Source organism: Micromys minutus, assembly GCF_963924665.1.
Source record: "Micromys minutus genome assembly, chromosome: 9".
NCBI classification, from domain to species: Eukaryota; Metazoa; Chordata; class Mammalia; order Rodentia; family Muridae; genus Micromys; species Micromys minutus.
The window spans coordinates 44563650-44629101 of NC_137978.1; the positions used below are offsets into that span (position 1 = coordinate 44563650).

At 52.5% G+C, this 65452-nt stretch overlaps 1 protein-coding gene across 4 annotated transcripts; it reads left to right on the top strand.

Annotated features, from left to right (window-relative positions):
• Positions 1-5860: 5860 nt before the first annotated feature.
• COL16A1 (collagen type XVI alpha 1 chain) lies at positions 5861-56644 on the top strand. 4 transcript variants are annotated; one of them, XM_080920681.1, is made up of 71 exons: positions 5861-5996; positions 7554-7660; positions 9513-9587; positions 9673-9790; positions 10889-11012; positions 11281-11547; positions 12159-12239; positions 12363-12488; positions 13168-13221; positions 13468-13494; positions 13946-13981; positions 14854-14880; positions 15842-15904; positions 16129-16170; positions 16254-16298; positions 16379-16414; positions 16752-16814; positions 17099-17143; positions 17225-17320; positions 17497-17535; positions 17951-17995; positions 18158-18193; positions 18665-18775; positions 19110-19145; positions 19379-19414; positions 19490-19600; positions 19846-19890; positions 22487-22522; positions 22662-22706; positions 22993-23124; positions 23832-23867; positions 24241-24348; positions 24585-24707; positions 24812-24865; positions 25067-25108; positions 25596-25631; positions 25717-25770; positions 25916-25984; positions 29303-29329; positions 29907-29966; positions 30161-30208; positions 30344-30397; positions 34154-34207; positions 34387-34419; positions 36546-36662; positions 36849-36890; positions 36984-37070; positions 38002-38046; positions 38853-38897; positions 40573-40626; positions 41118-41171; positions 41702-41755; positions 43249-43293; positions 43375-43428; positions 43594-43629; positions 43886-43948; positions 46021-46092; positions 46264-46317; positions 46915-46959; positions 47123-47167; positions 47453-47506; positions 47911-47964; positions 49996-50046; positions 50346-50435; positions 52097-52132; positions 53191-53235; positions 53993-54181; positions 54528-54594; positions 55198-55374; positions 55606-55683; positions 56334-56644. In XM_080920681.1, the coding sequence occupies exons 2-71, from the start codon at positions 7588-7590 to the stop codon at positions 56534-56536; spliced, it is 4824 nt and encodes a 1607-aa protein (XP_080776807.1). In that variant the 5' UTR covers positions 5861-5996; positions 7554-7587; the 3' UTR covers positions 56537-56644. The 4 variants fall into 4 exon arrangements, 3 of the variants coding, with proteins under 3 accessions (XP_080776807.1, XP_080776808.1, XP_080776809.1); XM_080920682.1 differs by lacking the exon at positions 38853-38897; XM_080920683.1 differs by lacking the exon at positions 30161-30208.
• The last annotated feature ends 8808 nt before the right edge of the window (positions 56645-65452 follow it).

Sequence of the window (65452 nt, forward strand, 5' to 3'; positions counted from 1 at the left end):
AGTGACCTTAGTTTGCTGTGGTGCTGTAGGGCAGGTAGACATCAGCAGCATGAAGCGCTGGCCATCCCGCCAGGATCATAATAAGGCTGACAGCCAGTGGTGAAAGATCGGTCTCCCTGCCACAGGAATGAAGGCAGCTGTGGGGACGCGGTGCTGTTGCTGATTTAGGACAGGGAGGAGCATGGAGGCAGAAACAGTCAAAGGCAGAAAGCCACACCTAGAAACAGTAATGGTTGCACGAGGTAGTGCAGTAGTAGGCTGACTGAGGCAGGAGGTTATTAAAGGCAGGGGAAGGGTCAATCCTTGATCGTGAGTTCAAGGACTGGCTTGGCTATAGAGGAAGGTGGAGGTGGGGTCGGGGAGAACACTGCAGACCGGTATATCAGAGCTTGAGAGAAATGAAAAGTGAGAGAGACATGGTGGAGTGGGGGAGACAGACAGACAGACAGACAGCTCGAGAGACAAAGAAACACTAGCATGGATGTCAGCAGAGATATAAGAGAGAAATGAGAGAGAGAGAGAGAGAGAGAGAGAGAGAGAGAGAGAGAGAGATGCAGATTTAGAGACCCAGATCTCAAGGCAGAGGCACATGGGAGACTTCAAAGAAGAGGTGATAGTAAAGGGAGACAGGGACCAAGTCACTGTGAAGGAGGAAAGAGAGGAAAGGCACTGAGACAGGACAGAGATACCAGAGACTTACGAGGATGAGGAAAAAGAGGCCTGTCTAGTTCACCGTTTATTCTCCCTGATTCAGAAGCTGTGTGTGTATGTGTATGCATATAGGCACCCCCCACTGTGTGCGTGTATCAGCACATGGTATCTCCCATATGTGTATGTGCGCATGTATATGCGTGTGGGCACCTCCCACTGTATATGTGTATATATGTGTGTGTGCATGTGTATGCATGTGTGTCAGTGCATGGCATCCTTCCCCCTCATGTGTATGTGTGTGTGTGTGGGTGCTTCATGAAAGTGTAGTCTTCTGGGTGTAGGGTGGACAGGATATAAGTATAACCCTCTTAATCACTCGTGTGTGCCTATAAGGCACCAGGGTCAGACATAGTGTTCTAGAAATGGCAGACATGCTCAGTCAGAAAGATAATATGTAGACACATACTACTTTGCAGAGCTTTCTACAGGGGCCTTGTGACAAGGACCCATTGGGACTCTTCCACACTGGGAAGTCAAGGAGGGCACTGGGCAGAGAACTAGGTATCAAAGGGCCAATCTGCAAAGACTAGGGCAGACCCTTCTAAGAAGAAAGAGGACTAGTAAAAAAAAATCCCTGAGCCAAACCAATGTAGGGTTCATAGTTGGGAAGGAAAGTGGGAGACAGCTTGTGGGGTAAGGCAGAGGGTCAGAAGTGGAAGCTAGATCGTGAAGCACTTGGAAAGGCGAGAGGGGAAAACTGGGCCTTTAATTTTCTAAAAAATTATTTATTATTATTTTATGTGTGTGATGTTCTGCCTGCATATATGTCTGTTTGCCTGGTTCCCATGGAGGCCAGAGGAGAACATTTGATCCCCTAGAACCATAGTTACTGATGGTTGTGAGCCACCATGTAGGTGCCAGGAATTAAACCTAGGTCCTCTAGGAAGGCAACCAGTGAGCTTAACTGCTGAGCCATCCTCTTTCCCATCCCAGGACTGGGGTTTTATCCTAGGTATAATGAGGGCCAGACAGCAGTAATAAAGGCTGGGAAGGAGCTTCCCGTTTGCTGGGCTAGGCACCTGGGTGGGGTCAGTGGGCTGAGAGTAGCAGGCTAGAGCCCTCGGATCAATTCTGGTAAAAAGTGCTGGTGGTTTGGGCAAGGGTGGTTAACAGTGGAAGTGTTGGATGTGACCTGTACTGTGGGGGGTAGAGGTGACAGGTGGGGTGGGGGAGGGAGGATGGAAGGCAGAAGCCACGTAGACCGCAGCCTGAGCATCAAAATGAATTATGGTGGCATTTACTGGGAGGAAGACAGAGAAGCAGATCTCTGACGAGCAATCCATCAGGTGTGATGTGTCTCAGGGTGTGTGTGCATCTGTGTTCATCTATGCCAAAAATCTAGGTGTGCATGTGCAGTTCAGTATCCCTGAGAAAGCCTAAGACATCTGGGTCTCTTCTGCTTAGATGTCGGAGGATGGGGGGGGGGGGGTTCTGGGTCGGTCCTGAGCCTAAGCTCTATCTTGGCTCTTCACCCTCCCCTAGCTCCAAGGGTTGCCCCTGCCAGGTGGGGAGCCCCTGCCAGGTGGGGAGCCCCTGCCAGGTGGGGAGCCCCAGTGGCAAGCTGGGGTAATGGAAAGGCCCTTGAGCTTTGCCAACATCTGTGCACGTTACCCTAGGCCCAGGAGGCTGTGGTGGCCCCACCCGGCATCGGCAAGCAGGCTCCAGGGCAGCTGGTGGCGATTAGCAGCGTTGATTACCTTGTGGCGACGCCATCTGGGGTGAGGGCACTGAGCCCAGTCCCATGGGATACCCTACTTGCTCATGTGTGGGGCTTTCTGGGGCTGACTGCATATAAATGTGTCGGCATATCCGCATAGGCATCTGAGAGTATGGGCATATCTGTGTGTGCCACAATTCTGCAGGTATCTTTGCTGTCACAGTGGACATGTCTGTGTTATGTGTATGTCTGTGTATGTTTGTGTGCACATATGTTTATGTACATACAAGTATCTGTGTGTGCACACTCGTCTATACAAACTTTCTTTTTAAGTCCCAGGGAATGAGTCTAGTGTTGTGTCTGAAACTGCTCTGCTGTCGTACTAGAAATCTCAGCCCTTTAAAAAACTTTGAGATGAGTTTCCGGCCTTGAACTCGCAACCTTTCTGCATCACACTCCTGTGTTGCTGGGAACTGCAGGTATATCCCTACTCCACCTGACACCATATATATTCTGAGAAGATGATATTCAGAGAAGATGCGCCTCTTTGTGTTTGGATATTATCTAGGAATCTAATTCTGGAGGTGAGGTGGGAGTCACATCTGTGTGTGTGCTCAGGTCTGTATGAACATGAGTGTCTATAGACGAATGTGGACTGAGCACACACAGGGGCTGTACACACGTGTCAGAGTGAAGCGGTCTTGGAGCACACCTCCACAGTGTGATGGCAGACCCAGTCAGAGAATGTTCCCTACATGTGGTTGTTCTTTTTGTAGGGTTTTTTAAAAAAAATGTTTTTTGTTTTGTTTTGTTTGACACGAGGTTTCTCTGTGTAACCCTGGCTGTCCTGGACCTAGCTCTGTAGAGCAGGCTGGCCTTGAACTCACAGAGATCCCCTGCCTCCAAGTGCTGGGGTTAAAGGCATGTGCCACCACAGCCTGGCTGGTTTGGTCGTACTTATGAGCACCTCCGGGGTGCTATAGGAAGGCCTCTGGACATCACTCTCTCAGGGTCCTGCATCTTCAACTCTGAGAGCCCCAGCGCAGGGCACAAGTGGGTGAAGGTTGGGCATGGCCAGGATAGCACAGGCTGTGATCACTTTTGCTGCTGTCCAGGTTTGCTGGCTATGGTCTCCCCTCTCCCACCCGTTTGTTATGCAATGCTACTCTGGGTTTCCCTTCAGCAGGTGAGGAGGTGTGAACACTGCCTCCCTGTAGTGTTCTGTGAACCTGACTAGTGTATGTTGTTTCCTATTTCCTGCCCACAGCTGGGCAGTACTCCATTAGCAACCCGACTGTGCCCGCCCAACCCTCCAGACAGAGCTTCTGAAAGCCCCACCTCCTGCACTTCCTGCCTGCTGAGCTCAGCGCCTCCCAGGCCCCACCACCGCCACCACACATCTGGGCCCAGGCTCGGTGAGGGGACCACAGCGGGGCGCCTCCATGGCGTCGCAGCGTGGTTATGGTTTCCACTGACTCAGCACCTCCAGGGGTGGAAGTGGGAAATCCCAGGCCTGTCACGACTCTGCCTGGGTTAGATGGGGCCGCGGGTCTACAGCTACACCACCTACTCCAAAGGGAAGCCCATCCTCACAGATGCAGGATCTTTAGTTGCTTCCTTTCTAACCACAACATATACCCTACAGCCACTTCACTTCCTCCTCTGAAATTCATCCAAACTCAGTTTTTTTTTTTTTTTTTTTTTTTTTTTACCTCTTTAGACCCTTGGTAAAAAGCAAACCGCCCCACCATTTAATGCCCACCCCCACCCCCTACAGACCTTGTCCTCTGCTAAGAATCCCAATAATGAAAATAGCAAATGTCTCCCCTCTTATGTGCCAGACCATGGCTAAACATTCTCACAGATGTTAATGAGTTTCCTTTAACAAAGCTACTTGGGCAGCTGCCTGCTGCATCTCATCTCACAGATGTGCAAACGGAATTAGAGATAAAAAGTAGGTTTGAACCAGGCCTGCGGTGCCCCACCTGACTACTCTGGAGGTCCAGGCTGGAGGGTTGAAAGACCAAGACACAGCTGGGGGTGCTGGTGAGCTTCTTCAGTCCCAGTGCTCTGTAAGCAGGGGCAAGAGGGAATCTCTGTAAGTTCAAGGCCAGCCTGGTCTACAAAGGGAGTTCGAAGATAGCCAGGATCACATAGTGAGAATCTATCTTAAAAAGAAAAGTTCTAGGTCTGGGGCTGTTATAGACCAGCTCAAGGTCAGCTTGAGCAACTTAGTGACACATGGTCTGTTTCTTTGGTTTTTGTTTGTTTTGCTTGGTTTTTGTTTTTTTGAGACAGAGTGTCCCCTGGAACTCTGTAGAGCAGGCTAGCCTCGGCTCACAGAGATCCAGTTGCCTCTGCCTCCTGAGTACTGAGATTAAAGGCCACAGGCTGCCACCATCAAGCATGTGTGTGTACACTTGCACAAATTTACACATCACACACACATGCACTCGCGCCACTATATTCCCAAGGTGGGGGGGGGGAGCATTAACCTCGAATATGCAAACTCTAGGCTCAATTATCTAGCTAAAAAAAAGTTCGAGAGACTTGGAGATGGCTCAGGGGTAAAGGTGCTTGCCACCAAGACTAACAGTCCTAGTTTGGTTCCCCCAGAACTTACATTGTGGAAGGAGATAACCCCACCACGAACTGTTCTCTGACTTCCACACATACAACACAGCATCTACAACTACGCCTGTGTACACGTTCCCGCATACAAAATAAATTAACTTTTTTAAAAGTCTACATAAAGCTGGTGCAGGGAGCACGGAGCAGGGAGAGCAGGGAGCACGGAGCAAAGATCTGAGACTTGCTAACCTGGAGTCCAAGAGGACTCATTGATTCTACTTGAGGAAACGCGAGGACAGGGCAGAAGGAGTTAATTTAACACAGGGTTGGGGAGTGGTGCTCTATCCCCTCCTCCCAGTGCAGACAGAGGTTCTACAGCCTAGGAATGCTAGGCCCAGGCACTGGAAAAAGCTGACCACTGAGGCTTGGTCAACAGCCACGTCGCGGGTTCCATAAAGGAGGGTCCCTAGCCTTCTCCAGCTTTCTGGGGTCTCAGCCAAGGAAGTGAGGGTGGGGGAAGGGCACGAAGGAGGTCCCTTAAATCCCAGGCCTAGCCTGGCCTCCCTCCCTGCCAGCCGGCCGCAGGCGCCCCTTCCAGGGCAGCTCTGGGCACGTAAGGTCCCGCCTTACCCCGCTCGCCCGAGGGCTCACCTGGCTGGGGAAGCGGGACGGGCGGGCCCGGGCGCCCGGCCAGGCCTGGATCGCGGCGGTGCAGCCCAGTGGCCAGCGCCTCCGCAGCCGCCGAGCCCTCGCAGTCTCCCTCCTCCTCCAGCCTGGCAGGCCGGCCCAGCTGTGTTCCATTAGCCACTTGGCAGGTCCCCAGCCCCTTGGAACCGCCCTCTTCCCTCTCCAGGAGCGGCAGGCAGTCCCCGCAGGCGTGCGCGCTGAGCTGTGCTCAGTCTAGAGAACTCCGGACTCAGAGAAGCCGGGGACAGCGCAGACTGGCAGGAAGAGATCGAGGATCCCCCTATGGGTCGTGGACCCCCGGCCCTGCTTTCCATAGCTGGCGGCCTTGGGGCTGCCAGGATTGTTCAGTGAAGGGCTCCCTGGGCCATTGGTAAGTGGGCCAGCACTGGGCTGCTTCTCCCTCTGAGCTGAAAGGGCATTTTTCTGCTATTGACTCGCTCTGTGACGTGGGAGCAAGCGGCAAGCCCTCTCTGAGGGCCTCAATGCTCTTCTCTGCGGTGGGGTGATCTGAAACTCCCCGCTAGTCCTGCTGTCTCTGCCTCCATCTGCGGCTGTGTTGAGGGGGGCGGGGTCTCCTTGGAAGCATCTCTAGCTTATCCCTACCCCTCTCCACTCAGTCTGCGGCCTGGAAGTGGGAGCCAAAAGCGAACATGTTGAACACATCTGTATTCGTGCCTCCACATGCACCCGCATGCTGCTCATAACTGGCTACCTTTCCGTTGACTGCCAGGAAGGGAAGGTCAGGCTAGGGCTGGAGAGTGGGAGATGCACACCCCTAAGTGACTAGGGTGGGGTCACAGTCCATCTCAAGAAGAGAGGAAGAGTCCAGCCCTCCCATATACATACACATACATATATGTATGTGTGTATACATACACATATGCATGTATACACACATATATGTATGCACTTCACACACACACACATTTCGTGAAGGGATCCTTTATTCTGTATCCAGCAATAAGAAAGATAAGTTAGCATGGCACTGTACAAAATCGGACTTGCCTAAGAAAGTACCAACAGAAGAGCCTGCTGGAAGGGGTGCTCATAGGCTGGCTCTGCACAGGAGTGTGCATGTAAACTCTGGGCTTATCAGTTCTCACGTCTCTTAGCACACCTGCCTGCAGCTAGGTTTGATTGCAGAGTCCTGGCAGCCATGTGTATGGTACCGACACACATGGCTTTGTGTGCTCATGATCTGCCTCCCCTGGAAGGGGCCAGATGATATATGGCTTTGCCGGCCACTTGCTGAGCCCGCATTGATTTATCTGGGCCCATCCATCAGGGTTTAATAAAACAAAAAGATGAACATCCATCAGCGGGAGAGGTTGGCAACAAGGTCCTGAGCCCGGGTGACCTGCTCTCCCGCCCCTGTACGCACAAGGGGAAGCTTTCTTGGCCCATACACAGCCCTGTGATCCCTGCCAAAAGACTCAGTCCAGTCTTCAGCCCCTGCCCTTGTGGGTGCCTGACAGCTACCGGTGCTCAGCTGAGCACAGCTCTCCAGGTACTGGGTCACTCTGCGCCAGTTCTGAACGCAGCTCTTAAAGCTCTGGGATTCGTCCAAGCATTTTGATAAATTGCCTGTGCTCAAGGCCCCTCACTCTCCCTGCCTCTGTGGTCTTTTAGACCTCTTCTCCGCCCAGTGGCAAGCTCCTGACACAGCCAGAAGCTGTCCGGGCCCTGCTTCCCTGCTTTGACTAGTCTTGCTATCAGGCTGGTGGGTATCTGGGGCATACCGGTGGTTAAATATCTTCTTTCTCACCACTGCCCAGATTCTCACCCCAGGCCTGTGTGGGGTCCCTGAGAAGAACCTTTGCCAAGCCCTTACCACTCCAGTCCCTGATGTGTGGGCTCCACAGAAGGCTGTCACTTACCCACACTATTGGGCACTCTGAAACCCACCTCCCATGTCTCTGGTTGTCAGGTGCCTAGGCTGCAGCTGAGCTCTCTGAACCAGCATGTTGGCATCCTGGGCTCCCGGCCTGTGGCTGCTCGGACTCTGGGCCACCTTCGGCCATGGGACAAATACAGGTGAGCTGACACAGGCCTACATCTGGCTCCCCGAAGTGCTGGGGTCTTTGCACATATGTGACCATGTATGTATACCTCAGTCAGGTGGCATTTATGGGCAAGTATAGGTGTGGGGCTCAGGTGGTGTTTAAATACTTGAGCCTGTAAGAGTGAGCTGGTGTGTGTGTGTCTCTGTCTGTGTGTGTGTGTGTGTGCGTATGTGTGCATGTATCTCTTGTTTCTGCACATCCTCTGGTTTTGCAACTTGAGAAGCTCAGTTGGTGCATTTGTATGTACTCCTGGGTCTCTGGCAGAGGGTCTGTCACTCCCCAGCACATCCGTGCATTTCTTGCTATCTAGCAAGAAGGGAAAGAGCGGGAATTACACTCTCCCTACAAAAAGCAACACTTCCGGGAGGCTGCCCAGCCCCTCTGTTCTTTCTCATGGTAAGGACTCCATCCTTCAGCAGCCTGGATCGCTGATGACTGCCCACCCCATACATAGCTCAACCTTTGGACAGGGAGAGGGTGCAGCTATCCAAGGCCCAAGGCCAAGGGAAATTGACTAGGCAATCTGCCTGGCCTTGCTGGGTGCCCTCTGGGCACGGTAGCTCCATCACCTAGCCAGGAAGGAGCTGAACTCCTAGGGCCCAAGTCCAGGCATCCAGGGTGTGTAGGACTGCTAGTGTATGTATGTGTATGTTTGTACATCCATGTGCGTGCGTGTGTGCGTGTACGTGTGTGTGTGTGTGTGTGTGTGTGTTGAGAGTTCTCCCCTCTTTTCCCTCACCCAATCCCCTAGAGGGCCTGGGGCAGAGGATTTCAACATCTGTAAGGAATCTGGGCTCATTGCCAAGGGTGAGTCACCCATTGCCTCTGAGATGCTCAAGACAGTGATGGTCTTTCCGGCCAGACTTGGGGGTGGAGGTTCTAGTGGGTCACTGTGCCCAGGGACACAGAGCTCTGTCTTTCATCTAGGCTGGGCAGGGAGTTGGCTGTCTTCTGGAAGGTGACTTGACTGTCTTGGTCTCTCTCTCTCTCCCATCAGCTTCTTTGCTGGGAGAGCTGTTTGATCTCAGCTGTAGCACCCCCATCAACATTTGTGGTCCCAGGGAGGGAGACACAGCCAGCTGCAGGGAGAAGCCACCAACCTGTCCCTTTGGGACTTTAGACTTGTGTCTGCTTTCAAAAACTGATGCCGCTTTAAGATGCTGTGTCTGGAGCCTAAGGCTCGATGATGCCCCTCGAGCTTGCGGCCCCCTCAGCCTCTCCGTTTCTTTGTGTTCTGTCGCTAGCTGGGCATGCAGGGGAAATTCATCGGATTTCCTACTTTGATTACGGGGCGTAGAACACCACCCATTGCCTAGGACGCGTGTGCCAGTGCATGTGACAGCCCCGGGGACACCGGCATGCACAGCTTATGCGTGTGTAGTCATGTCTACACCATCGCACGTAACGCCAAGGGTGCCGGAAGCTCATTTCCTCTGTCCCTACCCAGGCATAATACTTGGAGGAAAATGCACACATGCTCAGCTCCCCACTGTCCAGGCTCTGAACCACCTAGCATTTCTTGTTTCTTTCACCCCTTGCCATAGCCCCGGCCCCAGCAGAGGTTGTTGGGAGACTGGGGTCCCAGGGCTCTGGACATGTTCCACTGTTGATTCACTCAGCAGCTTTGGAGCAGTTCACAGGTTTCAGCTTTTGCTGCTATGTGCTGGGTTCTTTCTGCTTAGCCAGGGTCAGAGGCCAAGTGTGAGCCTAGCTTCAAGGTAGACAAGGAAGACTATGGACGTGTCACCTCCTGAGATCCCCAGGAGCAATGTTGGGCAGTCGCCCTCCTGAATTCCTAATGCTCCAGGCCAACTCTGTCCCAGGTGAGCGGTGCCCAACTTCACAGCAAGAAGGACTCAAGCTAGAACACAGTAGTGACCCATCAACCAACGTGACTGGTGAGTGCAGCCTCCACCAGCCCTTACCCACTTCCTGGAGTCTCCTGCGTTTCTCCTCACCCGCTTTTTCTCTGGTGTTCCAAAGGCTTCAACCTAATCCGCAGACTAAACCTCATGAAGACTTCTGCCATCAAGAAGATCCGAAACCCCAAGGGACCACTCATCTTGCGGCTGGGAGCTGCCCCGCTGACCCAACCGACTCGGTAAAGGACTCTGGGAGACCCCTGGAGTTCATACTGACCTCAGCCACACCCCTGAAACTCTGGATGTGAGGTCCAAGCCCAGGGCCTCTCTTCCCTGCCAAAAGTCTACCTGTTGTCTACTGCCGCCGGACTTGCAGGGTGGGCTTTGTGTGTGTGGAGTCTGGAAACCCAGCCTGGCTCTCGCTGGCAATGGCAAAACCATGTTTAAATCCCACAGTCACCATGAGAATCCCAGGGTGGTGTCAAGAGCCTGTGTCTATGTGTTACCTTGTGTGAAGCCCAACTTGTAGCAGCCCCTGGGCAGTCTGGGTCCTTTGGCCAATGTGTTTTTGTAGCTGTGTACATACAGAACTTTTGGTCTTTTTCTTAGCATCGTTCCTTCTACCCCAGACCTATACATCACTCTGGATTCTTTGGGAGCCCCCTTGCCAAAGTTGGAGTGTAATGCTGAGATAGAAAAAAAATAAGTTATTTATTATGTGTGTTATTCCTGCATGTTATGTATGCGCACCACATCCATGCAGTACCTATAGAAGCCAGAAGGGGGCATTAGATCTTCTGAGACTCCAATTGTAGATGGTTACAAGATGCTCTGTGGGTGCTGGTAATCAGGCCCTGGTTTTCTGGAAGAGTTACCAGTACTCTTAATCACCGAGCCATCTCTCCAGTCCTCTGAGAGGATAATTCAAGGATTCTTTTTTTTTTTTAAGAATTATTTGCATTATGTACGTGAGTACACAGAATAGGTCATCGTAGCCCATTACAGATGGTTGTGAGCCACCTTGTGGTTGCTGGGAAATTGAACTCAGGACCTCTGGAAGAGCAGACGGTGCTCTTAACCACCGAGCCATCTCTCCAGCCTGATAATTCAAGGATTCTGTTAATGCTCCTCTGCCCCATCAGACCCCATGGGACTTCATGGGGACAAGCTCCTTCATATTTCATTACTGGCGCTCCCAGCATCCAGTCAACCCTTAGCACCCGGATGGTGCTCAGTGAATATGTTAGGATGAATGCGTGCGTGTGTTTTGGAGGTGAGAGCTATGCTTGTCTCCGGCAGCCTCATCAATTCTGAGTGCCCTCTCTTCTCCACTGTAGACGAGTGTTCCCTCAGGGCCTCCCAGAGGAGTTTGCCCTGGTCCTGACAGTCCTTCTGAAGAAGCACACCTTCCGGAACACATGGTACTTATTCCAAGTGACTGATGCAAATGGGTACCCACAGGTGAGTTCACCCTTCCCTCCCCTAGTCTTTGGGCAATGGTTGTATTTATTCTAGCTCAGCTTCTATTCAAACTTGTGGTTCCTGGGCTTCTCTGCTTCATTGAGAGACTACCCCCAGTGCCCGACACATGCTTTCAGGATGCCCTCCACGGTGACCCTGCTAGCTTACTCCCCTCCTGTAACAGGAGCTTGAGGCCCCAACTCTGCCAAGCTATGTATGCCTCTAGAGTTCTGAATCGCTGTCCTTTCTCTTTCCCAATTTGTCACAGATCTCCTTGGAAGTCAACAGCCAGGAGCGGAGCCTAGAGCTCCGGGCACAGGGCCAAGATGGTGACTTTGTGTCCTGCATCTTCCCAGTGCCCCAGCTCTTCGATCTGCGTTGGCACAAGCTGATGCTGAGTGTGGCAGGCCGTGTGGCCTCTGTGCATGTGGACTGCGTCTCAGCCTCCTCCCAGCCTCTGGGGCCCTGGCAATCCATCCGGCCCGGGGGACATGTATTTTTGGGCTTGGACGCTGAACAGGGCAAGCCAGTTTCGGTGAGTACTGGATCCTGGTTTCTGCTCCTACCTCTCAGGGAGCCTTGAGCGCCTGAGGGTGTGTTTAGAGGCCTCATTTGGAGCCATTGCTTTTCTTAGGCAGCCTAACCACGCTAATCCCACATTCCGGGCCCTCCATCATCTACCTGGGCTCTCTATGTCACCAGCATGTTCCTCATATCTCTCTATTGAGCACTGCGGTCAAGTCCGTCTTCGTCTGATGGATCAGCTACTAAATTTGCATATTTTCACCTTTGCTCATGCTTCTCCCTTTATCTGCAATGCTCTTTCTTGTATCGTCATTTACAGGGTGGGCCTTCCAGGAGCCCTCTCTTCCTGACCACCTCCTCTGTCTTCCTCTGGGAATATATTCCCTCTCTCTCTCTTTCCCCCCTCCTTTCTCACTCTCTCTACCCTCCCTCTCCATTCCTTTCCTCCCTCCCTTCTTTCTCTGTTTTTGGCAACAGCTCTATTCTTGTTGGCCTCCCCCAACTAACCTGGAAAGACCCTAAAGTCAAATCCTGGGGCGAAGATGTCTTTGAGCTTCTTTGGGGACCAGGGAAGAACTATTTGATCATCTGAAATAAGATGAACTTGTGTGTCCCCTGCAGTTTGACCTTCAGCAGGCGCACATCTACTGTGACCCAGAGCTGGTGCTGGAGGAAGGTTGCTGTGAGATTTTACCGGGAGGGGTGAGTCGCTGGCTCCTAGCACATGCTGTGCTCGGAAGAGGGCAGCCTGCACAGGGATGGCAGAGGTCTGAGGATGCACCTGCCTCTGTACTGACCCCGGCTGCCTTTCCCCCTATTGAGCAGTGTCCCCCAGAGACCTCCAAGTCACGCCGGGACACCCAGAGTAATGAGCTCATTGAGATCAATCCTCAGACAGAGGGCAAGGTCTACACCCGCTGCTTCTGCTTGGAAGAACCTCAGAACAGCAAGGTAGGTGAGCAGGGGAGACACAGGGGAGACTCTTCCACCCGTAACCTGGCTGAGGCCTGCCACCAGGTTCAGCTGAGCGTGTGCCTAGGCTGGGGAAGACCCCTGAATATGGGCTCAATGTAGGTCTTACCTTATGGAATACAGGGAGGCAGAAAGAACCTATGAGGTAGCCCTGTACCTGCTGCTTGTTGGCACGGAATATTATGCTACTCTATTTTCGACTCTGGCTAGACCATCCTGTGGAGGGTGGGACCCCATTTGCAGTTTCTCTTATACATGGTAATCTGGGCCCAAAGGCCAGGCTGCACTGGACTCTGGGCTCCCACACTTTCCCAGCACCATGGCCAGCTGCCCTGCCTACTCTCAGGTTCTTTGGAGATGGCAGGGGCACCTCTTCCTGCCCTCAGCCCCACCCTCAGGCTGGGCAGTGCCTCTGCCTACCCAGGCAGCATGCCCAGCCTTTGGCTGTAGAAACACAAGGTCCCATTCATTCAATGCCTGTTTCCTACAACATCACACGGGGGGGGGGTACCAATGGGGGCAGCCTCAGAGGCCTGAGCAAACCCTTGATAATCTGGAAGGTGCCAGATGCCCAACTGAGGGGTGTCTGGCATCCATGGGCTCTGCCTGGATGCCCCATTCCAGCACGGACCCCAGAACTGTCCCTCTGCCTGCCCAGGTGGATGCGCAGCTGATGGGAAGAAGCAGCCAGAAGGCAGAAAGGGGGACAAAGGTAGAGACGGAGGCTGAGGAGGGTGAGCCCATGGTGCCCTCTGTCTGCCCTGCACGCCGCATTCCCACTCTTTTCCTGATCAGACAGAGCTTAGCTGCGTGGTGCCAGCTCTGAGAAGGGAAGTCAGACTGGGCGGGACACAGCGCTGGGCCTTCTCTCAAAAGCTGGCTTCTGCCTGCTCTTGTCCAGGGGCTTAGAGCTTTGGTCCAGGCTCCTCTCCCACTCCCATGCCTCCTTTTTTTTTAGGCCCACCAGGAGACTGGAGTGAGTGAGGTGAGCCTCTTGTCTGGGCTGGACGCTAGGACTCTGGGGAGGGAGGCCTCAGCACTCACTCTTTGGATAAAAGTTTGAGGCATGGAGCCTAAGGTGTAGGGGTGATGGATAACTGTGAAGCACCCAACATTCCTGAGGGCCCAACTCTATCTAGGCTTTGTCAGCCCTGGATTGTAGGGTGGAAGTCCAGGAAGCCATTGGCATCATTGGGAAAAACCTAAGTCTTAGCTGTGAAACCCTTCTTTAGTGACATACTGTGTGGCCTTGGGCTTGTTACTGCTTTACTGTTTCTGTCTTGGATTTCTTTTGTTTCTTTTGAAGAGGTGCTGTTTAGGCCTTGAGGTGTGTGTGTGTGTGTGTGTGTGTGTGTGTGTGTGTGTGTGTGATGTGCCGGGGAAGGGCTAACCTCAGAGGCTCAGAATTGATCTGCGGGCCTGTTCTTTCTTTTCAGTGTCCGCCCTGTACCCACAGTGCCCGGGAGAGCAATGTGAGTGAACACAGGAGTATAGCCACAGTCTGGGAGTGGGGTTGCCTGGAGTGGACTGAAGCTTCCTGGTAGAAGACAAGGGGGCTTTGTTCAATTTCCCATCACTCCCCTGCCTGATTCCCAGAGCTATGCTTTTCCCCACCCCTAAACCCACCAAGCCAGGGATGCCTTCTAGGCAGCTTGAAATCTCAATGGAGTATTGTGATCCAGGGTGTTGGCCTGCTTAGGGGATGGGGTGGGGTGGAGAACAGGACTCGGACCCTGGTTGCTGGTTTTGGCTGTGCAGTTGCTTAGATCCACTTTGACGGGAAGGTACCATATGTTACTTTGAAGACCTAGAGCAGGGGAGGAACAGCCCAGAGTCACACAGCTCAGAGCCTGGCCATTTTCCCCTCCTCCTTAAAAGCTAGCCGAACCCAGCCTTCCCACTGGGCGTTGGAAGGACAGGGAGTTCACAGGAGCCGGTACCTATTGTGCGCCTTCCATAGGCAGCAAGAGTTACCATGTTTTGAGTTTTTGTGCTTCGGCCATTCACAAAGGGCATGAACCCCCTAATTCTGGGGGGACTTCTCCCTGCCTGCCTGTCTTCCATCAAATCCCAGATGTGCTGGGGTTGCCATGGCGACTGTGTGATTGTGTTAGCCTAACAATTTGAGGTGGGGCCCGGCCAAAAGGAGACAGGTTGGAAAGTAGACCCCAATGTTGGCTTTATTGCCTTGAAAAGTAGAGTCAGCATGCTAATTGGCCTAGGAGGCAGGATTGGGGTTGGTCCTGCCATCAAGCTGTGTGAGCCCGGCTGACTTCCTTGCTCTCTCTGGGCCTCTGGGTGCTCCCTAAAGTTCAACGTTCTCTTCTTTCTTCTGTTCCCTTAGGTCACACTTGGTCCCTCTGGCCTCAAGGTAAGACCTAGAAGAGAACAGAATTCTCCTATCTTCCATGGTTACCTTGGTCCTTTCCACCTTTTGTGGCTCCGTAGTATTGTGTTTATAGCAGAGCTATCCTAGCGTGTTGGGACCACTGGGTTGTGTGTAGACAGAGTCCAGAACTACTCTCTGCTGAGGCCCTTTGTGTCCCAGACCCTGTGGCCTATGATCCATCTAATTAGGCAAGTGCTCCCCTTTGGCATCAGGGGAAACTGAGGACTCACTTTGTCAGTCATAGGTCAGAGTGATTGTGTGTGGGTGTGCCTGTATGTTCTGGAACACATGTCTGCACCCATGTAGCCTCGGGCCGAAGGTTGAAGCCGTTCACCCCTGCAGGCCTCATGCCTCAAGCTTGTGAGTGCTGGGTGAGCATGGCTCATGTAGGCAAATGCCGTGCCTCCTTTGCCGGCTGTGAGCATGTGGGTTCTGCCCACTGTATTGCTTACAGCACCCACATCTCTTTTGCTTATGTCTGGAGACAGGTGCCACATCAATTCTATTTTATTGATGAAGATTCTGAGTCTCAGGGAGGTGACCTGACTCTGCCCTGAGCCCTGTGTTAGTGAGCACAAGGCTTGAGCTCAGGAAACTTGACAATTAGCTGTCACGGGATTATATCATCCTGCACGTCTACGCCGTGTGTTCACATGCCAAGGATATGCAGTGTGTTTGCTAATGTGCATGCCTGTGGGTGTGGGGGAAGGGATACTCCCTGTGTGAGACTGTAGGTTTGCCAAACAGCCTTTTGGTGTATGTAGAATCCATGTACTGAGTGCATAGTTTGGAGGGAGGTAGGAGGAGGGTGTGTGTGTGTGTGTGTGTGTGTGTGTGTGTGTGTGTGAATTTTCATAGTAGATGGGTGAAGGCAACAAGGGGCTGGGGAGCACTTTTTGGAGGCTCCCGTTAGTCACAATCATCATCCTGGTTTTCCCCACAGGGAGGCAAAGGTGAAAGAGGCCTGACTGGACCGTCGGGCCCCAAGGGAGAGAAGGGAGCACGGGTAAGTGTCCTACCTAAGCCCACATCAGAGCCTCTCCCACCTAGCTAGGGCTTGACTGGATGTAAACTCGATGCTCTCTTCTCAGTGATGGGCATTTGGACAGGGCTCTATGGGGCTAATGTGCTGAAGCTGACATTCTGGAGGTACCTGAGCCTTTCCTAGCAACAGGTTCTTGTTGACTCCCCCAGAGGGTCCCAGACTTGACCGCTGTTTCTTACTCACAGGGCAATGACTGTGTTCGAGTCTCCCCAGATGCCCCACTTCAGGTAAGACTGACTGGGAGGTGAGGCCTATTTCAGAGCTGAGGCAGGGTCATCCTGGACACTTAACCCCTTGTCTCCTTTGTCAGTGTGCAGAAGGTCCTAAAGGAGAGAAGGGGGAACTGGGAGACTCGGTAAGCCTGGGACCCGCCACAGGGCAGGATGGATCCTGGACTCAGCCTCATCATTCATTTGTGCTCCTTCCTCATCTTAGGGACCCTCAGGACCCCCAGGATCAACAGGCCAGAAGGTAATAGGCTTATGTTTGGAGGGGTAGGTGCCTGGATGGCCTTATGTTCAAGAGGAGGGACGTATCTAAGGTCTTCCTAGAGGGTGGTGACTGTCCCTTCCCCATCCCTCGTAGCCTTCTCTCCTGTCCAAACACCCACCACTTCTAAAAGAAAATGCCAGCATGCTTGTTGAATGAGTGGTCTGGCTGGTTTGAAAGTTCTTTCTGTTGTCTGCCCTCCTGTGGAAAGAAGAGGCAGAGTCAGGAAGGGAGACTCTGGAAGGCAGTTGCCCCTCCCCCGACAGGAACTGTGCTGCTTCTTTTCCTCAGATCTGCTCCCTGTCTCTTCCTTCTCCAGGGCCAGAAAGGGGAGAAGGGCGACGGAGGCCTCAAAGGACTGCCAGGGAAGCCAGGGCGAGATGTATGTTTCTGGGAACCCTTTTCCTAGGCCTCAGAATGCTAGGATCTAACTTAGATCCACCCCCCTCCGCTGTGTCCCAGGAGGCATAGCAAAGTGGGTACAGATACTGAGCCCCGGCCTCTTGATTCTCAGCCTTTGACACTTGTTGGTCCCAGGGCACCAGGTTGAGATCTGGCATTGGGGCAGGGAAGGTGAGGGGGGTACGGATGGGTAATTACCCTCCTGTCTCAGTGGGGCAGGTGCCAGGATCCTGGTTGTCCCTACCTTGGCCCTCTTTTCCACAGGGTCGGCCAGGAGAGATCTGTGTCATTGGACCCAAAGGGCAGAAAGTGAGTTACAGGCCTGGGTGTGGGGGAGGGGGTGTAGGGGTAAAGTGGTACCTCTCTCATACTTGCTCATGTGCACACCAGGGAGACCCTGGTTTTGTTGGGCCGGAGGGACTGGCAGGAGAGCCTGGGCCCCCTGGCCTCCCTGGACCACCTGGGATAGGACTGCCTGGGACTCCTGTAAGTGTCCCCTCACCTGTTCTGCCCCCTCTCCTGAGACCTCTGTCCTCACTGGGGTGGGGCTGAGTTGTGGAGAAGACCCAGTCCCAGAAGTCTGGGTTTGAGGATGGCTTAAGACAAAACTGATCCATTATGCTGTAGAGAGAAAACTTGTATCACCCCATTTCTGCCATCAGGGAGATCCAGGTGGTCCACCAGGCTCTAAAGGAGAAAAGGTAGGCACAGGGGTGTTGAGGACACTGTGGGGAGGTGACCAGGCATTGGACTGAGAGAGGTTCAGTTCAGCCAGGGTATATGGGGTGTGTGTGGGGTTGTCTCTACTCCAGTAGCTGGTGTGGGGATCTTGGCCTTGGTGAGCAGCCAGCACTGGAACCATTTGTCTGTCTGTCGGTCTGTTTGTCTGTCGGTCACCTCCTCCTTGTTGTACTAGGGAAGGGTACTCAGAGCCCTTGCAGTCTCTTATCTTTTTCCAGAGCTAGACACGCAGGAAGACAGGCAATAGGAAGAAAGGGTTTCTCCAGCCAGTGTTCTACATGGAGATGGGAGGCTCAGCTGAGGGTGCAGAAGAAAGGGGCAAATGGGCAGAGGTCACATCAGTGGGAGCCTCCCCTTTAACCCTTTTGATTACAGGGCAGCTCTGGAGTACCAGGAAAGGAAGGTCCAGGAGGGAAGCCGGTGAGTGACCACAAGCCCACCAGGCCCAGATTTGCTCTCCCAGATTCTCCAGGGGGAGGGACTTGGGTCCTCAGCTCCTTCCTAGCATAACAATATACCAAGATACCAATCCCTGTGCCCAGCATTAATGCCCAATGATTTTTTAAAAAATTTTCCCAATAGGGGAAGCCAGGAGTGCCCGGGACTAAAGGGGAGAAGGTAAGCTTCATGCCTGGCTGTCCCAGGTTGGGGTGGAAACAGGTTCAACTCTCTGTAGCAGGGTCACTCGGCCCAGGTGCTGGGCCTGCCTCAGCTGACCTCAACTGACCTCAGGTGACATTTATTTTATTATCGTGAAAGGTTTGTGATCAGATCAGGAGCCTGCCTGGGGGATCAGCCAGATCCAGAACCTGCCTCAGGCATTTGCGTGGTCTATGAGTATAGAGGGTCAGTTATCTTTTCTCTCAGCCCAAGTCTCATAACTGTCAATGGGACACATGTATCTCCTTGGCTTGCTGTGAGGACATAGTTTCAGGATGTCAGGAACTCCTTTCCTGAATGAGTCACTTGGACAGACAGCCCCTGCAGTTGTCTTGTTGTCCACTTTGATGATGGTAAACACCTAATACTGGTGTGACAGGAGGGGTCTCAGCCCCACCCTATCCCCTTGTGGCTCTTCTCTTCTGCTAGGGTGACCCCTGTGAAGTGTGCCCAACACTGCCCGAAGGGTTCCAGAATTTCGTGGGGCTTCCTGGAAAACCAGGGCCTAAAGGGGAACCAGGTGATCCTGCTCCAGCTAGTGTGAGTACCCAAGTGGCCACTGAGGGACATATATACTAGGCTGACCCTGAGGGACTGGGTGCTTGTCAGTACCACCGAGATTAGGCTAAGTGTAGCCTAGATGGGATTTGAACCATAGAGCTTAGAGTGGGCTAGAGTGTCATCCTATGTTTCCATGGCAACCCCCCAGCACTTTCCCGAGAGATTTTTATGGTACCCTTTGGGCGAGATAGGGTGGAACCATCTCTTACTGTGAATGAAGCTTGGCTGGGTTTGGGAATTGGGTAGAGAAAATAAAAGAAAGTGGTTAGGGTAAGTCTCCTCACCTGACTCCTTCATATAACCCCTCTTTCAGGAGGGCCTAGGAACTGTTGGACTGAAAGGTGACCGGGTATGTAAAGAACTTTCTAATGTGGACATTTCGGATACGTTTATTTCCCTTTTTGTTATGTGGGTCGATGGGCACTGTCTCTGGGGTTCTGGCTTTGAATCCCTCAGGAATGGGGCAGTTTAAAGAACATATATGTGGTGTGTCACACTGCTGTCCTTAAATATGCCTAGAGCATTTGAGCTGTCCCAATATGCCTAGTCTTATCCCACAAACCATTTTCTTTCCTCTTGCAGGGAGATCCAGGCATCCAAGGAATGAAAGGAGAGAAGGTGAGGGGCCCCTGTGCCCTGGTCCCTGTCTTCTGTCCACCTGAGAGAATTCTGATTATTCTTTTTCTTCCCTAGGGGGAACCCTGCTCATCCTGCACCTCAGGTGTTGGGGCCCAGCATCTTGGGCCCTTCCCAGGGGTCAGTGAAGGCATGATCTCCCCTGGCCATGGTTTACCTGGCCTCCCGGTGAGTGACCTGCCCTTGGCATACTAGTGACTATCCTGGCTCTTTGGGGCAAGGGCCAAGAGGTAGCCATGAAGGAGCCTACACTCTGGTACTTTCCTCCATCCCTGTGTTAGGCTGCTGCTTGTAAAGTAGTAACTGTCTAGAAACCCCCTTGTTTCTATCTCTTGCTGGTTGATACTGGGAGCTTGGAGGGGTGTCAGACAAAGGTGCTGTAACTCCATCTTAGTGTTTTGTTTTGTTTTAAGGGCAAATCTGGCATTCCTGGGCCACAAGGCATGAAAGGAGAGAAGGTGAGGCCTGGGCTAGATACTAGGGGCACAGGCAAGGCTGGGGTAGACAGTCCCAGGAGGCATGGGAGGCAGGGGTCAGCAGACTGCAGCTTCACAGAGGAACATGTTCATTTGGGGTTTCCCTGAGCAGAGTCAAGAAATTTAGTTCCAAGAACCTCATGTTCTCCAAGAGAATTCCTTAGCGCTGTATTTTTAATTTAATGATAATCTAAAACGATTAAGCACATCCAAGACTACCTTAAAGCAAAATAATATTTAACTCTCCTTTTCAACTTATTATGTGTCAGGCACGGTTCCAAGCCTTGCACACGTTTTAATCTTGTTTCCTTCTCCTAAGTTCTAATGTGGTCCACTTCTCCGCTATTCCCATTTTCTGGATGAGGAAGAGGAGACATTCAAAAGGCCCAGGGAATCTCCCAATGCCTCATGGGTGTTTGAGCCAGGGAAGTCTGGCTCCGGAGCCTATCTCCACTCCTCAGCTGGCTGGCTGGATTGTGATGCCCGTGTTCACATTTGTATTTACGATTGTGCTGGAGATAGAAGACAGCATTGGATTTCTAATAGAGGCTTTCTCAAATGATGGGCTCTGTGGATGTGAGAGTACCCAAGTGGGAGACACATGGGGGGGGGGTGTTCAGACTCACATGGTATTTCTCAAATGGAGTTGTAGTACCCCTCCCCACCCCTGCTCTCCTTCCATTAGTGTGTATGTGTGCATGCGTGTGCCTGTGTGTTTGTGCATGTTACTAAGATTGAACCAGGATCTAGCACATGCTCTGCAAGCACTCCACACTGAGCTTCATCCCCTGCCCACAGAGACCAGAGGAACCCTTACGTCATCTTTACTCTGTGATAACTTATTATATCTTTATTCTGGGTAACTTAGGGTCTCACTAAGTTACCCAGGCTGGCTTTGAACTGACAATGTACCTCAGTCAGGCCTTGGACTGTGATCCTTTTACCTACTCCTCCTTAAGTAGCTGGCTTAGAGGCCTGTGCCACCAAGGGTGACCAGCCTTTTCCATCGCAGCAAACAGCATAACCCAAACCCCCAAGGCTCCTCCTTTCCCCACATCATTTCCCCGTTCATCCAGCCCAGACACAAGTCCCAATGGTCCTGCCCACATCTTCTTTGGCTTTCCCTGCTTCTCTCTACATGAACCATTGGGTCTCCATGATCTCCCTCCTGCTGGCAGTGACCTCCTCTGGCCTGCATGTGTCTACTGCGGCCCTTCAACAGTCCATTTATCACGGAGCAGTTAGTGTATCTTTGTAGGACTGCAGTCACAGAACTGCCTGCTTACATGCCTTCTGGGACTTGACTCCGTGCCCCAGTCCTGCTGGCTCTCATTCTGACCGCCCTCCCTCCTCGATTCCCTCCTCTCTGTGTCTCCCTTTGCTCTACCCATCAGGCCCTCCCTCCACTCTGGAATATGTTAAGACTGTTTCCCACCTCCAGACTCCACTCCTGTAGAAACACAGAAGGCTTCCTCCCACCTCCTTTCAATGGCTGGCCTCATTCTCGTCTTTCTGGTGATCACGGTCCTACTTCTGACCACCCAGCATAAATGATCCCTTCTTAGTCTACATCATTACCTCATTTCCTTCATAGCACTCTTTTAAAAGCTCCAGCCATAAAGCATTTGCCTTGCAAGCTTGTGGACCCGAATTTGATTCCTGGCATCCAGCTAAAAGGCAAGGAGCCACAGCACTGTGGGTGAGGAGACCCATGGAACCCTGGAGCTCACCGACCAGTCAGCCAAGCTGAGTTGCTGAGCTCCAGGGTCAGTGAGGAGAGGGGCTGGAGAGAGGGCTCGGTGGTCAAGAGCACTGGCTGCTGTTCCTAGAGGACCCAGGCTTGATTCCCAGCACCTACATGGCAGCTTCACGACTGTTTGTAACTCCAGTTCCAGGGGATCTGACACCCTCACACAAGCATACATTCCGGCACATAAAATAAAAACAAATACATTTTTTAAAAAGCATGTGGAGAATGATTGAGGAAGAAGGCTGATGTCAACACACACACACACACACACACACACACACACACACAAAGCTGCTTGCCTGGCATGCACAAAACCCTGAGCTTGGTCCCCAGCACTATATAAACTGTGCAAGGTGATGTACACCTGAGGCAGGAGGATCAGAAGTTCAAGGTCATCCTTGCCTGTTGGGTTACTTTATATGTGTGTGTGTGTGTGTGTGTGTGTGTGTGTGTGTGTGTGTATACATACATATGCTCCTAAGTGTGCAAGGTCCAGGAGGAAATTTTGTCTGTGCTATTCATGTTTGTAGCACCTAGCCCAGTGCTCAGCCAAAGGGCATTTGATGAACAGCTCTTGGAGAAAAGACTACGTGGTCTCAGGCTGGCTGGCGTGAGGTTGGGCCTGGGCTTCTGGGAGGGAGCTGGTTTTTAGAGACTTAGCTTCACAGACTGTGGCTGGCCAGGGGCTCCCTGGGGGATTGGGAGGAGTCCTAGTCCCCCGAGTCTTACTTTCCCTTGCCAGTGGACACCCTGAAGGTCCAGTCCGCTTATGTCCCTGCAGGTCTTGCCTGTTTCCTCTTTAACTATGTGTCTCTGCTTGGCCCTCAGGGTAGTTTTGGCGTTGCAGGACCAGCTGGAGTTCCGGTAGGTGTTCTTCAGGTGGCAGTGGCTTAAGGGAGTACAAGGTGGGAGGTGTTAACCTCCACAGGGGAGCTGAGGCGTGGGCTGTGTCTGCACAGACTAGGCTGGTGCTATGCATGGTCTAATGTGGCTTCTTATGCAGGGGCCACCAGGACCAGTGGGGCCAGCTGGCATCAAAGGGGCAAAGGTCAGTGTGGGGCATCCCTTGCATGTTGCCAGGGCACATCTCTGAAGATGTCTCTGTTCTGGCCCATTCTACTTCAAATCCTGGGTCCCCTGCAGTCTGTGGGGGTAAATTCTGGCTCTTACTAATAAGGCCTTGTTTCCATCTTTGCTTTGTCCCATGTGCCCAGTCTCTCCTGAGACATGTCTCACTTGGCAGATGTACTACATTGGAGTTGGTTACATTCTGCAGCCCCAGATCCCAAGCCTCAGGTAGCAGGAGCCCCGTTAACCCAATATCTGCTCTACAGGGGGAGCCCTGTGAGTCCTGTGCAGCCTTGTCCAACCTACAAGATGGGGACACTCATGTGGTTCCTTTGCCCGGCCCAGCTGGAGAGAAAGGAGAACCTGGACCCCCAGGCTTCGGGCTGCCTGGGAAGCAGGTAAATTCTGGAAATGATCGTGGGGGGGGGGGGCAGGATGCAAGAAAGAGCAATGGTCCCCGCAGCATCTCTGGACTTCCTGAGCAGAAGGGCAGAGTGGGCTGAGATCAACACCTCTGTGTCTAGCGCATCCTGTTTGCATCCCTTACACGGGCTCCTGTCCTTCATCCTGGGGCATAGCATGGGGCAGCCTCAGCAGAGCTGGGTTCCAATCTGCCTCCGATTTTTTAATTTTAATTTTTTAAAATAAGATCTTTGACTTGAGCAAGTCATGTTTGTTCTCTGTCCCTCTGGCTCCTGCCCTTAGAGACGAAGCTCAGTCATGATTTGCGCAAAGCCCTGAGCGGCTCACAAGAGACGCTGGAGAAGCGGCGACGTGGCTGTGGTGTGGTCACCGTTTGCTCTAACTGTGGCCGCAAACACTGGCCCCGCCGAAGAATAACCTCACAAGAACTCTATGGTGCAGAAGCCTATATTGTCTCTTCACCCTCGTTTGACAGATGGGGAAACTGAGGCTAGATGAGGGGATAGATGAGGTAACTAGGTCATATAGGCAGAAATGTCTCCAATGCTAGACAGGTCCCTTAGCACAAGAACAGAGGTCACCGTGTCTCATAGTTGGCCACATCTCCTGAGTCTCCCACAGTGCTGGGTACCCGGGGGTGTTCATTCTGAGGGAACCGATGCTAAGACTATTTTCTCCTCAGGGTAGAGCTGGAGAGCGTGGACTGAAGGGGCAGAAGGTGAGAGGATGTGGGTGGGCATAGAGGTATGGCCGCTAAACAGGACTCTCTGCCCCTTCTCTTCCTTTCTTCCTTCATTTTTTCTTTCTTTCCTTCCTTCCTTTCTTCCTTAATTGAAAATATGTTTTTATTAGATTATATCCTGATCATTTTTCCCCAACTCCTCCCAGATCCTCTCCATCTCCCCACCCATCCAACTCCATGTCACCTTCCCAACCACCCCACCCCCCATCTCCTTGGTTGCACACACCAATCTCCACTCCTTAGCCTCCAGCCCCCAGAAGGGACAGTGATTGCCCACAGGTCTCAAGGGGCACCCTGGCCCCAGCTGGGTGACACCTATCCCTCCTTAAACACCTATCCCTCCTTACAGGGGGATGCTGGGAATCCAGGAGACCCTGGAACGCCAGGCATCACAGGGCAGCCTGGAATATCTGGAGAGCCTGGGGTTCGGGGTCCCGCGGGACCAAAAGGAGAAAAGGTTGGTCGGCCAGGCCTGGGAGAGGAGTTAGCTGCGTGGGCAAATAGAAATCAAGGGGCAGCTTATGCCCGGGGCATTGGATTCCATAGGCTTGGAGTATCTGGGATCTAGTTTGTTTTCTTAGTGGAGGAGAAGCAGTAGAGGGATGGAGCTCACAGAGGATGCAGGGGGTCCATTGCAGTGCCCCCAGGGCCTGGCAACCAGTCCTGGCTCACAGGCTCCCCGTCTCTGACCAGGGTGACGGATGCACTGCCTGCCATAGCCTGCAGGGGGCGTTGACCGATGTATCGGGACTGCCTGGGAAACCAGGTCCCAAAGGAGAGCCAGGTCCTGAAGGTGTGGGTCGGCCTGGTAAACCGGTAAGCGCCATTGGCTTGTCCTCTCGCCCTTCCCTGCCGGTGTGTTGCATTCTCCACCTGCCCAACGCACCAAGAGTATCCATGGGTTCCCTTGTACCTTTTAGGGCCAGCCTGGTCTACCAGGAGTTCAAGGTCCCCCAGGACTGAAGGGCACCCAGGTTTGTACGGGAATGGAGGCTCCCCAGGGTGCTGCTCTGGGGAGGAGGAGGAAGAGGAGGGGGGGATGGGAACTGTGGGACTGAAGGCCTGGAATGAGGGATTGAGGAGCAGAATGGGGAAAGGTGGAAGTAGAGGAAGGTTCAAAGAGGCTGGGGGGATGGGCTGAGAATTTCCAGCCAGGGGTTGTTTTACCTCTTCAGGGAGAGCCTGGACTTCCCGGCACCGGTGCTGAGGGACCCCAGGTGAGTGTATCTCCCCTCACCTTTGCCTTCCTGCTTGCTTCCCAAATCCAGGAGCATTTCCTGTCGTTAGATGCTAAGGACACAGCTCTGTGGCCAGGGGTCTCCAGCAGCCTTAGCCTTAGCCTAACATCTGTAAATATTTGTTTTTTTTGGTTTTTTTTGTTTTGTTTTGTTTTTTTTTTTTTTTTTTTTTGAGACAGGGTCTCTCCACATAGCCCTGACTATCGTGGAACTCACTATGTAGACCAGGCTACCCTTGAACTCACACAGATCTGCCACCGCCTCTGTTTCTTAAGTGCTGGGATTAAAGAAGGGCACATGCCGCCATGCTCTGCCAGAGTCTGGCTTTGCCCTCATCTTTAACCTTGAGTCTTCCTGAGGAGCTCTCTTGAGTTGGGGCTGGCAGACAGCTTCCTAGATCTGCCAGTGACACAGGTACAAGGGGCCTTTGGCCACTATGCCACAGACTGCCCATTCTGACTTGCAGGGGGAGCCTGGAACCCAGGGTTTGCCTGGCCTTCAGGTAGGTCTCCTATGGCCTGGTGGTGGCTGACAGGGGAGGGGGCTGCTTTACAGGAAGAGTTGACCAGATGTGCTTCCGTCTGCAGGGCCTTCCCGGACCTCGGGGACCACCTGGCTCAACTGGAGAAAAAGGTGCCCAGGTGAGCCTCTTCTGCACCGTTGTTGGAGCTGCACCATGGGGACCTGAGGCTAAATGATGCCAGTCAGGGGGGCGCCTGAGACCCACTGTGTATCTCTCACTGCTGGCTTCAAATCATGCCTCATCAACCTGTCCTCTCCCCACAGGGACCTCCAGGGCCCAAAGGAGCCACAGGTCCCATGGGACCTCCTGCTGCTGGTATCGCCGGGCCTCCGGTAAGAGTCTTTCCCACATATGACTGTGCTGGAGCTGTTGTTGGGCCCGTGGCACTGCTGTTGGGGAGAGGACATGGAGCTGATCTCCTGTCTCAGCAGCCTGGGGTGGAAGGAGACACGCCTTCTGGGCTGTCCTCAGGGAAGGAAGACACACTGGGATTGCCTTTAAATGATAATATAATAATATATCTCCACCATGTTTGCTTTCCTCCCCACTGCCTCTCCGTGTGTGTGTGTGTGTGTGTGTGTGTGTATGTATGTGTGTATACCTTTGGGTGCTATGTACTGAACTCCAGTCCTCTGGAAGAGAAATCAGTGCTTGTAACTGAGTCATCTCTCAGTATGCCTCTCTCTCTCTCTCTCTCTCTCTCTCTATATATATATATATATATATATATATATATATATATATATATTTTTTTTTTTTTTTTTTAAACATGGATTCCCACATCCATGTAAAAAGTCAGATGTGGCCAGGTATGGGGGCAGATGCCTTTAATCTCATCATTCAGGAGGCAGAGGCAGCCTGAATCTCAAGTTCAAGGCCAGCTTGGTCTACAATGCCTGTTTCAGGACAGCCAGAGCTATACAGAGAAATCCTGTCTCACAAACAAACAACTCAGGAGACAGAGGCAGGTAGATCTGAGTTCAAGGCTAGCCTGATCTACAGAGCAAGTTCTAGGACAGCTGAGGCTATGTAGAGACGTTGTGTATCAAAAAACCTCTACTGCCATTACCAATAACAACAACAATGGTCAGACGTGACTGCATGTGCCTGTAACCCCAATACTGTAACCCCTAGGACTCATTGGCCAGTCAGCCTAGACTAACTGGAAAGTTCCAGGTACTCAAGAGAGACTAGCTCTTAAAAATAAACAAACAAACAAAAATATACACCAGGGTAGATGGCTCCTGTGGAATGGCAACCAAAGTTGACTTCTAACATCTCCACATGCATGCCCACGTACATCCATGTGTGTGTACCCATACACATACCTGCAGACACGTGTGTGCGCACACACACACACACAGAGTAAGTGTTTTCCTTTATTATGATTTCATATGTATGAATGTTTTGCTTGCATACGCATGCGTGGTGCCTGCAGTGGTCAGAAGAGGGCGTCAGATGCCCTGTATCTACAGACGCAAATATCTCTGAACTGCCATGTAGGTGCTGGAACTCTGACCTGGGTCCTTTGCAAGAGCAGTAAATGCTTCTAACTGCTGAGCCGTCTCCCCAGCCCCGTAGTTCACTTTTAAAATCAGCTGTAGTAATTAACTGTATCACCAGGGCTCATTCACACGAGGTGCGTTGAACCAACCCCCAGGATTAGCATTTCATTTTCTGATCATTTCTTTGTGTCCAGGACCCTCAGCCACTCCGCTGTTTGTAAACTGGGGTCACCTTCCTGTTCTCTAGAAGACTAGAAATTGTTTATCCAAACTAATAGAAATTAGGCCATCATTATCCAGCCTCCACGGTTTCTCCCTTCCCCTCAGCCTCTAGGAATCACTGCCTCGCCCTCCTCTGCTCAGAGATCCATATTTTTAGCTTCTGATAAAGAGAACATTGTCGTCTCCATTTTTGGAGCAGTGGCCCGCTGAGGCCCCGTGCCCAGTGAGCTCTGAACATGCCGAAAGGCGTTGTGGTGATGACGGTTATTGTTTTTAGAGACAGGGACTGACGTTCTAAGCCAGACTTACCTGGAACTCAGCTCTGTAGCCCAGGCTCATAATGAACTTTTGGCAACCCTCCTCTCTCAGCTTCCTAAGTGCTGGGGTTGCAGATATGAGCTAGGAACTGCTGGGAGTTTTTCATATCCATACCCAGGGAAAGCAAAGATGAGAGAGTAGAGGGTGGAGCTGGGGCTGGGAATTTGAAGCCGACCCCTTACTGTAAAAGCCTGGTGCCCATAGGGACCATCCACTGAGTGTCTAAGGGGATGGGAGTGTTCTTTTCCACTCTGCCCAAGACAATGACTCCCTCGCTTAACAGACGAGTCTATTGAGCAAATTGCATAGATTAAGTAATAATAAGTGCATTTTCTCATTTTAGTCATCAAAGGCCTGTCTAATAGTCAGCTTCTACTCCACGTGAACCCCACTAGAATTTTACAAAATGATAATTTTAGCCTGAATCAAAGAAACGCCACCTTTCAGCCAGCCCATGCCATGCTGGGCCGTGGGCAAATGTATAATTTTTCTTGAGCTTTTTGGTAATGTTGAAAATAGCCTAGTGAGCCATATCCTTTCCCTATCCTTTGTAGATCCCTAGAGAAATTGTTGTTTGAGTTTAGAGAATATTGATAGATTCTGCCTGGTGGTGTGCCAAAGCCTATGGGGGGACGGGCAGGGATTTGCCCAAGCCCATATGGACTGGTCTGCTTACCCAGCAGAACTAGACAGTCAGAAGCCCTGGCTGTTTCAGGGAGCCCCAGGGTAAAGGTGGAGTTGGAGATTTCTCCCAGGGTGGCTTTGAGCCCTGAACGTAAAGGTATACTGTCCCCCAGGAAGGCAATCATGAGGACGTCTGCAGCAAAGCCAACCTCTGGAGGCCACAGCACATCTGTGTGCTTGCTCAAGCTTCGTTCCTAGTCAGAAGCATTGATAGGCCTCTCCCGTTACCTCCTGCCCAGGAGGCCTCCTGGTCTGCCCCACACTTTCCAGCTGTATGCCACACTCACCAGCTGTGTGTCACACTCATCATGTGCCACACTCACCAGCTGAGTGTCACACTCACTAGTTGTGTGACTTTAGGCATGTTTTGTCTTGGAGTTGACAAAACAAGGTCTGGACTTCCATTCTCCCATCTCGGAGATCGGGAAGAATGTGTGCGAAGAGAAAAAGCAAGCAGCAAGTGAGGACTCTTGGTCTACAGATCTAGGGCCAGGTTTGTGTGCTTGGTCATGCGAGCAGAAATTTCTTCAAGCCTCAGTTTCCTCATTTGCGAAACAGAATACCACTGCCCTGCAGGGGCCGGGCCTGGGAGCCCCCATTCACTGTTCTCTGGCAATAGCCTACCTGGTTTGGGGGAGGGTCACCTCCTCCTGCCTCCTCTCCTCACCTCCTGGCCAGGATCTCTCCTCTGGCATATGGGCACCAGGAAGCCCGGGACTGCCTCTGTGCTATTGCTTTTGTCTAGGCAGGCCAAATGACCGAACGACTGGCTCCCGCCCAGCCTCACCTGCTGACTCTGGGCCCTTTCCCTCTAGGGCCAGGAGGGGCTGAGAGGACAGACTGAGCACAGTGCCAGGCAGCAGGGCTGTGGCTGGACCTGATCCCGCTCCTACCCACTTACCTCTATGCTTCTCTCTGCAGGGACAAAAGGGATCACGAGGTGAGAAAGTAAGTCTCAAGGGCCCAGGCTGCTGCTCTTTGGGAATGGGTTCCTAGAGCCTCATAGCCCCGTGGTAGCTGCTCAGGCTGGAGGATGGGTGGAATCATCTTGCTGTTCACAAGCTTCCTGATTCCAGGAACTGTGGGTACCACCCTGACTTCCTGTCGATGATGATGACTCAGAATTCAACCATGATCCCAGGAGACCAGAGCACACCAAGGTCCCCTTAGTGGACAGCTGTCCTTCCACAGGGAAGCTGGGTCAGAAGATGGGGCAAGGCAGAGGGAGGACAGAGGGTACTTGGGGAGTAGGGCTGCTCAGAATGGAGCTATGATCACGTGGGCAGCGGCTGGTGGTGACCACCACATACGGTACGTGATAAGTGCCCTGGCACTTTGTGGACTCAGAGTTATGATCATTCACACTGGGCAGCTGAGGAGCCTGAGGCCTGTGGGTTACCTGAAGACATGACATACGAGGCCGCCCCAGACGTCCCCGTTCCTAAAGCCCTTGCCACCTCCCAGGTGAGGTTTTCAGAGGACCCTCTGTCTTTGCCACCTCCAACCAAGGCTCTTGTCTTGCCAGGGTGAACCAGGAGAATGTTCCTGTCCCTCTCGGGGAGAGCCCATCTTCTCTGGCATGCCGGTGAGTTGGACTGAACTTCTGTTCCTGCCTTCCCCACTTGGGGAGAGGCCTGGCTCCTCGCCTCACCCGGTGCCAGTGGGCAAGGGTCCTGCCAGGTTTTATGTCCCAGCAGCCCCACCCCATGCAGCTCTGTGCTTGGTGTATACGTTGCCTATAACCTCTCCCCTTCTTTTGCGACCCCAACTCCCACCCAGGGTGCTCCGGGACTGTGGATGGGCAGCTCCTCGCAGCCGGGCCCGCAGGTGTGTGTGGCTTCTGTCCTTTGTCTCGCCTCCTGTCTCGGCTTCCCCCCACCCTGCCATGACACTACTGCTATTCATGGTGGCAGGGAGCTCTCTTCCCCCCCTCCCACCCTGACTTTGTCTTCACTTCCACAGGGTCCCCCAGGTGTCCCCGGACCACCAGGTCCCCCTGGAATGCCTGGACTGCAGGTAAGAGGACTAGAGACTGGAAGAGAGTTTGGAGATTGGGGGGCAGGGACCAAGCAGTCGTCGGGTCTCCTCCATGCTGTACCCGAGTGCACTGTTTACTCACGTGTGTAGTGATTTCTAGGTGCATGGCTTCCTAGCATGGTGTGCAGGGCTCACGGATCCCTGGTCTCGGCTTGTGGACTCCCAGCCTCATTTTGAGGAACGTCCTATTGTGTTTTAGCCCAGGAACCCCACTGACCGGATCCAAGCCCAGGCCTGGCAGGAACCCAGGCTCTGAGGCCAAGCTTTACACTGGTTCAGGGTGCACTGTTGGAACAGCAGTCAGTATGTGTTGGTGTGACAAGCATTTCTGCCTGCGTGATCTTTCCCTGTTTTAGATGCTGGGATATAGTGGTGGACTGAACGTTAGTATCCCTGCAAGAGAGACAGACAATAAGCAATAATGATAAGCTGATAATAATAATAATAATAATAATAATAATAATAATAATAATAATAATCCAGACTAAGGAGGATGATAAAACTAGGTACAGGAATGGAAAAACAGGGAAGACATTTGTGAAAAATATTAAAGAAAAAAAGGGAAGATGGCCTATTCAATAAAGTGCTTGTCATACAAGCACAAAGACCTGAATTCAGGTCCCTAGCACTCATGTAAAAAGCATGATGGCCTGTGCCTGTAATCCCAGCGCTGAGGAGGCAGTCAGGCAGATCCCTGCGTGGGGCTTCCTGGGCAGCCAGACTAACTGAATGGGTAAGCTCCAGCTTCAGTAAGAAACCCTGTCTCAAAATTTAAGATGGAAAGCCGGTGAGATCAATCTACCAATAAAGGCACTCACATAGGGCCTGCTGACCTGACTCCTATCCCCACATCCCACAAGGCGGAAGGAGAGAAGGAAATCCTCAGCCATCTTTTGACCTCTACACACTTGCTGTGGTATTGTGTGCCTGCGCGCGCGCGCGCGCACACACACACACACACACACACACATAGCACACATTCACTCGTGCACATACACACACACAAGCACATACATGCACACATACATTTAAAAAAGGCGGAGAGCAACTGAGGAAGGCACCCAGTGTTAACATCTGGTCTCAATTTGCACACCTGTACACATACATGCACACGACTTGCGCACTCATGTGCATGTACGAATGAACATGTACACACATGCAAATAAAAGGTGATATTTGAATCAAAATGGAAGGGAAGTGCAAGTGAACTTGTTGAGGAGAAAACACTTCTGGAGAGGAGCACCCTGGGGAGGAGCACCCTGGGGAGGAGCACCCCTGGGGAGAAGCATCCTGGGGAGGCGCACCCTGGGGAGGAGCACCCTGGGGAGGAGCACCCTGGGGAGGAGCACCCCTGGGAGAAGCACCCTGGGGAGGAGCACCCTGGGAGGAGCACCCCTGGGGAGGAGCACCCCTGGGGAGGTGCAACTCCTAGCAGGGAAAGCTACAGGTGCAAAGGCCTATAAATGAGAATGTTCATGATGGCCTCAGGAACACAGAGGCCAGAGATAGTAAGGAAAGAAAGTCCATCCCCAGAGCCAGACAGCCCAGTTGGAATCTCCTTTCTGCCATGTGCTCTGTGACACTGGGCAAGTTACCTCACCTTGTGGTGTCTCCATACCTTTATCTGTTACACCTTTATCATTATAGCACCTTTCTCCGTAGCTTCTTGTGGGCATTAAACAAGCTTGCGTGTGCAATGCACGTGACACCTTTCCTGGCACACCATAAATGCCCCACAACGTTTACAACTATTACAGCTGCTCTCTTGTCCTGTTGGAGCTTTATGTCAGCCCCAGAAGGGAGACAGCACTGTCCCCATGTCACAGCTGAGACAGCTTAAGCTCTGAGAGGTGAGGTGTCCTGTCTCAGGTTACCCAGCCAGGTGATAAAGCACAGGGCTTTCATCAGTGGAGCGCTTCCTCCTCCTCTCTGCACTTTAGGACAGTCCTTGGTGTGTGTGTGTGGGGGGGGATTCCCCAGGAACCAGAGCCCACGCCACACACTTGGCAGTCCCTGCTCTGCATGAGAGTGTCCAGGCACACAGTGCCAGCACCGTTCAGTGATCCGTCAGCCGTGGGCATGGGGTTTGCTTGGGAAGGCTGAGTCATTTCAAAGTGACCCACTAACCAGGGAGGGCTGGCATAGCATGAACTGTGCCAAGCCACACTGGGGGAACAAGGGGAAGAAAAAGCGCTGAGTGTAACCCGGGGACCCGAATCCTATCTGACACCAATGCCCGAGACCAACCTGGGGCTGCCACAAACGGGCACCTACCCTGTGCCAGGCTTCTCTGTGCAGGGCAGTGGGTTCAGAGATGGATGACATTTATTGCTCGAGGCTGCGTTGTTCCAATGCATTGGAACATTCATATGGCATTCATCCTGATCCATTTTCCATGCGAGGTGCCTGAGACACGGAGGCTGAGAAATGTGCCCACGATCTTTAATAACTGGCAGGCAGTAGTCAAGCCCGGCTGTGTCCCCTGCTTGTGCAGGAGAACATGGACATGTAATTCTATCAGGCTAAGAATGAATCACACTCTCAGGCTTGAGCTAACACCAAAGCACCGAAGGGTGGAGCAGGGTAGTAACTGCTGGGGTGTGGCTCAGTTGGCAGGGTGCTTGTCTAGTATACAAGAAGCCCTGGGTTAGATTCCCCAACACCCCATAAATTGAGCTAGGTGGCATATGCCTGAAATCCCAGTCCTCGGGAAGTAGAGGCAGTGGATCATCCCGGGCTGCATGAGAAATTATCCCAAGCATTACCCATGTGCCAGGTACTGTTCTAGACCTCGTGGGTACTGTGACCCAGCAGTGGAAGCACCCGTGGTGGATAGGAAAGGGGCTACTCGGCAAGCTGACTTATTCCAGGGCCGGAATCTGGGTCTTGGAGGGAGGTCAGAGCTCAGAGCAGGCCCAGGAAATCCCGCCCCAGGAGGAGTAGGGCTGTGCAGCGATGCGTTGGTCCAACACATATTTAATGCGCACCTCCTCCTCGTGGGGTGCTGGGGATTCAAAATTGAACACCCTCCCTTCTGCAACAGAACATTTAATATGCAAATGTGCACTGTGAACATGGAAGAAAGCTAGAGGCTGTGTGGCAAACTCTTAACAGGAGTGTCCCAGTACATCCTACATCTGGGCTCTGTCACAGCCTGGTCTCCTCAAAGCCATCTATACATGATGACTGTTTTACAGAGAAGGAAACCGAGGCACAGAGTTAGATTTATACTCTTCCAAAAATTACTCGGGTGGGGAGGACTTGTACCTAGATGGTCCGACTGGCAAGCATCCAATACTGCAGGGACATCTTTCAAGGGATGGGATACATTTAGTGGATGAAGGGAGGCTGGGAGCCAATGGTTCTCTCTCGGACGCTCATCCGTCTCACTCAACCTATGACCTTCTCCGAGTCCCGTTATTTGCAGTAAAACCACGATGGTGATTAATGAGAAAGTGACTTAGGATAGCCCACAGCAGTCGCCCTACAGAAGACCCTCTGCCCAGCTTCTGACCTGCTGTACCTGGGAATGCTCCCAGTGGAACGACTTTTGCGGACCACCCTCCTCTGCCTCTTTGGCTCCTGCAGCCCCCAACCGTGGGAGACCTTGAGGCTGAGCGTAGCCAGAGCTGCCACCCATGAAGAGCCTGTGACAGGTGGCAGGGCTGTGAGCCCTCACGAAGGGAGCACTAGGCTGGAAGAACAGTCTGATCTCTTGTTTCTTTTCTGCTTCAGGGAGTGCCTGGGCACAATGGTTTGCCAGGACAGCCTGGGCTCACTGCCGAGCTGGTGGGTATCAGCCAGGACACCCTGGCCATCGTCCTTCTTGTCCTTCCCGGGAATGAGCTGGCCATGCGACCCCGTTAGCTCTGGTGGGGGGGGGGTTCTCCTTCACTCCTGATCTTGAGGCTCTGGGCTATATAAGCTTCCCCTTCTGACCAGCTGGAACCCACTTCTGTCTCTTGCAGGGATCCTTACCCATCGAACAACACCTCCTCAAGGTAAGAGGGCACCGAGAGGCTGCTGGCAGGTGTTGCCAAAGGGGATTCTCACAGCAGGCACTCAGCTGCCTGCCACCTAAAAGCAGCAGGCTGAGCCTGCCGGTTCCTTGCTGGGCGGGGGAGGGGGATAGGGGTGGGGGGGATTGGGGCGGGGGGGGGGGGGGGGGGAAGGGGATGCCTTCTAAGCAGCTGTCTAAGAGGGCCTGGCTGGGCCTCTGGCTTATAACAACCCTCAAGGCAACATTTGCTGAATGAATGTTTAAGGAAGGCTGCAAATGCCCCCACCTGGTGCTCTCCTGGTGACAGAACCCAGCCTGACATCAGATTGCATCGGCTGGCAAAGAAGCACCATAGCACCTGGGTCATGCCAAGAAAGGTTCCCCAAAGCCTCAGTGGTATGGGGGTGGGTGGTTGTGGGTTTGAAAAGACTTTGTGGGGGGAAGGGACTTTACATTTACCAAAAAAAAAAAGGCTGTGGAGGAGAGAGTCAGCTTGCAGTCCTACCAAAGGGCTGTGGTCTGGTCTGGCTGACCAAGCTCTCCGGAGCCCCAAGCTTCCTGTAGTCTCCTCCCCCCCCCCCCCCCCCGGCTTAGTCACCTCCAGAAATGACATGAGCTGGGTCATCCCTGCAGTCTGACTCCGAGTTCCTGGACCTCTCTCAGGGAGCATCCTCGGGACACCCTTTCCATTACTTCTCCTCTAACTGCTCTCCTGGGCACAGGCTCTCCAGTGTCACGGACATTATAGTGCCAGCCCAGTGAGCTTTGGTCAGGGCACAGTATAAGGGCTGCCTGCCCTGCCCCTGCTTGAACCACGGATGCTTCCAGAGGCAGCCGATGGAGGTGGCTGAGTTCACCTAGCAGCAGCCCTCAGCTGCAGTACAGTGAGGTTGTGGCAATGAGGCCCCAGCTCTTCTCTCCTGGTCTCGGGGGGCCTGAGTCCACCAGGTCTGCCCTCCAGACACTGATGGTGTGACTCCAGCCCCAGGTGGGTCACACTTCTTAACATCAGACATGCTGGCTTTGTAATCTAAGGCTCCACAATAGGTCTGATGCAGGAACTGAATTCAACCAGTACTAGAGGTCAGATGGCAGCCAGGAGAGCCTGCTAGGAGCCAGTGGTCACCATGTTCACGGCCCAGGGAAAGTGCTGACTCTAGACAGACAGGCAGAGGCCAATCTGGGCTTACCTGGACAAATCACACCACCTCTTTTGAATATGGGCTTACCTATATTTACTTATAACTTACTTTACTTGTTTTTACTTATAAGCAGGCTCCCTGTGCCCGGGTGACTGAATGTACCAAAGCCCATTATAATCTGTGGCCTTATGGGTGCTGTGGAAATGGCCATTAGTGTTAGGTGTTGCAATGAATGGTCAAAGTGAGCATGGGGCTCCTGCCTTGGGTCCCAGCACCACGCCCGTGACTAGGAAGCTCCAGGCTCCCAATGGCCCTGGAACAAGAGACCAGCTTTACTAGTTTTGATGGAGAGGACCAATAGCTCCCATCAATCTCTAAGAGAGCCTATGACCAAACAAGGGCAGAGCCTGATCCAGAGGAAGTCTTTCCTACAAAAACAGTTCAGACCCAGGGACCTGTGGAGCCGGTGACGGTTGGTGAGCTGCAAGCCTTCCCCAGGAGCATCCCTAGAGGGCCTGCTCCTCCTGCGGCTGTCTCCTGGCATGCCCAGGCAGAGGTGCTGGCATTGGGAGCCAGCCTTTTCATCCTGAATCCTTGGGGCTTGTCCTCACCACGGGTGCAGGTTGCAGGAACAGGCGGGACAGATGGTCCCTCCGCGGGTCCCTCCGCCTCCTCCCACGCGCCTGTCTGGAAAGCGCTCTGGCTTGGCCCTACCTGAGCCTCTTCCTGGAGGAAACTCAGAGCCAATTGCTGTGGATCGGGTCCCCTGAGGACATGGCAAAGCTGCTGCAGGGATGTGGCTGGGGAGGGAGAGTGTGAGTGAGCAGGGTGCCTGAGCCCTACATTCTGTGAGGGCATCCCCTAGAGCCCTACATTCTGTGAGGGCATCCCCTAGAGCCCTACATTCTGTGAGGGCATCCCCTAGGAGGCTTTTCCTGCCCATGTCTGACCTGGATCCTTCTGCCCTTGTCTTTTTTCCTATCAGAGCATCTGTGGTAACTGTGCCCAGGGACAGACGGCCCATCCAGCCTTCCTTCTGGAGAAAGGAGCAAAGGGGGACCAGGGCATCCCTGGTGTGCCAGGTTTCGACAACTGTGCCAGGGTAGGAACTGGGCAGAGGCAGGCTGGTACAGGAGGGTAGGGAGGGAGGGCTCCCTGATGCAGGTCCTGCCATTTCCATCTGGTAGAGACCGCGCTGGGATAGCTCGCAAGCTGGGTGTGGTGTCCTGTGCATGCCAGAGGCCTCCTGACCAGCCTTACCTAACAGAGCCTCTCTTGTCTACTACAGTGCTTCATAGAGAGGGAGCGCCCAAGAGCTGAGGAGGCCAGGGTGAGCGGATCCTTGCTTCCCTTCATCCATCCCTCCTGCCCTGACCCCTCCCTTCCTCAAATTTATGGATCCCATGTCTACCCCTGCCCCCAGGGAGACAACAGTGAAGGAGAACCAGGCTGTCCTGGGAGCCCTGGCCTGCCTGGTCCTCCAGGGATGCCAGGCCAAAGAGGAGAAGAGGTAAGACTGAGGGTAGGGTCTCAGAGACATGGGATCCACATGCTCAGAGCACTCCCTGCTCCTCCCGGCTCCCCAGGGCCTAGAGTCCCCCCCCCCAGCCTCTCCTTCTCAGTGCTGGTTCCAGGCTGCTTCCCTTTTGGCACCCCTCTTCTCTAGGCCTGCTTCCCCACTCAGCAGTTAGGTCACGTGTTAGCTTTGCAATGAGGCCTTATTGCACTACCCTTTCTAAAACAGAAGCTCCCCAAGCTCCTACACCCAACACCCCAAGCTCCCACGAACCCCCCTAAGCTCCCACATCTCAAGTTCCCACTCCTCACGAACCCCCCCAAGCTCCCACACCAAAGCTCCCACTCTCCACGAATCCCCCAAGCTCCCACATCCCACACACCCCAAGCTCCCACACCCCACAGGCACCCACAAGCTCCTACATCACACACCCCAAGCTCCCATACCCCACACCCCAAGCTCCCATACCCCACACCCCAAGCTCCCATGAACCCCTCAAGCTCCCACCCCCACCCCCAAGCTCCTATGCCTTCATTGTCCGTTGGGCATATCTACTTCCTTCAGGAATACTCCACTGGTGTGAACTGAGCCCCGACTATGTGCCAGCCGTGTTCCATTTGTAACTGTTCACCTCACCTCTAGGACATAAGTACCACAAAGCGGGGATTTTTAATGTTTTGTTTATGGCTATGTTTCCAGCCCCTGGGCTTGTGCCCGGGCACATAATAGCTGTTCAATAAATGTTTGTTGGATGACTGAATGAAGTGAATGAAAGGCCATTTTAGCATCAGCTAAGTGGCTCTGCTTCAACATCAGCAGCTCTTTCCCATGCGCAACTGCAGGGAGCTGGAAAAAGGTGCAGAAACATGAGTTATTGGGAAGCCTCCTCATCTTCTTCATCTACTTCCTTTGGTTTCTTCTGCAGGGTCCGCCTGGCATGAGGGGCTCCCCGGGTCCTCCAGGCCCTATTGTAAGTGTTTCTGGTACCCTGGTCTGTTTGAATCTTAGAAAGTCCCAACCCACACACCATTCTGCAGCCAGGCAGGGACCCCACTGCCTTTACCTTCCCCTCATGAGAGCATCTTTTGGGCTGTGGTCTCCCACTTGGAATACCCTGCTCTGCCCCACCTCACATCCTGTGGACCTGCATAGGGAAGGCCCTCGGAGACATGCATTTGGGTCCCTCCTCTTCCCCGCTGTTTGGTACCACACTAGGGACCCAGGTAGCCCACACCCAGTATGGTTTATGCTATGCAGCCAGATCTCTCCACTCGCCTTAACCCTAGTTCCAACAAGGGCCTGGGATGGTACCCTCCATAGCTCGGTGGGACCATCTCTAGGGAAGTCTACAAATACCAGGCTAGGGGTCTCTACCCAAAATTTACAGCGATGTTGGTGAAGCAGAAAAAGATGTGGCTAGAAAAATGGAAAGTTCTGGTAATATGTTCTTTGGAGAAGAAAAATGGAGACCTTGGAGCTATTCATCCGAGGGACCTGGGTGGTCAGGTGGTGGGGAAGGGGTGCAGGACCAAAATGAAGATGCTCTGCACCCCACCAAAGACAGACATGGGGAGCCCTGGCTGGGGAGGTTGCTGCTGTCCCTGCCTGTGGAGGACCCCATTTAGGGCAACAGTGGGCATCTTCTGCTAAGATTCCTTTTCAGTGACCTTGAAACCAGCCCCACCCCCACCAAAGCTCCTGACTGCAGACTATGCCTCTAGGCTACCCCAGGGTGACCGCTCTTGTGAGATGTGACCTGCCTGTTTCTCCCACCAGGGCCCCCCAGGTTTTCCTGGTGCTGTTGGCTCCCCCGGATTGCCTGTAAGAACCTAGCAGCACTCCATCCCCCTTCCTGCCAGCCAGGTCTCTGTGGCTTCCTGTGGCTTGTGCCCCCTCCTGTTGTGCCAGCTCCTCCCCCCCCCCCTGTGTCCTAGTGTTCATTGTCCCCCACAGGCATGGTAGCTAACGACACAGGTTCCCTTAGGTCCCAGAGTCTTGGCTCTCTAGTCTCTGACTTCTCTCCCCATGCCTTGGCCTCTCCGGCACTTTCTCCTCCGTCCTCTCCTTCACCCCCCCCCCCCCCCGCCACATTCCTTTTTCTTTCCCTCTAAGCCCACACATCATTTCCCCTCTGTCCCCCAAGCCTATTTTACTTTCTCCCTGGAAGGTGGTGCCTCTAAGAAGGGAGCCCCTCTTATCTCCCCCATCTTGCTCCTGCCTCCTGCTCCCCACCACCGCTGTATGGATTGAAGATTTGCTGAAAGTAGTTCTTGGGGCCCTGCCAGGCACCTGGCTCTGTGCCCGGCAGAGATGCCAAAGCTTTAGGGCTTCACACTGCAGGCTGCCACAGGTCAGCTGCCCTGCTGCCTGATAGGACTGTCCAGAGGCGCTCTGGGGACTTACAGGCAGCTCTGTGTGCACCCTTCCCTGCGGTTAGGGGGGTGCCCCCTCCTGTTGTGCCAGCTCCTCTCCCCCCTCCGTGTCCTGGGGCTCTGTTCATTGTTCCCCATGGCCTCCGAGTCTTCCCTCTTCCTTGGCTCCAGGCCAAGTCTGCTCCAAGGCTGGGCATGTGGTGCCAGCCTGCTGGGTTTCTGGTGTTAGGGCCCTGTCCCACTGTGCCTAAGGCCTTGGGCTGATCCTTCTGCCAGGTGTCGTTAATTGCTCTGTCTTGTCACCGTCATTGTCACAGGTGTGTTTAAATCACAACTCCCTCCCCATCCTTACTGTTGCTCTCTCCTGGGTCATGGAAGCTAAACCCTTGTTTGTTGGTGTGTTCCCTGGGCTGGCTCCTGCCCTCCCAGGGGTGGTGGTGGAGGCCAGGGGCCAGGGCCCCTCCTCGTCACATTTCCATCTGTTCCCACGTCTTCATCCCTGGCCGGACCATGTCTGTTTCTGCTTGCTTGGGTGAAGGGGCCATCTGTTTGTCTAGCCATCTGTCTTGTGTCATGGAGAGGTTTGGGTACCACTTCTAGCAGGTACAAGGGAGAAGGGGGCGGCTGAGATGTTTTCAGTGTTGGAGGTGTGGAGATCAGAGTGAGGAATGAGAGGCTTCGACCGAAACCCATGTCCCTCTCCCTGTTACAGACTGACATGGGATTGCAATGGAGAGGGCCCTTTTGTGCCTGTCCCTTGTATCCCTAAAGATGGTGATTTGGGCTGGGTGGGAACTGGGACAGGTAAGTGATGGGGTGACACAGAACATCATGTGTGGGGGCACCTATCCTGACGGCCCCCTCCGAAGGAGCAAGCATCTCCTAAAGGTGCATCCTACACAACCTCTGAAGTAGGACACGGCAGTGATGGTGACCCCAGTGGGTTCCCTGTTCTCTGCTCACTTGGAGAAGTGTGTCTGCTGCTGCCTCTCATATGTTTGGACTTACTCTTCCAGAGTACACTTGTGACCTTTGTGCAGAGTGGAGAGGCACGGGGCAGGGAAGAGCCTGGGCTAGGTAGGGCTTAAACTCTTCTGCAGTTTCTCATGATTGCTCTCTCTAAGGGTCTTCAAGGGGAGCGAGGCCTCACGGGCCTGACTGGAGACAAGGGAGAACCGGTAAGAAGAGGCCCAAGGAGTTCATTCCCATGGAGTTAGCTGAGGGGGAGGGGCACTGAGTAGAAGTAGAGAGGTGCTTTCTTTTGAAATCCTCTTCCCCCCCCATCCAGAAGAGCTCAGGGCTACAAAAGAAAGGATTTCACACCCCTTGGATTCAAGCACCTGGGTGTCCGTGCTCCCCTATACCCTAGGAACACATAGCTCTAGCTCCTGTATACCACTGCCAAGGGACCGTCTCTTCTCTTGGCCCACACAGCTTGTGTGCCCTCCTGTGTGCCTGGTCCACCCCACCTCACTCTGGGCCTCCTTAACTGCTCTGATCCCAGGGCTCTAGTGAGCCCGGAGCTTGACACCTGGGCTTGGGAAATGGCCCAGAGTAGTAACTTCACAGGGGTAGGCGGGCACCTGCTGGATGGCAGACCCAGGGTATTCAGGCTTGGGTCACAGAATGTTGAGGGTCGGTCCATCATCATGTCTGCCTTTCTTTGCAGGGTCCTCCAGGACAACCTGGCTACCCAGGTGCCATGGGACCCCCAGGACTGCCGGTGAGTAAGAGAACTCTGGTTCTGGGGGTATGGGGGGAGGTACAGGCTGGAGGTGAGAACAGGGCCAGGCAAGGTGCCCCTCAACTGAGATCCGTCTTTTCCAGCATTTAGTCTCTGCCAGGCCATCCATGGGTAGACCCCCCTACCCCACTTTGGCTCCCTTGGTAATACGGCTGTCCCCCAAACTTTTCGATGGAGGGAAGGAAGGGGACACTCTGAGAACCCACTATGAGTCCCAGACTCGGGAAGAACTGAGATTTGTTTCCCAAGGGGTTTGGGAAGAGAGAGGGAGACACCCGAGAGTCTGCCACCCCTTGCAAAGGCACCTTCAGGGTAGGTGTGTCCCACTTTTCAGCGTGGGCCACAGTGGCAGGTGGGAGGCCCTGCTGGCCCCTGTCTCTTCTCTCTAGTCCCCTATTTTGGTGCCCTCGGCCTTCAGGTACCAGTCTGGGCGCCAAGCTTCAGCCTCACGTCTTGCATTAGCACCACCATAGGCAGGCCACAGAGCTAATTCTGCTGTTGCTCCTCAGGGCATCAAGGGAGAACGAGGGTACACTGGCCCTGCTGGAGAGAAGGGGGAGTCGGTAAGCTGCAGCGTGGGTGTGGATGTGAGGAGAGCTTCAAACAGGGTGCCCCCCACCCCTGCCACCTTCATCAGTGGGACTGGAGATCTTCCTGTGAGGAGGGGCCTGTGACCCCTGCTGCCCCTGCCCCAGTCACTCCAGCTGCGGCTCTGCACAGGCTGGTGGCTGCGGAGGCGGAGGCGGAGGCAGACTGTGAGGAGATCCCAGCAGGCTTCTTGCAGAGAAGGCGACTGAAGAGGGGAAGGGCAGAATTTCCCGCTCCTGCCAAAGCAGGGCCAGGATTTTTTTTTTTTTTTTCCTATTGAGGCTACCTTCGTAGGGGTCCTACCCTGAAGAAGGGAGCTGAGGACTGCTTGCATATGGGGTCATGGGCTCCTGAGTGACATGACTCACCCAGAGTCCTGCAGCCAGCTAGGGAGTTTGTGGTGGAGGAGCCTGGGTTGGAGCCCATGTCTAACTGGTGAGGAACCTCAGCCCTCACATCTGGGACCTGCCAAACCTTAACTCTCCCTCTCACAAATGTCATGAGGCCTCATGGGACTCTGTCAACCCTGACACTCTTCTACTCGGCCACAGGATGGTCTCCTAGGCAGGCTGGGTGCTGCGAGTCCTTCTGAGGGGTCTGCACTGCAGAAATAAGGCCCCATGAGCCTTGCCCTGCAGCAAAAAGCAGATAAAACATGGATAGATAGATAGATGGATAGATGACATGCAAAAGATAGATGATAGGTGGATGAATAAATAGGTAGGTAGATGATAGATAGATAGATGGATGGATGGATGGATGGATAGATAGATAGATAGATAGATAGATAGATAGATAGGGATGATGAGACCTGAGGGCCCTGAGCAGAGTGGGGGTTGGGGATTAAGGATGGAGTAACATGAGGATGCTGATGCTATAGAGAAAGAGGGGTGTCTCCAAGGAGGAATAGGGGAGGAAGGGGCTGTGCCTTGCCCGTACAGAGCCGGAAGTCATGGGTAGGTCCTGCCAGCATTGGTTCCCTAGGGTTCAAGAGACACAAAGGAGTGTTGAATGGTGGGCATTCCAGACAAAGGGAATAGCGATGCACAGGCCCGTGGGTATGACCCAACAGAGCATGTTCTGGGAACAGAAGTCTGCACAGAGCAAAGCACAGCAGAGGGGGCTGGGAGAAGGGCGTAAGGGAAAGGGAGTGAGTGATAGATTACAGGATGCCTTTAGACCCAGCATGAGTGGAAAGTGGACGCCTCATTCATTAGACAGAGGGGAGCCATGGAAGGCTTTTGAGCCAGAGAGTGACATAGTCAGAGCTGGGCCTCAGAAAGAGAGATTAGCTCATATTCCTTGGGTAGATTGGCTTAGGCCAGGAGGTAGCAGGGTTAGTTAGCAGGCTGGTTCCAGGAAATCGAAGGGACAGGTGAAGAGGACACCCCCTCCCCAGGCTGTGTCCCCTGGGGGGCCTCATTCCTCAGGTTTCTAAGTGACTGCTTCTGTTCCTTTGGGTCCCCAGGGCCCACCAGGATCTGAAGGCCTTCCAGGTCCCCAAGGTCCAGCGGTGAGTGAGCATGAGAGGAGAAGGGGGGTATTCTGGCCCCCACCCTGTGGGTTCCAACTGTGTTTTTATCTATGGTGGCAGGGTCCCCGAGGAGAGCGAGGCCCCCAAGGGAGCTCTGGAGAGAAGGGTGATCAGGTAAGCCTTGTCTGGGAGGCTGAGGGGCATGTCCCAGACCCTCACCTGCTGGCCATCTTGGACAGATGGGAGGACAAAGCTTGTAGACTTGAGGCTACCCTGACCTGTTCCTCTTTCCACCTGAGTGTCCAGGAGGAGGACTGACCTCCCCTCTTCTTCTCCTAGGGATTTCAAGGCCAGCCGGGCTTCCCAGGCCCACCGGTGAGTACAGACACAAAAGTTCCCTGTAAGGTGGTCCCACTGGGAGGAGCAGGGCCTGCCAGATAAAGATGAACCCGGGATGGGGAGGCATATGGTGGGAGAAAGTCTAGGTGGCCATGATAGATTGATGGAGCCAGACCTGAAGAGAAAGGCCTCACGGGTAGCCACAGAGAGTCAGGCAAATAGATGGAACCCACCCAGAAGAAAGGGGTAAGGAGCCCCACTTTCATTCCTGCCCACTTCTTCATTGATACAGGGTCCCCCAGGATTCCCAGGCAAAGCTGGAGCTCCTGGCCCACCTGGACCCCAAGCAGAGAAGGTGAGTCGAACCCCACCTCTGTCAATGCCACAGACTGGAACCACGCAGCTCTTGTGACGTTGTTCAGGAAACCCACAGACACGTCCACTGCTGTTAGGCCGTGGCTAACAGATGGCTCTGTGGATGATCCCTTACCCTCTCATAACCCTCCCCACCCCCTACTTAGCCTCTGAGTCACCTGGGCTCCCATTTGCCAGGAGACTGGCATAGCAAAGGTGGGGATGGAGGCCAGGAATGAGTCTGTGACTGGCCAGCTTCTGCCAGCTTCATTTCTCAAGGGGAAGCAGAGAGGGCAAGGAGCCAGGGAAGGGATGAAACTGAGACCCTTGGTTGGAGGTATACCTGCAGGGGTGCACCTCTCCCTGCAGGCTGTCTCCAAGGGCTCAGAAGACACAGGGTCACCTGTAATTATGTGAAAATCTATCCAGTGATAGCAGCTTTGGAGTGCCACAGGGTTGACTCTAAAACCACCCTGATAAGCCCTGCTGTGGTTCTGGCTCAGCAGAAGCTGGGGCTCCCTTGTGTACTGGGTAGGAGCTGTAGGAGCCCCCAAGCTTGATTTCTAAGCATTGGATGGAGGAGGGGTCCACAGGGAGCTGTTATGGCATGTAGTTTCTGGGAGCCTCTTTTTCTCTAAAGCCACACATTGGCCTCTCACTTTACAAGTGACAAAAAACCAAAAACAAAAACAAAGAACAGTTGGGAGACCCAAAGGTAAGGAGCCACCCAGGGCACACAGTCTTAGCATCAGATGAGTGTCCAAGTGTGAGAGACAAGACCTCCCCAAGCTAGCGCCCACCGGATGCAGGTGCCTGTCAGCTTCCTCTCATGCCTTCCTTGTCAGTGAAGGATGGAGGTGGCAGCCAAGTCCTGCTTAGGCAGGTCATTGCAGGGAATCCCAAACTGCTGTATGGAGGCGCTTCATCTCAACTCTCAGCGGGGCCGACATTGGCTAGAAGTGTGCTGACCCCTCCTGGCAGGTGGTGGTATTGCACCATCCCTGACTTTCTGCCCCGTTGCTGTGTTCTTTTCCTTTCCGCAGCCCTGCAGCCCCTCAATCCCCGGCCCCTGACCAAGGGAAACAGCAACCTTTCCTTAAGCATCTTACCTTGCAGTCCACACGTTTATTCTCATCACTGTCCTGCTTTAAGTGGCTATATGGCTGTGTTTGCAGGTGGCTTTACAGTCCCCGAGCCCTTTATTAGACAAAAGTTCCTGTGCAACCTCCTAGAAACAGACACAAGCAAGGAGGCTCTGGATAAGACCTGGAAGAAGGTTCTGGAATCTGATCCTCTGGGCCAGAAACCCACTTTGTGCTCCCAGTGTCAAGGTTCCCCCAACAACTCCCAGGATGCTGAGAAGCCGTTTCAGAGTCACCATTCTGGTTCTTGACTGTGTGCCACATGTTGCTCTGGGCCCCTCCCAGTATGGTGCCCACCTCCCCAGCCTCGTCTCCCAATCCATCTACCTTAAGAGCTCTGACACCCAGGTCAGGCAGGCATGGGACCACTTCCAAATCTGTCCCTCTGTCCTGGGTTCCCTCCAGCTTCCCTCTTGCCTCATCCCAGACATCCTTCAGAATCTACCATCTGGTGACACTCCTATGACATTTTCCCTAAGCCCTGGCCACCATGGGCCTCCGCCCCATCCCGGAGCTTCACAGCTCCATCCTCACAAGGCTGATGTGGTGTTACAGCCACGTTCACTCCAGCAGGCCCTCGAGGGACTATGGGACCCTGAAATACAGGAATCTCCTCACCTTTTCCACCTTGAGGCATCAAAGCCCGCACACACGGCATGCTATTGGAATGATATAGATGAAACACATACACCCAGCCCTGTGCCAGCCCTCTGGGACAACCTGAGAAGAGGCTGGCTTAAGCAAGCTTTTTCTCCGCAAGAAGCAATAAGAAAAAGGGGGCCTTAGCGGACAGGGACATAGGTTCTTAAGAAGACAGCATGTGGAATACATCCGTTAGCCAGGGTGGAACCAGAGCCAGAAGCCAAATGTCCTGACTCCCAGGGACCCCTGGCACCCTTGGCCCTGACTTTACTGGGTGTTTCTGTTTCAGGGCAGTGAAGGGATTCGAGGTCCCTCGGGCTTGCCTGGTTCCCCTGGGCCACCAGGCCCTCCTGGGATTCAGGTGAGTCTGCGCCCGCCCGGCCCAGTGGTATTTGGGACAGACTGTGAGTGTGCTTGTTGTGGTAGCCGTGGAAGTTGGGTAGGAGGTGGAGAGAGCCTGGGCCTGAGTCGGGCTTCCCCCCTCCTGAGCACAGCGCCGTATTTATTTAGCCATGCCTTTCTCTGTGTGCAGGGTCCTGCTGGGCTGGACGGACTGGATGGAAAGGACGGCAAGCCCGGCCTGAGGGTAAGATGGCGCTGGGTGGGAGTCAGGAGCCCTCTCCTGATGAGGTGAGCTGAGGAGTCACCCTTTGATCAGGGTATCCAAGTGTTCTCTTGTGCCACTCCTCCTCCCAGCTGGCCCCAGACCCCCCTGGTCTCTCCCCTCTCCTAATAGATTTAGCTAAACAAATGGGATTCACCAAATTCAGGGTGGTGACAGAGATACCACTTTGATCCCCCAACCTGGACGGCTGGAGAAAGTAGGCTGTATTCTGGGGAGAATAAGGCTGTAGCCGTCGTCACAGGCCTGAGCAGGCCCTGGCTCCTTGGTTGAGTTTTGTCTGGGCAATCAGAGAAATGGAAACAAGGCAAGGGGGGGGGGAGGGGCTATCAAGGTCATTTCCCATCCTTAAGCAAAAGAAACAGAACCAAGGCCCACAGAGGGGTCGGGACCTGTTCACAGGAACCAGCCAGTCAGGCTGAGCCACCTGAGGTTTTCCCTCTGCCCTATGTAAGGTTCCCAGCAGCTCCTGGGAATGGAGCTTTAGAAGCAGAGTGGGGTGAAGAGGAAGCTGGGTCAAGGCTGAATCAGGCCTCCTCAATGCTCTCTTTCTCTCCCTAGGGGGACCCAGGTCCCGCTGGCCCTCCTGGACTCATGGGACCGCCAGTAAGTTGAGCTGAAGGAAGGAGCCGGGGCTCTGAGCCCCCTCCCAGCTCTCCTCAGAGCCCGTGTCCTCATGCTCTGACTGCAATAGGTGTCACTGATTTAGCCTGAGCAGGAAGGTGTGGTGAAGGCAAGAGGTACCACATCTCCCTGCTTTCCCTTCCAGGGTTTCAAGGGGAAAACAGGGCATCCTGGCCTCCCTGGGCCTAAGGTAAGGTGTACTTCTGCTCAACAGGCTTCCCCGTTCTCTTCAGGCCCCACTCCTGAGACATAGTGACCCACCCTGGGTTTCGACTGCCACCCAACCCCTGGCTGAGATGCTACTCCAGCATCCTAGCTTCCTGAGGCCACTAGCACCTGGGTTAGGATGCTGACACCCACCAGCTGAAGGGTATCAGAGGCCCTTAGGCCAAAGCCAGGGCCAGATGACAGAGCCCCCTTGATCCGGGGTCAGGTGGGGTGGGGATACCAAGCTACACTGCCACCTCTCTTTTAGGGTGACTGTGGAAAACCAGGTCCCCCTGGCAGCAGTGGTCGGCCAGGTGCAGAGGTAAGGACTGCGGTTCTGTGGTCACACAGCCTTGGGCCCCACTAAGTCTGAGATCCAGCCTCTCTCCTGTACTAGCTTCCCTTTTCCTGCATTAGAGTGGCCGCCTTCTCCCCTTGGCCTTCTGGTGGGAAAATTCACCACACTCTGTACATCTTGACCCTTTTCCATCTTGACAATTGTAACTGATCCCCTCCCGAAGAGCACAGTTGGACAGCCTCCCAAAAGGCAGGCCTGGCCTTTAAGCCCTGGAAGGCTAGAGTCTAAAGTTCAGAGCTCTGTCCAGACCTCTGGCCATTGCTCCAGGCCACCACCACAAGCTCTGCTCATCTCCCTCTTACAAAGCAGCCACATGTGTGCAGGTCTGTCCGTTTTTGTGTGTCACTGTTTTCTTTCTGATCCTGCAGGGTGAGCCCGGTGCCATGGGACCCCAGGGACGACCAGGACCCCCAGGGCATCTTGTGAGTTAAATTGTTTTCGTCTCTGCTTCTATGAGCTAGGATGCCACTGGGGGATGTTGTAAACTGGTGGTGGCCACACGTGGGGACGTGAGGGCTTTGGACTCATCTAATTAAGTGGCTTTTGCTTTCCACCACCTTTTGGGTTTTCTGGGCACATTAATGTTTGCTTACCAGACACAAGTCTTCCAGTCAGTCAATAAGTAATTACTGGCCATCTGCTCCAAATCAGGGCCACAGCACAGCGGCAGATAGACAAGGGTCCTTTTCCCACAGGACCTCCCCGCAAGCACAGGAAGCAAATGAAAGGTCCAAGGGACGAGGTGATGTTACAGGAAAGAACGGGGGTGGAGGGGAGGCTCAGGGCAGTGTTTCTCAACCTGTGGGTCACGACCCCTTAAGGGGTTCATATACCAACTATGCTGTATATCAGATATTTATGTTCCAATTCATCACAGCAGCATAATTACAGTTATGGGCTAAAAGTGGAAATCATTTCATGGTTGGGGGTTGCCACAGCCTGAGGAACTACATTAAAGGGTTGCACACCCCAGCATCAGAAAGGTTGGGAACCACTCACTGCCTTAGGGGATCACTTGCTGAAGAAATGATGGCCCTGAGTTCTCCGTGAAGGGAGGAGTCAGCTGTTGAGTAGCCAGGGAGAAGAGTCCCAGGCAGAAGGGACACCGGCACATAGAACCAAAAGCAGCCAGGAGCTCAAGAAATTCATCACACTGGGCGGGGGATGGCTTGAGAAAGTGCATGTGGGACCAAGAACTCTGAGCTTCGAAAAAGACACCTCACAGGGAGGTCCAGGAGCTTGGAGCAGGCACACTCAGGGAAGGGCTGGCAATAGGTGGGTGGGTGGGAGACGGAGGGGACAGAGGGCTCAGGAGATCTGGGATGTGTTTGGGGGGTTGCTCCCTTAGTCTGAAGGGGCTGAGCGGGAGAAAGAGAGGAGCCAGGAAGTTCATCTAGGGCAACTGGGTGGTGTTTCTATTATGAGGGCAAATGGGAGAAAGCATTTATTAAACAATATTGCATTTCCCATCCACTTTCTCACCAGTGACAGTGTGACAGCACCACGCTGATAGGGCTCCAGAGAAAGCGAATCCAGTGCTAGTGTAGCGTGGCTGTGCTGTGATCAGGAGGCGTTTGGGAACATTAAAAGTACTTCATGACAAATTAAAAAAATGAGGGGGGACTCCCAGGTCCCCGTTTTCATGCATCTCAAGGAGTTCCGAGGACCTGTTCTGGGGACCTCAGGTCCTCAGTAGAGACTCATGGGGCTGAAGGTGAGGACCTACTGGGTTCCTCCTGTTACCATCTGTCCAGCCTAGGCACCTGCTCTGTACTGGTCCCAGTGGCGGATAGCCCCATGAGTCGTACATGAGTATCATAGGAGACATGCCCAGGATGTTCGCTGAAGGGATGTAAAGGAATATACTCTGTGAAGAGCTGAGTGCTCCTGGGTTCAGAGGTGTTGCTCTGCCGAGCAGGTGACCCTGGACTGTGGGTATTTAGATACAGTCCCAGCAGTATCAGACATCCCAGGGGGTTAGTGTGTCACTGCTTCCTGTGGGGGAGGAGCCACAGAACTTTCCCATGTGGATGTTGGCTCAGCCTTTTGTCTGCTCCAAAGATCTTCCCCTTCTTTGACATGGCAAAGGGCTTTGGAGATAGCAGGAGTCTCTTCCGTGGCTGTGGATGGTGGGGGAGATGGTCTTTGATACATATGGTCCCTGCTATGCAGACCCTCTCCCACAGAACAGTAGGACTAGGCTGCCTTTAGGAAGCACAGGGCCTTGGACGACACCTGGGTAGTAGTTTGTTCTCTCCCGCCTTTTGTCTCTTCACCTCACAAGCCCGGGTGCACCAGTCGGCGAGCACTGAGTATTCGGTCCCTCCCCACCTCTGCTCTGGAACCAGGCTTCTGGTAGAAGTTCAAGTGTAAGATCAGAAAGGAAGGGCTGATTTCAGGAAGAGAAAGCTAATGCAGGTTCCTGCTGTCTAACCGCCCTCTCCTCTCCTTAGGGGCCACAAGGGCCTCCAGGCCTGCCAGGGCCACCTGGGCTCTCCACCGTGGTGAGTGACTTTCTACCACTCCCTCTAAGGAATATTGCTGTTTCTGCTGTGGGCTCCTAAGCCAGAGGGATGAAGAAATGACTTGTTTTCTTTCTCTTCCTCGGCCATCTTTCCTAAAGATCTCTCTTCTGGGATGAGGCAAAGGGCTTGGGAAGTAGCTCAAGGCCATCCTAGGGCCATGTCACAGGCACAGGCGTGCCATCTGCTCCTGTGGGGCCTGGCCCCTGGAACATGGCAAGGGTCTGGGTTTGTGGCCTCTGCTCCTCCTTCTCTCCAGTAATCTTTATCTTGTTTTTTAGGGCCTGAAAGGAGATCGGGGAGTCCCCGGAGAAAGGGGCTTGGCAGGCCTCCCAGGCCAGCCTGGCACACCCGGACACCCGGGCCCTCCAGTAAGACTCCGAATTGTATAGTCCAGCCCAGGGGAAAGGACTGATTGGCTTTGCATAGCACACCTGAGGTCGTTAGAGGAGAGGGTGTGAGCATAATGGGGTGTCAGCATCTAGGGGTTGTACTGTATCCAGAAGGATGAGCCCAGTGAGCTGGCACTGAGCCAGCTGCTCACAAGGGCACTACCTCTGAGGACACACCGCCAACCCGATGCAGGTCCCTAGACGAGGTGTCAGAGAGAGAAGCCTTGGTCCATGTGTTGCTCCTGGCCCTGCCCCAGTTGAGCTTGTCAGTGACTACAGAAAGTCTGAAAATATCAAGCACCAGAAATATAGAGCTATTACTGTAACTTTCTGAGCTCCTCAGAAGCCAGACTTGATCTCAGACCGTTTAGCATTCAGAGCGATGCTATATTGGTCACTGACTGTGCCGAAGTGGGCCTCAGCTTAGGTTGGATGTGTGTTTTGCCTCAGTGTGTTCTGCAACAAAGTTTGGAGGTACAATTGTCCCTGGGCTTTCGGATGAGGAAGTGAGGGTTGAGGGTGGCCCAGCTGATTGCTCTGAGTCGCTCAGCTAGTAAAGGGCAGAGCTGAGACATGATCCCCAGGGCTAGACTCCTCCCCAGCTTGCTTCGTTGTGTTCCTCAGTCAACCTGGAGGCTTCCCCCCTGTAGAGACCTAGACTAGCAAACCACATGAGGTGGAGCTGAGCTGATTGCCAGCCTCAGGGATGTAAAGTTTCTGAGAAGCCAAGGAAGGGGACTCAGGTCTCCATGACAGGGGGGTCCCACCAAACAGGCACAGTAGCAAACTAGGGCTGGTAGTCCTTAATGTGACAGATGACTCCAGACATGTGCATGCGGTCGCTGGGCCCATTTCTCAGGGGCCCAGGGGTCAGCACTCCTGCTCATCCTGAACTCTGCCCACTGTTCTTGTCTTAGTCAGGGTTCTACTGCTGTGAACAGACAGCATGACTAAGCCAGTTCTTATAAGGACAACATTTAATTGGGGCTGGCTTACAGGTTCAGAGGTTCAGTCCATTATCATCAAGGTGGGAACATGGCAGCATCCAGGCAGGCCTGGTGCAGGAGGAGCCGAGAGTTCTACATCTTCATCTCAAGGCTGCTAGCAGAATACTGACTTCCAGGCAGCTAGGATGAGGGTCTTAAATCCCACACCCACAGTGACACACCCACTCTGGCAAGGCCACACGTGCTAATAGTGCCACTCCCTAGGCTGAGCAAATACAAACCATCACGGTCCCCAGGGATCCTCTCCCTCCTAGGCTCCCTCTCTCCCCAGACTTGGGAGCTGCCAGGACCCTGGATTTCTCTTCTCCAGCAGCACACCAGAAAGCCCTGGGTTGGGGCTCAGGGCTAGACAGTTTCTGTGTGGTGTCACGGGGAAGGAAAGAAGGTCATCTTGTCCTGGCTAGTCTCACTGAGGACAGAAGCCCAGAGTTCATGTGTCCTTCAACAAACACTCAGAGCCAGGGAATGCATAGAGTTCTCAAGAAAAGGCACCTTACTCAGGCAGGCTGGGGTGGGGGTGGGAACTGCAGGATCAGGGCTCTTTGGTGGCACAGAGAGTAGGGCAGGGTGTGTGGCCCAAGAGGCTGCGTTGGGTGACAGCTCATCATGTTTCCAACGCTCTCTGCTCCCCAGGGTGAACCTGGTTCGGACGGTGCAGCTGGCAAAGAGGTATTGTGCTCCTCCCCTCCCCCACCCCTTTGGGACACTCCTTCTTGGTCCTCACTGTCTTCTGTTCCTCATCCCCTCAGTAAGCATACCACGTGGGCATAGACTACCACCTACAGAAACCACACCCGAAGTTTCCACATCAAGAAACTTAATCCATCACAGGTTGATTGAAACTATTCAGGGAAAATTTGCAGGTGTACCAAATATATAGAAACTTCCCCCTCCCCCCAGACTTTGTACCCAGGCTGGCCTGCAACTTTATAGCCAAAACTGGCTTCAAATTTATGATCCTCTGGCTTTAACCTCTCTAGCTCACAGGTGTGTACCACCACTCCCGGTTCCCTTTCTTCTTCCTTCTCCTCCTCTTCTTCTTCCTCCTCCCCCCCCCTTCCTGTCCCTCCTTCCCCTCCTCTCCCCTCTTCCCATTATCCCCTAAGCAATACAAAATGACAACTCTTTGAAGCATATGCACTGTGGTAGCTATTGTTAGTGACTAGAGAAGATTACACCACACAGACAGGTACATTTAGGATCCAGCCAAGTATTACACCATTTTACAAATGGGACCGGAGACACACTAGGGGATCCATGGGGATCCTGGAAGCAATTCCCTACAGATACCAAGTGCCAGTTACATGCAACAAGTTGCTATCTCTTGTTGGTCTAATGGAATTAGGAGACCCTACTTCTAGTCAGAAAGAGACAGTAACGATGACAAACTCCAAACAAAGGCTCCCTGGGCCCCAGCTCCTGCCAGGCCTGTTGCTATTTCAGACTAGCCTCCCCATTCTGACTTCTTGTCACATCTGTGATGAGGGACCAAGCCAATGCTATCAAACAAGGCCATGTCCCAGGGGACATCAGTCTCCCTTCCAGCTGTCAGCCCCTCTGGTTGGTAGGGAAGCTGTCATCCTTTCTCACAGAGCCCAGCTGGATACAACCAGGATCTCAGGGTGGGAGAAGGTAGTTTTCCCATTGCACCTGCTCCACTTCCACCCCAGGGAGCCTCAGTGAAACTGCCCAGACCAGACCATGAACTTCTGTTTCTTTTTTTATAGGGGCCTCCTGGAAAGCAGGGGCTCTACGGGCCCCCCGGCCCAAAGGTGAGGGGGCACTGGCTGGGTCTGAGAAGAGGTATTCTGGAACTGCAAGCTACAACTTTAACCACAAAGGAGGCCTAGAGTGGCCACTGGGGAGGAGAGGGGGATGCGACCTCACCTGAGACTGTCCCATCTATGGCTCCGGAAATGGAAACCTCTTTAATCCCCTAACTGCCCACCCTGGCTCACTCAAGGGCCACTCTGTATTGGTCTGGGGTGATGAGAAGCCCTAGAACACTCCCTCTGCCTGGTCCCCATAACAGCAGAGTGCAGCAAATTTTGATAAAGGCTGGATCCGGTGCTGTGAGACCCCAGAAACTGAGGAAGACTGAACAAGGGGCAGGACTGTTTCCACAGAGGACAGTCGAGGGGGAAGATTGGGGTGCCAAGGCTGGGGAGGGGCATTCCAGACAGCCGATCCAAGTGACTAGAACGACAGGTAGCTAGACAGGTAGAGCTAAAGTTGAAAAGGCGAAGATGTGAAGAGGGGACATTATAAATGGTCCCGAACAAGGAAGGGGCACGTCCTACTGAGGGCATGTGGGAGCCAGGAGCATTTCCCAGCATTCCCAGTGATGCAAGCGCTGTCTTCTAGAAACATTGATCTGGGAGGTGGTGAGACAGGAGGCCTGTATCATTGGGACTGTAGCCCAGCGGGAGATGCTGGGCACTTGGGAAAGGGGCAGGCTGCTGACACATTGTGACATAGACTTGGAGACAGTTGGTAATATACTTACTGTACTGTGACCTGCCCTTGTAGGGTGACCCAGGACCTGCAGGGCAGAAGGGCCAAGCAGGAGAAAAGGGAAGATCTGGCATGCCTGGGGGTCCTGGCAAGAGCGGCTCCATGGGACCTATTGGACCACCGGGTCCTGCAGGAGAGAGAGGTCACCCTGGGTCCCCGGGGCCTGCAGGAAACCCTGGATTGCCTGGTTTGCCGGGCTCTATGGTAAGGGGAGGCCAGCAACCATGGACAAGCAACATCCCATAGTACAGGCCCATGTCCCTTTAGCAACTCCTTCCAATACTCTGCAAGAAAGAGCTTGACTACGGAGAGCTCCTAGTTCCACACGGGAAAGCAGGGAGCTACAGGCATCTCTCCCACCCCAAACTGCATGTTAGCCTAAGACGTGTAGAATTTCAGGGTGGGTGGCACTTTGGATTAAGACTCTGCAAAAGGCTGGGAGGACCTCTGCCCCCTTCGCCATCCTTTATTTCTGGAAATCAAGTCTATTCATTGGGCAAGTGCCAAGTTTGGACATCTGATTGAGGCTAGGCTTCTTCTCTTTCCTCAGGGAGACATGGTGAATTATGATGATATCAAGAGGTTTATCAGACAAGAGATCATTAAACTGTTTGATGGTAATTGGCAGCCGGCTGGGTGGCGGTGGGTAATGCTCGCCCTTCCCAGCCACTTTTTCACCCAGCCCTGCCTGCGGTTTTCCTCCCCTTCCACCCCCACACATTTGCAGACAGCAGGGTGACAGGCATATGTTCACCTATCCATCATACCTTCCTTGTCACCTGCTCTGCTTAGAGATAAGTCGGTTCTCTTCCGCCCTCCTGATCCCCCACTCGAGCAAAGGAGGCTAAGAAAGCCGATTTCAAACGAGCCAGTGTGGCTGGAGCTCTGGGGAGAGCAGGCGAAAGGGGAGACTGGCTTGTTTGAAGTTTTTTCTTCCTGCTTGTGTGCTGTGAGCTGGGGGTAACATAGATGCTGGGCATCCTGCTTGGCCAAGAGACCAGTCCAGACCATATTCAGAAGCCAGGGATGACGGTTAGAGGAAAGAGTTGCCAAAATCAGATCTGTGCTTCTGAAAGCATGGGTAGGCACGTGAAGGCTCTAGTACAAGATCTCCTTCAAGAGAACAGCCCACATTCTCTGTCCTGATACTCCATCAAACATTGGTGGCATCTGCAGCCACTCTGAGAACCCAGTGACCTGGCCTTTGTCTTTGCTCACAGAGAGGATGGCTTACTACACCTCCAGGATGCAGTTCCCCATGGAGGTGGCAGCGGCTCCAGGCCGGCCAGGGCCTCCGGGGAAGGATGGTGCTCCAGGGCGGCCAGGTGCTCCAGGATCACCTGGGCTCCCTGGTCAGATAGGCCGAGAAGGACGACAGGGTTTGCCAGGAATGAGAGGTAGCTCTACCTTCTGGGTCTCCAGGGTGTCAGGCATATTCACCTCTCCGAGGGCTAACTGTTGTGGATATGGTGGTGGTAGTGTTGTTGGTGTTGGTGGTGGTGGTGGTGGTGGTGGTGGTGGTGTGTGTGTGTGTGTGTGTGTGTGTGTGTGTGTGTGTGTGTGCCTGCCTAGCAATCCACATGGCTGCCATTTTTCTGCTTAGACTTAATTTTATGTCTTTGTCTCAGGGTTGCCTGGTACCAAAGGTGAAAAGGGAGACGTCGGTGTTGGCATTGCAGGAGAAAATGGTCTCCCCGGCCCTCCAGGTAGGACAATCCAGTCTTGGAGACCATGAATCCAGAGCAGGAGAGCCCCCCACACTTTACGACAACATAACCAGACAGGACACCAAACAATTCAACCCTAATTACTACTAACAGAAATGCTCTTAATTCAAGATACTGGGCTAAGCCTGAGGAGGAGGAGAGAGGCTGAGTCTCCACCTCCGCCCTAAGCTAGGCAGTGCATGATGTGGTGTGGGGACTGCATGCATAGGGACCAGAACCCCGAGTCTAAAGCTTGCTTGGCATCCTACTGGCCCCGTGACATTGATGAGGTCACTGAGCCCTCAGCCTCAGGAAGTTGAGGGTGGCCAAATCCCGATGACCTAGCTCTGAGGTCAGCTCGCCCCACGGATTACACTCAAGTGTGGCTTTTGGGAAATGGTACAGGCTCAGAAAACTGTTTTGTGGATGCAATGACATGTATCAGAAGCTCTCGGCCCTTTTCCTAGTACATAGTTGCTCCCCAGTAAATCTAGCCAGAGGGGTGGCTGTCCTTGCAACGTCAATGGAGGAACCAGGCAGGTGTCTCGAAACCTTGCTTCAACTTGGCAAACAAGCAAGAATGAGGGTGTCACTTGTCACAACTGTTGTCTCTTCTTGTCACCTGGTCTCCTGGTTTCTTCCCTCTTTAGGTCCTCAAGGGCCTCCAGGTTATGGCAAGATGGGTGCAACCGGGCCAATGGGCCAGCAAGGCATTCCTGGGATCCCTGGCCCCCCGGGTCCCATGGGCCAGCCAGGGAAGGCAGGTCACTGCAACCCCTCAGACTGTTTTGGGGCCATGCCAATGGAGCAGCAGTACCCGCCTATGAAAAGCATGAAGGGGCCTTTCGGCTGAAACCCCTGCCCACACTGAGATGAAGGATTCTACTAGGAATAAATGGCCAAAGCTTACCGGACTCTGATGGGCTGTGAATGTTTGTACTATTCTTGTGTTTGTTGTTGTTGCTGCTGTTAATATTTTTTTTTTAACAATAAAGAAACAAAACTATTTGTAACCCCACTTCCATGGGGTTCCCCCTGGTGCTGCAGCTGTATCTTCTCTGTCATTTGGTCCCAGGGTTATGAGAGGGTGTGTCCCTGAAGGCCTTGAACAAGCCTATAGGTTTGCGTTGTGCTCTGCATTTGCTCTGCTCCCTCTCCAGACACCCCCAGGGCACGACTTTTTTGGGAAGAGGCACTTGCTCAGTCAGCCTCTGAAGTAAACTAAAAGTAGGTTTAGAGACTGCATCCCACTCAGAAAGGGTGCTTCCTGAAGGAACTCAGTATTTGGTACCCCATTCTTCTTCGTGTGACCTAAAGCCTAGCTAGCTTGCACCTAGGAAGATGCCACCCAGAACTGAGGTGAGCTCACCTTCCTGGATACATGCAGGCACTTCTCAATGCACCAGTAATTTCTTGACTAGAGAACCAGCACAGACTCGGAAAAACAACCTCAGCCCCTGCCTAGGCAGCCGGGAAGATGCTTCCCTGGGAAACGGGATGGAGCCTCCAGCCTGTGCCCACGCCAGGCTCTGTCCCCAGCCTCCCAGCTTCAGGCAGAGACTTTTTAGACTTCAAATGGTGCTTTTTGTTATTCAGACGTGTATTTATGCCCATCTCAGGCTGAGCCTTCAGAAATAGCTGGGGTTAGATCATTGAGAAAGGGTCCTTAGGTAAGCCATGATTAGATCTAAGCTTGTGGTCCACCAAGTCCACCGGGGGTTTTCCGTCTGCTGTGCCCTCCATATGTAAAAAGGACAGGAAGAAAAGAAGAAGACAATGAATTGAATATTATAGGAACACTCTGTCTCGAGTGTCTTTCTTCTCTGCTTCTCAGATCACTGGTCCTGATGGGCCCGCTGCCCTGGGAGGATACAACAGGGCAAATCCAGGGGGACTTCCAAAGAAAGCCTACTTTACTGGCCCTGGCTTTCTGGAGGGTTTATTCAAGTTGGCTAAACTTCAAAGGATCACAGAGCAAGCTCAGAAATGTACTCAAAGTCTAGATGTTTATCCAAACTGCCTGAAGCCTGCAAGCTGCCTGTCACAGCTCTCCAGAGCTGGCGTGACAGCACATTTCTGAACATTCCCTTCTCTGGTTTGGGTACCAGCCTCTGGGTGGCTCTTCAGAACCTTTGCCTCATTTCTTTCTTTCCTTTTTTTTTTTTTTTCCTGCCTGAGACAGAGAGGTGTGCCTGTGGCCAGACGATGCTCCCGGGCCTGCCAAGTGCCTCCCGTTCTGTTTTTAGGTCTGCGTCTCTCCACAGCAGCACTCAGCTAACTCTGGTCTAACAGAAAACAGTGAGAAGCAAATACGTCATCAGCATTTTGAAGGGCTAGCCAGGTTTTGGACAGTGGATGGGGACAGATGTTAAAGCGCTCTCCTTGGGAGACCGGCTTCCACCCAGCTCAGCCCGTGAGGCAAACTGCTGATGGGGTCCCTGTGACCAGGAGCCTGTTGGCTCAAGTCGAAAGAGAAGCAAGGAGCAGCTGTTGAATCAAGCAGGTTGGCTCTGACGGCCAGAGGGGTAGACTGGCATGAGAGACATCAAACGCACACCCTTCGAGGGCCGCTGCGGGGTCAACCCTTGGAAATGGTGGCTTCCTTCACATTCTTCCTCAGTCAAATCCATGCTGCTCTCTGGGGGATTCTGGGACAGGCTAGGTTGAAGCTTTCCCGATTTGAGTGCCTGTCTCCCTGGAGTTTGAAATTGCTGTATTTTCTTGGACCATGAAGAAACAGATGGGAAGCTGAGTTTTATAGTCTCTTCTTCTGTGGTCAGCAGAAAAGAAAAAAAAAATCTGTGCATCTTGCTAGTCAGCTCAGGAGCTGGGAAAGCTGCAGGGAAAAGGAGGAGGGGTACAGCCACACTTCTCAAGCAGCTTCTCACATCCCCTCCCTGTCCCTCTGTCTCCACTCCTCAGTCTGTTCCAGAGTTTCAAGGCAACACAGAGTTCCTTCGGATTGACAAAGTCTAACTTGAGGAGTCCATTTTCTCTTCTTTGTGCCAGGAACTGTACTAGGCTCTGGGGAACCTGAAACAAACTAGGCAGATATGGACCCAGCCACCACAGTGACAATCGAGACAAGTAGTTCATTAAGCGATTACAACAGAGTTGGCTGGTGGGACAGTACCAGGTGGCCGGGAGGTGCACCGCCGCGGGACCTGACTGTCTAGACAGAAGCTGATCCCGGCACAGGGAACAGCATGTGCCTAGGCCCAGAGATGATTGAGCACAGCAGGGTGAGGGAGGGGACACACACAGTGAGGACAAAGTGCTTGAGTGTGAGCACGGGTCACACAGTGGGTAGCCGGTGGTGAGTTTTAAACAAAGGTTTGCCTAATGGGGAGTTTGCCAATTGCAGTGTGAAGAATGGACTGGAGAGCCCTTAATTTGAGAACTCCAAGGCTATTTCGTATTTATTCTGCAGAGAGAGGGGGGAGGGGCATGTTGGATGCCTTCGGAGCTGAAATCTTCCCTGTAGTCATAATATTTTCCTTCCACCACACTCAACACAATTCAGCCGAATTTTTGCTTCACATGAGGTCTGTTAGCCCCTCACAAGAGACATTCTTTCTTTCCTTCCTTCCGCACTGTTCCCATGGTGCCATCCAGACACACAGTGGGTTCTACACAAACAAACAAACAAACAAAAGCCTTGCAAACCTCCCTCCAGCCCACAGAATCCAAAAGGGAATCCAAACTTCAAACCTGCACCTAGTTGGAATCAAAGAGAATTCCCTAATGAGGTGGGTGCTGGTACTCCCAGATTGCACCCAGCCAGCTAACATTTGGGAAGACATGCCTTTCTCTAGGGGAGAAAGAATTTTCCAGTGCTGAGCTCCCCCCTATTACCCATCTCTGCTTCGCCTCAGATGGGCGAGCACACTTCTGAGACCTCCTCCAGAAAGCTCTGAGAGAGCCAGGCTTTCCCTCCCCTTCCGGCAGAGCAGAGACAATAACAGGAACGCCACACCCACTTCTCTCGGCCTCAGGTGGTTAAGGTTTGGAAGTGAGCTTGTTTTTCAGTCTTCGAAAGATCTCTCTTTCATCTGTCCCTCCAAAATAAACACACCTGCCAACCGCCCCCCACCTCCCAATTTGGCTTTGGTTGGTGTCTGGCTGCTTGAGAGAAGACTTGGGTGCACCCTTCTAACCCCTGAATAATGCAGACCTCCAACTGAGTTCTCCTAAACCATTTACTGGAATAAAAGAATGAAAAGAATTTTCACGAGGTGGGTGAAATTGGTGAGCTCAGTGGTTGCTGGCAACACGGATGACTTGGTTCTGTCCCTGGGACCCACATGGTGGAAGGGGAAAAACTGACTCTCTAAAGTTGTCCTAGGACCTACATGCACTGGATTAGGCATCAGGTGTGTGGGGGGGTGTGTGTGCGTGCACACATTTTAGAGTGTGCACACACTCTAAAATGCAATAATAAAAGGATAAACATAGGTGGTTAATTCTCAGCACTTAAGGAACCCAGACTAGTCACATGACCCTATGTAGCAGGCTGGGTGTCTCTATTCATTCTGGGTAAAATATTCTTGACCTTCAGCCCCATACCTCAGAACCTCATCCTTTTTTTGAGATTTCACAGTTCAATCTTACCAACAGTTTTTGGCTGTTGAGCCTGTGTTAGTAAAAGCCTCAGTTCTTCACTGGGCCTGCTGGGTGACAAGGACCAGGATAAAAATGTGGCACCCCCACGTTTATTTTTACATGCCTCCTTTTGGGACTTCAGACTTTCAGTCTGGGGCCAGGATGGCTTGGCAAGGAATCACACCTGCCACCCAGCAAGCCCGATGGCCCTAGTTTGATCTTTCCAGTCCTGGTGGAAGAACTGATTGCAAACAAATGTCCTCTGACCTCCACATGTGTATAACAATGCCACACGTGTGTGAACACATGCACACCATAAAATAAACACAATGTAATAAAAACCTTTGAGTCAAATTCCTGCTCATCACTGCACTGAGACATGGTAATCATTTAAGGAATGTTTTGCAGAACTGGTAATCTTTCCCATTCACGACCAAAGACAGCAAGATAAGAGTGACTGGGGCCTCTTCAAGATTTGAAGAGACGCCATAACAATTGTCAGAGAAGACAAGAACTTGGGAAACTGGGAGAGGAGGCACATACTCCAATCCATCAAATGAGAACATTTCAGCCAGCCATTTTGCGCCTTGGAACTTTAAATTGACCACAGAGCTAAAAGGTGAGCAGACAACCAAAGTAAACATTCCACCTTGCCTTCTGTCCCTTCCTCGCCCAAGCTAACGGAAATTAGCTTCTGCCTGCCTCCAACACTGATCCTTCGGAACAGGGTCTCTGACTGCAAAAGTAAAGGAACTGTAATAGAATGTGGCTGTTTCTTCCTCGACAGAGGAGACAGAGCCTGGGTTTTTAATTTAAGGCTCATCTCATTCTGGGGCACTCACATTCACACAAGGGCTTGAAGGAACCAGTTTGTCTGTTTTGCCCCTCTTCCCAAGCTTATTTTTTATTCCATTCCTATGGGTGTAGTGCCTGTATGCCTGTGAACCACATGGATGTAGTGCCTGTATGCCTGTGAACCACATGGATGTAGTGCCTGTGGAAGCCAGAAGAGGCCATGGGATTCAGTCAAACTAGAGTTACAATTGTGAGCCACTGTGTGGGTGCTGAAACCTGAACCCAGCTCCTCTAGAAGAGCCACCTCATTCATACCTCACCCCTTCATGCAAAGTGCACTGCCCTTCTCTTGTGCTCTGCTTTCCTCAGAAGCTCCCCGACCTCTGGTCTCTGAGTCTTTCTGGAAAGGAGCTCTAGAAAATGTCCGACTTGAGTCTACCTCTTCGGAGGACCGGGGTGGTTTTCAGGTTATCTAGTAGACAGCCAGATGCTGGCTTTGTGGTTTTAGTTTTTAGACAGTTTCACTACACAGCCCAGGATGGCTTCAAATTTGAAATCTTCCTGGAAAAACATGTCACACGTCTATATCCTAAGCACTTGGAAAGCAGAGGCAGGAGAGTCAAGATTTCAAGGTCAGTCTTGATTACATCACAACTAAGCCAGACTGGGCTACATGAGACCTTGAATGAAGAACCAAAGAAAAGGCCAAATCACCCTCTTACCTCATCCTCCTGAAGGCTAGAGGATTTGGCTCTTTTAAAATATATGTTATTTGTTTGTTTGTTTGTTTTTCAGGAATGGGTTTCTTTGTGTCGCCTTAACTGTCCTGAAAGTAGTTCTGTAAACCAGGCTGGCCTATACCTCAGAGATCTGCCTGCCTCTGCCTCCCAAGTGCTGGGATTAAAGGTGTGCACTACCACCTGGCTGGCTTCTGGCTCTTACAATGTCCTGTTCTAGACCATGAGAGTGGCACCTAGAAATCTCTACTCATTGCCTTAAGCTCGAAGGGACCAAGCACTGTTCTAACTCCATCTTGTCTTCCTGACTTGTCCTGAGTCATAATGATATCCAGGCCACAGCTGGAGCAAGACTGCTTGGTCATGTGGTTTTTGCCATCAACCTTTGTTCCTTAAACTCAGAGCTCTCGTTAGCTCCGAGAACAGAGGACAGAGGATGCTGGTTCCTCTTTCTTGCCATGATGCCTGTATGAAGTGAACTTCTTTCCTATATCAACCACTCTTTTTCTGTTTTGTCTTTTGGGATGAGTGGCCAGGCATGATTTATTGAGTCCCCCCACTCCCAAGTCTTACTTACGATCTAGAACTAAATATGACATTAATAACAGCATGAAGTTGTTAAAATATTCTAAACTTGGCCTGAGATCCTGGCTTCTCTGTAAATATGTTTATATTTATTAAATTGTATGTTTTGCTTGTGTGTATGAATATGTACCACATGTGCTCTTGGAGGTCAGAAGATGTCAACTGGTCTACCTGGAATGGAAGTTATGAATAGTGTGAGACATCATAGGGGATGCTGGCAACCAAACCTGGATCCTCTGTAAGAGCAACAAGTGCTGTTGAGCCATCTCTCCAGAAAGATCCGGATTTTTGTAGACAAGATCTTGCTATGTAGCAGGTTAGCCTTGAACTAGTCATCCTCCTGCCTCAGCCTCCCACATATTGAGACTACAGGCATGCACACACCCTCATGCTCCAGGTTGCCATTTATCTTTTTTATATTAGAAGCATCATTTAGTGTCTCCAGCCCTCTGCTCTCTTATAAATAGGTGATAACATTTATCTCAAAGACTGAGCTGTAGTTGAATAGGCAGGACTTAGCACAATGTCTCATAGCTAGTAGGCAGTCAGTGCATGTTGATGATAATTACAACCATTAAAACTTGATTTATACTAGGTTCTAGTCTAGGTAGTAATTACAAATAGAAGAAATGGAGATGGGACTGGAGAGATGGCTCAGCTGTTAAGAGCACTGGTTGCTCTTCCAGAGGTCCTGAGTTCAAGTTTCAGCAACCACACGGTGGCTCACAACCATCTGTAATGAGATCTGATGCCCTCTTCTGGTGTGTCTGAAGGCAGCTACAGTGTACTTATATGTAATAAATAAATATCTAAAACAAAAAACTTCTTAAAAAAAAAAAAAAGAAGAGATGAAGAGATGGCTCAGCAGTAAGAGAGTTTGCTGCTTTTCCAGAGGACCCAAGTTCAGTTCCCATCACCCAGGTCAGTTGGTTCCCAACTGCCTGAAACTCCATAGCCAAGGGATCTGATGCCCTCTTCTGGTTTCCACAAGGGATCTGTGTGTGTGTGCGCGCACACACACACACACACACACACACACAAGAAACACATGAGAAACACATACACACACGTAACTATAAATAAATCTTTACAAAAGGACAGAACAATCCTGCAATAAACACATATACATTATGATGTGCATCTAAAATCCTAAAAGAGAACATTTTATGACAAAATGAAATACAGTGGTACTCCTCATGACCAGGATGTACTTGAAAGACAAGGTATCTTAGATGTGGTGTTAAGGATGCCACAAGGTAGTATTTCAAATGAAACCTGGATGACATGAAAGAAAAAACTGGAAAATGAAAGGAGAGCAATCTAAACAAAGAGCAAATCCAAAGACTTGGAGGTGGAATGAGCTTTGTTTGTTTTGGGGGTGGTGGCCAGGCCACCACGGCTAGAATGAATGGACAAGCACAGCAATGGTGCCAGTGAGGCTGGTGTCATAGGCTGGGCTAGGTCCTGAGGGTCAATAAAGTCATAAGGATGAGTTTAGATTGTATTAAGAGTGGTGGAAAACCCTCAGAAGAGTTTAGAGAATGACAATATCTAACTCACACTTTAAAGCGCCCATTCTGGCTTCTCAGTGGAGAAGGGAGCACTGGAGTTCAATTAGAAGACATTGGTGGAGAGGCCAGACAGTGGGGTCTTTGTTTTTAAATGAGGGCAAATGTAGGCTGAGGGTATGTGCAGAGACACAGGATGATCCCGGGTCTTCGGCATGAGCAACTGTGCAGCTCTGAGACAGAGGGATGAGTTTTGTGGAAATGATCAGAGAATCCTTACACCGGGCTAAACTGTGACACACTGGCAGTACTGGAGGAAAAGGGGACCGAGAGGAGTGGCTAATGAGCTGGGAGCCATGAGGGGAGTTAAAGGGAGGGTGGGTCAGAAGAGTTGGGTGTGAGAGGCCGTTGGTCTTTATGAATGAGTGGTGTAACCCAAAACCTGAGCGTGAGAGGCTGTGCTTTGTTCATTTGGAAGTCAGCATTGTTTTAACTGGTATTAGAGAAAACTGTGACTCAGAGAGGTTAAATGACTTGTTCAAGATCATACAGCTAGAAACTGTTTAAAAAAGAAAACAAACAACAGAATCTAACTAGCTAACGAGAGTGCTGAAAGGGGAAACTGAGCATAGAAATGAGACAGTGAGCTACTGCGGGGGTATGGCCGAGCCAGATCACCAAGGGCCCGGAGCATCAGAGTGAAAAAATCTTGTCTTCCTCTGCAGATATGGATGAGGAATGTACCATATCAGTACTGGGCTTTGGAAAGTGCCTGGCTGGATAACAGCTCAGAACTCTTTTTATTTTTTATTTATTTTTTATTTTTATTTAAAAAGTATAGTGTTGGCACTGTAGATGCTGGGGATACAATTATAAGCAAACCAGACACAATTCTTGTCCACAAGAGAGTTTTTTGAGACAGGCCCTAATCAAGCAGCCTTGGCTAGCCTGGAACTGTCTACATAGATATGCTTGTTTCTGCCTGCTGAGACTAAAGGCATGTGTCACCATGCCCAGCCACATGGGACCTTAATCAAATAAACATACATGTAAGTTTAGAACCTAAACCCCAAGAGACAAGTATGGGATGTTTGGTAACTGAGCTGGGATCTGACTTACAGAGGGGATAAAACCTTTTTGTCAAGACCTAGCCACCTACTGACACTAGTTCTAGGCCCTATTTAACTGGGACCTCACTGTGAATTTATGCAAATAAGTCATTGCCTTTCTGAGCCTCAGTTTCCCCATTTATAAAGAGAGAAGCACCATGTCATCTAAATTTTCCTTCTCTGGCGGTTTGACTTTTCTCCACTGTCCAAAGACCTGTTTAGCACCCAAGTTCTAAAAGGCACCGGCATTCCAGGAGAGGGTTAGTTCCCAGTAGCCATGGCAACCGCCTGGGAGTTAAAAATAAAGCGATCACAGAGAGTGACGTAACTAACATGCGTCCGACTTGCCAGGTTATAATATGGCCACCGCAGAAACAACTGACCCAGTCTCCCCATTAGATAACCAGATCTGACCAGGCTCGAGGTTTGCTCC

Excerpts from the sequence above, each read along its gene's own strand:
- COL16A1 (XM_080920681.1), top strand. The coding sequence starts at position 7,588 with ATGTTGGCATCCTGGGCTCCCGGCCTGTGGCTGCTCGGACTCTGGGCC. Across the intron at positions 7,661-9,512 it reads CGGCCATGGGACAAATACAG|GTGAGCGGTGCCCAACTTCA; the intron begins GTGAGCTGACAC and ends ACTCTGTCCCAG. Across the intron at positions 36,891-36,983 it reads CAAGAGCTGAGGAGGCCAGG|GGAGACAACAGTGAAGGAGA; the intron begins GTGAGCGGATCC and ends CCCTGCCCCCAG.